The sequence below is a fragment of the Chelonoidis abingdonii genome, chromosome 1, assembly GCF_003597395.2.
Source record: "Chelonoidis abingdonii isolate Lonesome George chromosome 1, CheloAbing_2.0, whole genome shotgun sequence".
Taxonomy (NCBI): domain Eukaryota; kingdom Metazoa; phylum Chordata; order Testudines; family Testudinidae; genus Chelonoidis; species Chelonoidis abingdonii.
In genome coordinates, this window is record NC_133769.1 from 255,101,074 (window position 1) to 255,170,794 (window position 69,721).

Genomic DNA, 69,721 nt, shown 5'->3' on the forward strand with positions numbered 1-69,721 from the left:
TCTAGGCTCCTTCTGTGTGCAATTCTGGTTTCCCATGTTTCAGAACAAGGATTCTCAAACTAGGGGTTGGGACTCCTCAGGGGGTTGCAAGGTTATTACATGGGGAGCTGTCAGCTTCCACCCCAAACCCTGCTTTGCATCCGGCATTTATAATGGTGTTAAATATATAAACAAGTGTTTTGAATTTATAAGGGGAGGTCACACTCAAGAGGCTTGCTGTGTGAAAGGGGTCACCAGTACAAAAGTCTGAGAACCCCTGTTTTAGAAAGATGAATTAAAACTGAACAGGGATAAGGAAGGGCTACTAGGATGATCAGAGGAATGGAAAATAACCTTATGAGAGGAGACTCAAAGAGCTTGGCTTGTTTAACCTAACCAAAAGAAGGCTGAGGGGAGATATGATTGCTCTCTATAAATACATCAGAGGGATAAATACCAGGGAGGGAGAGAAGTTATTTAAGTTAAGCACCAGTGTTGACACAAGAACAAACGGATATAAACTGGCCATCAAAAAGTTTAGTCTTGAAACTAGATAATGGTTTCTAACCATTAGACGAGTAAAGTTATGGAACAGCTTAACTGTTTATGGAAAGTATGATCTGATGAGACTGCCTACAGTGGCATATGGCTCATCTCTGACTGCTAATAGCAAATATCTCCAGTGGTTGGTGATCAGACACTGTTTTTCTCTCCAATTGCTGTGTTTTACCCATAAAATCACACAATGTTTTGGACGTGGTCAGCATTTTTATATAAGGCCATATGGATTCTAAATTGACCAACTACCTTAAATTGTAGTTGATGTTAAAACTTTATTTTCAGAAGAATACTTTTTACCAGTTTTTAAATACAGCAATTGAGCATACATTAATTATTGTAGTGGATGATATGACTTTGGTCTTTTTGCACATTTCAGTTAATCATTTCTGTTTGGAGAGTCTTCCACCCATTGGAATCAATGGGAGATTAGCTGCTATTTTGGTGCATCCATTTGAGGATAATTATCAGAACCTTGCAAATTTAGTAGTACCAGGTTGTATTATATGGTTTATGTTATACGGTTTATGTTGTATTTTTTAAAACTTTGGAAGCGTTCTACATACACTCTACTTTAGAAAATGGTGACACATTAAAAATAATTTAAAAAATCAAAATCACAAAATATGAATTTATTAAATGATTTTATTAAGAAATATACTATGCAGTGTAGTTTCAATTGATACAACAGAATTTGTATTTCACACAACAATCAGCTAATCATGCAATAAAATATTTGTTACAGAACACTCCCACTTAAATGATTGATAATCATTTTCTCCTAGTTAAGGCATGGCACAGATCCTTTAACACTGATACACATACACATTCTCATCTTTCTACACCCTTGACAGCACACTGCAATTACACATTCTAAGAACACTAGGCTTGAATTCGTGGCCCTACTGAAGTCAAATGGAGTTTTGCCATTTACTTCAGTGGGTCAAGATTTCACCTGTAATCCTTCAAACATATCACTCTCTCAAAGACTAAGTCAGGTTTGTAAATTCAAATATTCAGTGAAGAAAAGAAAGTGTCAATAACAGGCAAAACATTTCATATCTCAAGTCTTGCACTTATCTTGGTTAACTGTGTAAATTCTTAACCATTAACAAGCCACCTAACGATTCTGAAATCATTTGTTGCCCCCCTCCCAATCCGCCTTTGGATTTAGACAATCTGGAGGGAAATAAAGGTTACGTGATGTGAATGGTACTGAGAAACACAGAGGAGTAAAGTCTTCATATGGTTGACTAAAGCTAGTACACAACATCGCATGTTTCAAAAAAATATGTATTGCAAGCACAGCTCTGCTTTCCTCCTTGTTTTAAACTTTAAATATCTTTCCCACACTCGGGGCAAAGGATGTCATCCCTTTCTGTGAGGAAGCCGCGGCCCACTAATGAAAGAGAACACTTCTTACAGTTAAAGCAGTCATTATGCCACTGCCGTTCTTCAAAGGAGATATACTTGGTTCCTCCGAGTCCTATTTAAAAACCAAAAGTAATAAAGAAAAACAATGGAGTACCAGTCATCAGGTGGCTTAGTGTAAGAATGCTATTTGGGGACTGCTATTCATATCATATATAAGGAAATGAAAGAAACTTTTTGTGAGAAAGAATTCCATTCCTGCTTTGTTTTAGTCTAATTTTGCCATCCTTACACGTGGTGAGTAGTATCCTAGGGCTTATCTACAATTAAAACACTACAGCTGTACTTCTGTAGAGCTTCCGTGTAGATACTTCCTTTGTCAATGGGAGAGGTTCTCCCATTGGCGTAGATAATCCACCTCCCAGAGAGGCAGTAGCTAGATAAGTGGAAAAATTCTTTCATTGACCTAGTGCTGTCCACATGCAGATTTAGATTGGCTTAACTATGTCACTCAAGGGTGTGGATTTTTCACATCCTTGAATGACATCACTCGTTTGATGTAATTTTCTAGCATAGACCAGCCCTTACTCCTCATGCTACTCAATGTGAGTAGGACCTGGAGCTTAAGTGATGGACTTGAGCCTTAACTGATGGATTTGACAGAGAAATGAGGTATAATGTACACCAGGGAGTCAGAACAGAGAGGAAAGATATGGATTACAGAAATAAGATAACATGGTTATTCAGTACAGGGATACATATGTCTTGAAGATCAGGGTTTTTAAATTTATTTTTTTTAAAGTGAACTTATTCAATTGTGAAGGTGATATTGCAGAACTGGGATTGAGTGACCCGAGTAGAGCGAAGGCAATGGTTTGACAGTTTTGAGGAGGGTGTGTCAATAAAGTAGAAGCATGGGAAGAAAGTGCAAAAATATTTGAGAGAAAGAGGTGAAGGGGCCATTGAGGATGGCCTCATTGGTGAAGCAGAAGTTTGGAGGAAGGTGAAAAGGGACAAGGGCCCATATTTCAGTATGAGCTATGTGTTGCATGACCTTGAAAGCAAGAATAAGCTGTTTGAACCTGATGCCGAGGGAGCAGTGCAGTCCCAGTCAGTGAAGAGACTGAAAGGATGTGTGCAAAGTGGTTGAATTGACAAGTGAGAGATGATTTTGTTGAGTATTTTGGACAGTTGGGAAGGAAGTGAAGTTAGTATCAAAAAGCTCAAAGGGGGAGACTGCAGCATAAAGATAGAAAATGTTGAATTTCCATGATGGCAAAGAAGCGCTAAGTGTGCCATCCAAAGTGGACTGCTGGTAATGGCAGGAGAGGTAAGCAGACAGGCAATGAGTGAAATAATGGCCTGGAGCAGAGCAATGGTAGTGTTGGATAAGAGACTCTCTCCAAGTTGTGGCTCAGAACCTCAGTCTTGGACTGTATAACTCACGTCTGAAGCACTGACCACCTCACATGGAGGGTTATATTTTTATGCTTAGTGATAATACAGCACTATATAATTGTTCTTTTTAATATTTTTATATCAAAGTCTTGTGATTTCTAAGCACCTAACTTGAGAATCCAGGAAAACCCCATTGCAGCTGAATATGAGATATAATTAAATGTACTTTCTATTGGGAGGGAAACTATCGTTGGTGAATGCAGTAGTGTCTCAGAAATAAAAGCAGGTTGAATACCATATAGGGTATGTATGTCCTACTGTATGCGTAGTTGTTTTAGGATATGTCTACATGCTCCCTAGAAATCAAATGAAAAAGAGAAAAAATCAAAGTAAGGACTCATTCCAGTTTTTCCAAGACTCCAAAGATTGCACAAGTAAAAGTGTTCAAATCCAGGATATGATATGACTGGGATATTTGTTGAGTCTCTTAAATTAACCTGACCACTACATTTCTAACAAATATTTTTAAAATTAATTGCTTCTACATTTCTGAAGATCATGGTAGTAAGACACCTACCACTGATGGGGTTGGTGCATCCAGCACATTTTTTGGCATAGAGGTTGCAGAAGCAGCTCAGGCAATATGCAAACTCATCCCGGGAGGTAAAGCGCTGTCCAGACAACTGCTTTTTGCATCCAGTACAAACAAAGCACTCCTTGTGCCAGGGCTGCTCCCGGTAAGTTACACCTCCTGTAGTGATAGCCTGTGGTGGTGGGTTGTTTTTTTTTTTTTTAAGAATAAAAGAGGTTTTGTGAGGTCACTTTCTTACTGAGGATGACTTCTTTTTAAAACCAGGAATAACATTTATGATTACCAGCAGGAACTGACCTTAAGAGGGAAGCCTTGGTTTGGGATAAGTGATTATCATGCCCAATTATGCAAAGTCTCATCTTTAAACATTTGCTCCCTTTTCATCTTGTAATCTTGCTCAAAATTGTGGTCTTTGTATATAAAACCCTTACAGCATCCTGCTTCATTTCCTTGTTTTCCTCTACTCCTTTCCTTGTGCTCACCTCAGCATTGGCCTTTCCATGCTTTCACATACCATCCCTGGTGGTAAAACAATTTATCTCTGCAGCTTCTGCTGTCTGAAACAGCCTCCTTTTATTTTTCCTCCTCATCAGAGGACCTTTTAATTTCAAATCTCTGCTGAAAATGTCTCTCTTCTCTTTGACCCAGTCCCGGACATCCATCAAATAACGAGTCATTCAAACCATCCCACTGCAGTCAGTGATACTAAATTATGTGAGCAAGGAATCAGCCACAAGACTTTGAGTTGCAGGATCAAGTCATTAATTTATTTCTTCCTCTGGTATTTTTTAATTCTAATTCACTAAGAATGGTGGTGTATAAATTGTAGGAAATATGTTGTGCAAATAATTGACCCTGATCCTGCAAACACCTGTGACCTATTATGGAGTAATGACTTCAAAAATGTTGATTTCAGAAAATATATGCTGTAAACATGGCAACTTTTTCTTTTTTCCTCTTGATCTTTGTGGTTGGAATTTCCAAAAGGACTCAGCATTATCCTAACTCAGCTCCTGTTGAAGTCAATGGGAAAATATTATTGAGTTCAGTGGGAGTTGGGTCGGATCACTGCTGAGTGATTTAATTTGAAAATTTCATGCTGCATACCTTTCCCACACTCAGAAGATGTCATCCCCTTGTAGGAAACATCTCATGGTAATAAGCATTGAGCTTGTTAATAAGGATTTGCAGGATTGGACCCTAAAGTTGTACTGCATTTCCTAAGGTCAGCTGATTTTATCATTGTTTTCATAACAATTTATCTCACACACAGAAAAACAAAAAACCCTCCACCAATTTGATATGACAGATATGACAAATTTGTAAATTTGAGGTACATAAATTAAGAATAATACCTTCTTACACTGGACACACTGCATGGCAAACTGCTTTTCATAGCAGGGTACGCAGAAGTTTTGATTATCTTTGGGGATGAAGCTCTTTGTTCCAATTGGTTGTTGACAACGATGGCAGATAAAGCAGGTCTCATGCCAGCTGTTACCCTTATACTCCATCTTGCGCGTACCTATCATGAGATCAAAGCACAAAATGAAGCCCTTCATGCTGACAGAGCAGTTTTAACCCCTGTAGTTTTGATTTGGTTCTACTGATTGCTAGAACCTGTGTAGTGATTAGTTAGCATAGCAAGGAGTTGGGTGCTGTTCACAGAGGAAGTTTCCAGACTGTGCGAGTTATGGTAAGGAGATTGGAGTAGCTACAGAGAGCCTCAGGCTTCCTTCAGATGGCACTGTGAGAATTCATTTATTAGGAATTCTTATGAAATCTGCAGTATTAGCCTTACCTTTGCTCTGTTCCACACCTTTTATTAAAGTCCTGCAGTTATTTCTTCATTTCATTTCTGCTTTGTGTTTGTGCCTCAGATACAAGCACAAGGACGAGTCTGATGGAAATGCCAGTTATGTTAATCCCAGACCTTTATACATAAGAACAGCCATACTGGGTCAGACCAAAGGTCCATCTAGCTCAGTATCCTGTCTACCGACAGTGGCCAGTGCCAGGTGCCCCAGAGGGAATGAACAGAACAGGTAATCCTCAAGTGATCCATCCCATCACTCATTCCCAGCTTCTGACAAACAGAGGCTAAGGACACCATCCCTGCCCATCCTGACTAATAGCCATTTATGGGCCTATCCTCCATCAATTTATCTAGTTCTATTTTGAAGTCTGTTATAGTCTTGGCCTTCATAACATCCTACGGCAAGGAGTTCCACAAGTTGACTGTGTTTTGTGTGAAGAAATACTTCCTTTTATTTGTTTTAATCTTGTTGCCTATTAATTTCATTTGGTGACCCCTAGTTCTTGTGCAATGAGAAGGAGTAAATAACATTTCCTTATTTACTTTTTCCACATCGGTCATGATTTTATAGACCTCAGTAATATCCCCCCTTAGCCATCTCTTTTCCAAGCTGAAAAGTCCCAGGCTTAATAATTGTTCCTCATACGGAAGCCGTTCTATACCCCTAATAATTTGTGTTGCCTTTTTCTGAACCTTTTCCAATTCCAATATATCTTTTTTGAACCACATCGACGACATCTGCAGGAGGTATAGGAGGGGCTCTGGGTTTGGGGGGGCTCAGGGCAGAGGTTGGGGTGCAGGAAGGGGTCAGGGCAGGGGCAGCACACGGAGCCCCCTGACTCCCCTGCCTTAGAAGCCAGACCCACTGCTGACCACTTCCAGGGCACTGCATGGTATCTGAAAAGGTAGGCACTAGCCTGCCTTAGCTGGATAGCACCACCAACAGGACTTTTAACGTCCCAGTCGGCAGTGCTGACCAGAGTGACCCAGTGCCTGACATGCCGCGACCGACTTGAACTTTGAAAAACACTGGTGTAGAGCAGCCTGATTACCAAGTGTGATGGTGGCTTGAGCTGCATACATTAGGGAGGGATGTGGTTGCAAAACGTTTGGTTAATTGATATCCTGTCTGGGTTGTAAGCTTAAAATGAATGGAGCACACCAAACACTAGAAGATGGCTAAATTAAAATAATGTCCATGAACACTCCTCCTCACAATTAAAAATGACACAATTAACTACACTTCTCAACTAATAAAACACAACTAATGTATCTATACCCCTGAAAAGGAGAAAGAGAGTGCAAATGTGGAACCCTGAGCAATTTTGACCATCTGCTTTTAAACACATTTGCATGATTTCTATTTGTACATCTTATCTTATATCCCAAGCCCCTGCAATTTTTATGTCATGGCCTGTGAGGCAGCCATGCCAATTTTTACATGGTTGACATGAAAATGCCAATTCAGAAAGGATTCAGCTGAATAACATCATATCACTGATCATTACCAGGCATGTATATGGATTCCTGAATTTTAAGAGTAAAAACTGTTTTCATTATCTATTTCTAGACCAAGCCCCAACCTCTGGCCTTTTAACCCTTCAAATTGTTATGGAATGCTATAGCATTGTAAACTACAGAGCATGTTTCAATAGTCTGTTACCATATACCCAAGTTTCAGGCTGTTGAGAGGCAGCTGTTTCTTGGATAGCCGAGCTTGAAAGGCAAATGGTTCTATCTTTTCAGATTTAGTACTCAGCAGCACTTTGGAGGTAGCCTGGCTGCTTTTTTCACATTTTGTTAAAAAGCTAAACTGGGAGTATTTAGCTACCAATTTAGCTATTTAAGTAAAAAGTTAAACTTTAAAAACACCCTGTTGCTCTTCAAATGGTAGCAGCCAGTTAAGATGGTGTACAAGGAAGAGAGACAAAACTAGGCAGAGAAGGTGTATAAAACTTTGGCTGTCCAGGCTGCATAAAACTTTCATATATAGTGTACACATTGATTATGGCATGATGTGAATGCTTATCAAAAATTGAATTAAAAATAGAATTGAACTTACTTTTCCCCCTTTCTTTGTATTAATCCATCTCCATTGTACAATGGATGTATGGAGATCTCTTATGTGAATTAGGTGATCTGGATAACTTAAAACATAGGTTGTAACATCCCCAACTGGCCCATCAGATTATGAATTAGGACATTCAGTGTTGTTAAGATGTTTGTTACAAAGGATGCTGGGGTTAGTGTTGATATTTGACCCAGCCTTTACTTTTTGGTCTTATCCAATTTCCTGCCATTGCAGCAGCCTTGGCATTTGGAGACCTTCCTCTCTCCCGCTGTTTCCCAGTGGCACATAGTTTAATTTCCTGAGGACTGAAATGCTTTAGTATAAAGTCTTTGAACTTAATATAGGGGCATCTGGATGAGAATGAACAGCCTGTGATATACAGAAAATGGTTCCTTTGGCCTTTAAACCATATAAAATGAAATGAAGTTGAGAGACTGTCAATGACTTCAGTGGGCTTTGGGGCAGGCCTTTAAAGTATAGACAAATGAAAATGGTATATCCTAACCTGGCATGATAGTCTTCTTGCACTCATTGCATTTGGAAGAGTATTCATTGGAATAGCATTCAGTACAAAGTAGATGCTCCTCTTTTGCAGCAAAAGGTTTGTCCACTAATGAGTTCTTGCATTGGAAGCAGTGGAAACAGGTTTCATGCCAGTGTCGGTCCTTGTAGGACAGATCCTGTAGAAATCCAAAACCACAGAATAAACAGAATGAATAATTTTCACAGTTGTAAATTGGGAGAATATCTAAGTGTAAGCAGAGTCAGAATGAGCTCTACCCTGACATCTAGTGGTGAGCTGTGGAAAAGGACTTCAGGGGCTGATCTTGTTTCAATGGGCACACCCACACTGCCTAGCATGATGGACTGCTTCCCCAAATGGTCACTTTGACTGCTACGGGATCCCCATTCTCTTTGTTATTGGAGCAGGAGTAATAAAGTGTTGTTATCCTGGTTATGTGAACCAAGGACAGTAGAACTGTACTTGGCATTTTATGATGGAGGAACTTGCCCTTAACTAAGTAGCACTTGCTAGGCAAGGAACATGGGTTCCAAAGCCCAGTGAATTGAGAGAGACTGAAGACAGATATCTGTACCTGGTAATATGGGCGCCCTTGACCTCTCCATGGTAGTCTTGTTAGGTGTTGCAGAGCTGAAATTGCTGATTCTAGGTCTAAGCATTAGACATACTCTGGGCTAGTGGTTCTGAACATGCTAACACTGAGGCCCCCTTACTAACACCTGAAATTACTGAGAGATGTGTTAAATAGGGGGAGGGCCTGAAGACAAGTTGGTGAGTGGCTAGCAGGATAACTAGCAGAGAGGAGTGGCCAGCAGGCTGGCTGATAGTGATGCGGCTGGCAGTGAAGAACCCAGCAGAGACCCTGCGGAGAGGTGTGGTAATCGGCCGTCGACCTGAGCAGCGGAGCGTGTAAGGTGTCCCCATACCTCCGCCTCCTTCCACTCAGTCTGGGAGGTGAACTCTGCAGATGAACTTCTGAACTCTGGGGCTGCACTGACCAAGGACAGAAACTGTGGATGGGGTGACTGTTGGGTTTCTGGACTTAAGACCCTGAGGAGAAAAGGACATGGACAAGCTTACTTGGGGGTGGGTCTTTTGCTCATGGTTTGTGTTATGAATCCTGTTTGTTGTGTTTCCCCACATAATGCCGCATTGTTTCCCTCCTTTATTAAAAGGCTTTTGCTATACTCAGACTCTGTGCTTGCAAGAGGGGAAGTATTGCCTCTTAGAGGCGCCCGGGGGGTGGTATGTAATTGTCCCAGGTCACTGGGTGGGGGCTCGAGTCAGTTTTGTATTGTGTTATTGAAAAGGGACCCCCAGATACTGAACCGGCCCTTGTTGCTGCTAACTCTGATGGGCAGAAGGGTTACACAAGGATATCCAAGTCTGAATCACATAGCCAGGTTTTGAGGCTTATTCATACAGCTCAGGAAAACAAATTGTTCTGCTTAATGACGAACTGATTTGCTATGGTTACTCAAAAGGGCAAAAGACAATTCTATCTCCTTTATAATAAGCTTTAAACAAAACCCAAAAAGCAATGTACCCGTTGCTTTTTGTAATACCGCAGAGACACAAGTAATCTCATTTATGTATTTCCCCTGACAATTAAGTCATTAACAGAAATATAATATCTTTTCGATCTCCATCTTGGCCATTGCTGTCTTCTAGGTTATCCCTTCTTAACATGGGTCTTGGCACAAATCTCTGTTCCACATTCAGCTCTGGTATTAATTCCATTTGTTAATGGATTTACACTAAGGATCGAACTGGCCATGTGTCTCTCCATTTTGTAGGACTAGCTTCAGTTCAGTTTTACTTAGATGCTAAATAGGGGTCAGAACTGTCACTACCACTTTGCTGCTACTTATGTTGCTGCTTTGCCATGGGCACCCCAAATAGATGCGATGTCACATCATTTCCGTAGGTGCCACTCTAGAACTGTCTGATACTAGGATTGGCATCACAGTTCCAAACAATATTTCTTCTATTGAAATATCAGTGCAGAAAATGATTTCAAAGGATTGTCATTTTAGGAATGATTAAAAACTCATGTCCACCGTAACTCCCAAAGTCTTTGGTGTTTCAGATAAAATCCAGATCCAAACCATTCTGATTTTACAAAATAAATCTCAACTGAAGAGGTTTTGAAAAAAAAAAAAAAAGAAAAGAAAAAAGAAGACAGCAACCCATTGCATTTTTGCGTAGGTTGAATAATCAGAATGCTTGACTTACCCAAGGGCCTCTTAAATGTATAGGTTCTCAGAGTTTGCATTGATTCCTGTATCATTAAAAGGCACTTTTTAAAATACACTGGAAAAACTAACCTTTCGCTTTCCATTTAAAAACTTACCTATAATTTGGACAAACCGCTTGCACTAAATTATATTAGTGAACAAAAGAGAGAAGAATGAACCAAGGAATGTCAACATTTTATTATCATCAGTGAGACAGATTATTAACAGTGGCACAGTGAGAAAATCTTGTTTGAATACCTGCACTGCTCCCTCAACTCCCTCAAAATCTCTTTTCAAGTGGTAATTGAGGATGTTCTTGTTTTTCCAACTCTGAGGTCACACAAAGTGTAATAGAGGTTCCTATTTCACTGTTTTCAAAGAGTTATTCATACAACTTGCTCCGTTCACGTCAGACAAAACCTTCTCAAAGAAACCAGTTTCTGACCCTTAAATATCAGATTTTCTAATATCAAAATGAAAAAAAAACCCCTATTTTGTTGAAGGGATTGATATTTACATTTCTTTCTTGAAAGGAAGTTGAACAACTTAATCATGATCTCCAAGGAATAATATTTTTCCTGGAAAAGTGCAACCTAGAGCCAACAGAGTTTTCCAAAATGTGAAATTTGCTTGCTGGAAAATGGAATGACTGCAAATCTATTTTCTTTATTGTTATCTTTTGTGAAACTGTGGAGGCATTTTTCAACTTGGAAACTGGAAAAAATAAGAATTTTTCTCTTCCCTCCCCCCCTCCTTTTTTTTTTTTTTTCTGCTGTGTTCTTCAAAGTATTTTTTGGCTCCAAAGTTGGTATCTGTTAACTGCTTATTTTTCTCCTTTTTGCTTATATAAGCCTCACCAAAAATGTAACTTGCACTTTTTCAAGTTCGAAATAATGAAGCCTATGCCTTTCCCTTTTCTTTAACAATGAACTGGTTTTTGTCCAGAAACCTCTAGAGTCATCAAAGCTAACCAAAGCTAGGTTAAATCTTGAAGTGTAATGTAGACATATTGGCTTAGAGAAATTGCTGAGCTGCGGCTGAGCTGCATGTGCAATGGTGACTTGAAGCCAAATTATGCCCTATAGCTGGACCAGTCTCCAGTGCAAGCTAGAGCAGCCTCAGACCTCCTCTAATTTGCACTGGCTGCTCACAGATCCGAGGAGCTGTTCCAGCAGCAGGGATCATGGCTATAAAGACACTCGATCCATCCTCACTACTTGTATGAGGCCAGGAGGGAGTGACATAAAGCCATTATCATGGTAATATGACATCCAAGGATCCCCCAGCATTAGAAGGCATCCTCAACTGGTTAAGCTGGCTTCATAGCGGCTTTGTGCAACCAGAGTGGAGCAAAGCAGCCCGAGTGGAGATGAGGATCTGGCCCAATGTGTCCACTGACCTTGATTTTTAAACCAGCTTCCAATATTGTGGGTGAAACTTTAAAGGCTATTTTTGAAAATGTATGATTTAGCTTGTGCCAACTGATGTACAGTTGAGAAATTCAGTTATTCTATTGTTATGGGAAGCAAGCACAGGTGCGAAATGTAGAAGGGTTACCTTGGATGGATCATGGGTCTCTGACCAAAGTAAGGAAGTTGAAACTCTGTGTGTGTGTACGTACGTGTACACATGAACATTTGTTTATGGTATGAATGTTCTATACCCTACACAAAGAAAGGGTGCTCTAGACAAATCTCAGGGATATGTGTTACTGGTTAAAGCAGAGGGGAGAAATTGCATGCTTCTGCAGAGCTTGAAAAAAGCCTGTAGCAGAATCTACAGGGGAAATATTTAGCACTTAAGTAAGTTACTTTCCTTCTGAGCTCAAAACATAATTTTCCTCCCCTAGCTGGCTTCATTTGATTATTAAAAACTCCCTAATTTAATAAACTTGTATGAATTAGAAACAGGATGGCGGTGCTTCTCAGCCTGATCTTTCCACAAAGGTCAAACCTGCATTACATAATGTTGTCCTCAAAGCAAACTTCTCCAAATCAAGCCTTCTTAAGTGAGGGTGCGATTGTATTTTTTCCATAATTCTTCCATAATTTACATGTTCAGGATATTTTTCCTCTTCTGTGATATGACTGTAGGTGAATAACATTTTTTTTTAACTGAACAAAACCATAAGATTAGAACTACCAGGTTTTATAAACATAAATCCCTTATTGCCCTGAAACAGTATTGTTTTTTAGTTAGGCTTACTACTCAAGCTATTGTGTTTTCCACTGAACTTGGTCTCCTCAGAGACCACAATAGGAAGAAGGAGATTAGCGAGGTTATGAACAGGAAAGTAACCAAGTATATTTGTGTTCATGAACTAGTGAAAACATCAGCATTTTTACTAGAAACAATATTCTCCTTAGAATCTAAGGCAGGAAGAGTAGGATACAATTTCAAGTGTTGTGTACATTTTTGGTGTGCAGGGCCTGTGACTGAGTGACGCACTGTTAAAATCAGCACCTCGCTGCTTAGACAATGTACAGGTGAAGGTCGTTGGTGTCTCTTCCTCCCTTCCTCCTCAAAACACAACACAATATCAGACAAGTCAGATTTTCAGTGCCGAAGCAAAATAAGAATCGCAGCTCAGCAAAGGATTGAGATTTAATTGAAGTGTTGTTAAGATAACCTTCCTGTTCCATATATTACTGATGTCTCCATTTTCTGTTTGCAGTGCATATTTAAGATTGACTCTTTTGATTAATTTTTGGCCCACATGCTGCCACAGTAGCTTTCCACAACAATCCTCTTTTAATTTTTTTCTCAGATTTTGCAAACAGGTTTTTTCGTTCCTTTATATGTCACCTTATGGTCTGCATTAGAAAGGTGAGTTGTTGTGGGTATATCCTGTATTGGTAATGTTCTCTGTGCCAAAGAGACTTCAAAGAAACTATTTTAAAAAATTGCAAAGAATGCTAAAATCAACTCAAAAGTCAAATGTAAGTCGTTCAGCAAATGTGAACATCTGAGTTTTTGAAAATGACAGAGGAATTTCCAGAAAGAATGTTCAGTGTTTCAAGCAAGCACAAGTGGGAAACATTAGCTGTAGCGCAAATTCACCAGTGACTTGGGCTTTGAAATGTAAGCCTATTTTTTTTAACACAAATTCATTCTTTCTTAAGAGACAATCTTAGGAAGTTGTTGGCAGGAATAATGTGCAATGGCTTTGAAAGCAACACGGGGGTATTTTTTTAATGTCTACCAGTGCCTCCTGCCATTCAATACATAACATTTTTAATCTGCCTGTCCGAGTTTTATAAACATTAGCTAGAAATGTTTACAGTTAACATGATGGCCTCAGGCCAGATGTATTATTAACATAACTAAATGACAACATGTTATTTGTGTTTCTGTGAAAACCAACATTTTAAATAAAGTACCAGTCTGTGTAATTTGTGAATTATATTCACAGTCATCCATTAAAGTACTATAAAGAGATTGCAAGATTTAAAAAAAAAAAAACACCTTTAGATTTAAGTCAAAAAAAGGTTTTTTTTCCAGCATAGGGCCATGTCTACACTACCCCACTTATGTCAGCAAAACATATGTCACTCAGAGGTATGAAAAAAAACATCCCCGAGTGACATAAATTTCACCAGCATATGTGGTAGTGTGCACAGCTCTATGTCGGCAGGAGAGTTTCTCCTTCTGACACAGTTACTACCACTCGTTAGGGATGGTTTTATTACGTTGATGGAAGAGCTCTCTCCCATCCGCATAGAGTGGCTACACAAGTGATCTTGCAGTGGCACAGCTGCATCGGTACAGCTACAAACTCGTTAGTCTGGACATAGCCTAGATGTCTTAAAGAGGTTTAGTGGATTGTGTTCTGCATTGCTGTGTTGGAGACCCAGAGCCTGCCTTTCCTGTCATCTCACTTGCACCTATTTTACACTGCTTTGACTCCATAGATGCTACTCCTGATTTACACTGGTGTAATTCAAAGGAGGATCAGGCCCCTACTGCCTTGAATGTTGTGTGCTCATTTATACTTGTGCATAGTGGATATGAAGTGTTACCAAAGCAAATACATCAACCGTATTTGTGGTAATATTTTACACCCACTTTCCACAGTTGAAAAGACCCCTCAAGGTACAAAGCAGTGGACAATGAGGCACCCAAATCCTAATCCCAGTTCTGGCCTCTTGCTATGTAGGATGACCAGATGTCCCAATAAAATCAGGACTGTCCCAGTTTTGAGGAGTTTGTCCCACGTCCTGACCAGAGCACAGTCGGGACGCCATTTGTCCTGATATTTTGTTTCCTGGTCTTCTGTGGCAATTCGCCGGAGAGTCCTTCAGTCACTGACGGTCTTCAGCAGCATTTCGACGGCGGGTGCTTCTGTCTTTGTTGGCAAGGTTTATTAGCCGCTGCCAAAATACCGCTGAAGACCATCAGCGACTGAAGGACTCTCCGCCGAATTGCCGCTGAAGACCTGGATGAATGAGTGTAAAAAAAAAAAAACATGCTCCCCCTGCAGCGGTCCCAATATTTTACCCTTACCATCTGGTCACCCTATTGCTACCTGGCTATCGAGTAGTAGGAGTTTGAGGAAGCAGTGAACTGAGTCACTTGGCCATTGGTAACAGAAAAGTGCCATGCAGAACTGAATTACCCCATCACTGGGCCCTAGGCAAGCATACACTTCTGGGCCACTACCTTCTAACATGACCCTCTGCAGCAGGTCACAACATCACTCGCTCAAATTTAACCCAGCAGCCACTCCATAATTTGAGTGAGTGGCATTGTGACCTGGTGTACAAAATCCCACTCATATTTGGCCCACTTGCCCTTTCATTAGCCAAATTGCCCCTGCTCACTCCTTCTCCAAATTTGGGCTCTAAACACTTGCCTAATTGGTCTATATGTCAGTGTTTCTCAAATTGGGGTTGCTGCTTGTGTAGGGAAAGCCCCTGGCAGGCCAGCCCGGTTTGTTTACCTGCCCCGTTTGCAGATCCGGCCGATTGTGGCTCCCACTGGCCATGGTTCGCTGCTCCAGGCCAATGGGAGCTGTTGGAAGTGGTGTGGGCTGAGGGACTTACTGACTGCCGCTTCCAGCAGCCCCCATTGGCCTGCAGCGGTGAACCGCGGCCAGTGGGAGCCGCAATCTGCCAGACCTGCAGACAGGGCAGGTAAACAAACTGGCCCGGCTCACCAGGGGCTTTCCCTACACAAGTGGCAACCCCAGTTTGAGAAACTCTGCTATATGTTAATCTGGCTCTGTGCATGAGGCAAAAATGAACGCTTTGCCAGCTGCAGAGGGACGACTCGGTTTAGAAGCGTGGCAGTGGCTATGACAAAGGGCCGACAGGGAGTATTAGAAGTCCATAAACAAATGGAGATCCTTAGGGCTCCATCAGTGACATTGAGGACTGGAAAAAAAAATAGGTCTTGCTCCAACTCTCACTTATACCAGTGTAACTTCAGTGAAGTTACTCTTCATTTAAACTAGCATAAGTGAAAGGAGAATCAGGCCCATAGGGTGGTTTCTTAAATGTATCAAATTCTAGATTGAAAATTTTCAGCTGTATAGAAGCTATACCTGAACAAGAAAATAAATACAGATCCTTCATTGGCCTTCGGTTTTTATTTTACATGCGGTAGATAAAATGATTAAAATCAGCTTCATTCTAATCTCACATTACAATGCTTGCCAATACTGTTATTTTTGCTGGGGGGGGGAGTTAGGGGGAGGGTTGTTTTAAGACTTCTGGGATAGATCCATCCTGCAGTAAAAAGAATGCTACAATAGTAGATATGATTTATCACTCTTGTTATTCTTTCCAATAACTTTTAACAAATCTTCACTGAGAAACTCTCATTTTCATTTGCAAGACTGCAGTTACATTCTCCACAAAGACAGTTTTGTGTCTTTTCTTTACACTTAGAATCCCCCACAATCATCTGAAATATTAAAATGTTACTACCTACCTTTATCAGCCATTAAAGAGTGCCTAGTTTAAAAACACAGCAGATAAGTATATTGGATAACACCCATATTCCCTACATCCATAAATCTGAGCTGAAAAGTTCAGCCTGAATAATTCCTGAATACTTGGTCTGAGATTTGTTGAACTCAGTCCAAGTTTTGGGATTCTTGAATGTCAACACATAGAAATATCTTCTCAGGGTATCAGAAAGAGACATTAGAACAAAAGTGCATTCTAGAGAAGGGCAGAAATATGATTTCAGTTTATCAGGTCAGTCAGACTCTCTCCCTTTCCTGTTCTGTGTGTTTGTGAGCTGTAGAAAAGTTGGCACTGAATTTACCATTTCACAGATTATTGCCTATTTCCTGCCATGGGTAGCAAAACCTTCTCACCTGTGTAAAGTCTCCTGAAGGAGTCCTTCCAGTGACTTTTCAGTTGGGCTGGATGTGACACAGATGCCCACTGAGGGTTCACTACTTTGTGTCGGCAACTCTTGTCAGGCCTGACATACTCACTACACCTCACCCACTGGTGTCATAATCTGGATCTAGAAGTGTCATATAATATATAATTTGAGAACTAATGACACACTGGTGATTAATATCATTGTGAAATGTGAGTGTTAACACTCTATGAGGAATTATGGATGTTCATCGAGTCTGTGACCAACGGGAGCAAGATGTTTTCTCCCAGACAGGAGGAAAGGCAGCTATCTATCTGTCTCCAATGTAAATTAAGCAAGGTGTGACCAAAGACAAAGAAAAGCACGTTTACATGCAAAGTAAACAGAGCCACTAGGTGAGTCCTAACTACTTAACAAACTCAATGGGGGTTGGAGATTGCACCCCCAGGAAGCCTTCCTGCCTCTTGAAGCAGAGCCAATGAACTTTGGGAAGATATAAGCAGGGAGAAAAGGCCATTTTGGCATCTATCACTTGAGGGATTATAGGGGTCAGAGCTCTTGAAATCACAGAATGTTGGATCCTTTACCCAAGGGGGTTGAAGTTTCTGGGAACTGAGCACAAGTGAGAAACTTGCTGAAATTAAGTTTTAGTCTTAAAAGCGTATTTTCGCTTTTGTTTGCTTGTGACCCCTTCTTGCTTTATACTTGGTATCACTTAAACGGAGGACTTCTTGTTTAATAAATTTGTGTTACCTTTATGATAAACCAATTCAATGCTGTGATTAAAATAGTGTTTGTCAAACCCCAGTTAAATGAATGACCTGCTGTTCACTGTCTCGTTAAAGGAGCAGTGAACTTAACTTCTGTGTGTGTTCCAGAAAAGGGCTGGACACAGCAGGGCAAAGAGTTTTGGGGAAATGCAGGACATGGGGGGCATTGGGGTCATCCTGCAAAAAGGAGCGGGAAGCCATGGTGTGACCTGCTTGCTTGCATGCTGTCTGTTGGTGTTAGGGCTGTTCGCCACAGCACCATGGCATTAAAAGCACGCAGAGTTGCAGGACAGGTGGTGACATAACCCTTTACTGGTCTGCATTGAACCCTAAAGCGTCACAGTGGGCAAATGAATTGGGAAGAGAAGAACTGGCATTTGTATCATTTTTGAGAGTCCAATCTCCTGACCACACCCCTTAATATCTGCCTAACCCTTAGACCTCCAGTTTACTTCAATTCCCCCCCAAATTACATTTCCATCACCCTAGCTCAACTCTCCATTGTAATTTCACCATGACAATCATAGTTGTGCAAACTGCTTATTGGCAATGGTTAGACTGTTACATGAGCAATTTGGACATGGCAAATGTATAGATGAATGTCTGAGGTAAGTGGCTTAACTATTACATTCTAACCTGGACTAGGAAGGTTTTGAGATTATTTCTGGGGTCCTATACATAGACTGCAGGATTGTACCCTATTCAGTGTGGTTTTGAAATTCAGGCCACCAATCTTGGGTTCAGCTGAGCCATGCTCAGTGCAGAATTTGAGGGGAATGGGCAAAGATGACCTTTTGCCATGTTTGTAGCTCTCTGATTCTAGGGCCAGACAGGGATAAAATTGGCCTCCAGTGTAAGTTAGAGGAGAGCAGCCTTAAAGCTGCTTTAACCCAAGTCCAGTTGCCTGTGGCCTGAAGGGGTCATTTTCTGCCACCAGAGAGCTGGAACAGAGGAACACTCTAGCCAATCCCTTGCCCCGACCACATCTGCTAACCTGGTAGGTGAGGTGTAGAGGGAGTGCAATGGGAGTGTTTACCTCACACATGTGGTGAAAGGGTTAGTGTGAGTCTGAGAGGCCAATTAACTCTTCTGGTTGCATAAAGCCTAGATGGGGAGATGCTAGGTCCTACTATAAAGGAAGGAAGTCTGGAGCTGCAGGGAGAGATATAAGAGCTTTGCTATCACTCTCTGAGAACTATAGGGTAGAGAGACTTGCAGGAAGCCCAGGGAGGGAATATGGTTGGAAGACACAGTACTGGAGTAAGGTCTTGTGGCTGACCCCGACACAAGGGCAGGAACTGGACCTGTGGGAAGGAGCTCTGGTGTTGCTCATTACAAAGAGCCTGGAAAAAGCTGGGAGAAAGGCGGGAGGAACAGCAAATAGTAGGAAGAAATCCAGGGAGGCTGTGATCAGGTGTCTGGCAAAGCAGATCTTAGCTGCTAATCCTAGGGTCCCAGGACTGGAAGCCAGCACAGTGGCTGAGCTTGGGTTCCTCTAACAGCCTTGAGAAGGTGGCATGAAGCTCCCCTGACATAAGGGAATAAGGATGATTTAAAACCCTGACTGAAGGATGTAAGGACCATCGGGACCAGGGTCAGGGGCCAGAGACCTGGCCTTGGAATTACTTATTAGACTTCTTGGTACCCCAGAAGAGGATGGGACTAAAATGAGACCTAGCCAGAGGGCTGAGTCACGAGATGAGGCAGATTGCCACAGCACCATAATGACCATTGCCAGAGGGGACTAGAAAGGAAACAGCTGCTACATCATGCTCAGCTGCAAAGATATCTGTCAGTGGTGAGTCCCCTACTACGGGGGGAATTCCTGGGTAGCCAGTTAAGTTAATTCTATGGACACTTTCTGCTGCACGAGTGTATGAGACATGTATGTTGTCTGTTTCATAGCTCTCCTACTTCCCCTTGTTACTTGGGTAGTGTTCTTATTGTTAAATGAACAGCTAAATATTAACATTTATCACTTGGAGAGAAACTCAACAACATTTTAACCTATTAAACACATGGCTAATGTTCTAAGTTTTTCCTAGATGGTAAAAAATACTCTCCAGTTTTCACCTGAAGCATTTCACTTGCATTTAAATAATCCTAACACCAGCTGTGTAAAGCAGGTAATTATTAATAGCCCCTTTTAACCCATACAGAAACTGAGGCAGACAGGTTAAGCCCCAAGTTTTCAACAGTGACCCTATAATGTGGGGTATTTCACTCTTTGGGTGCCCAGCATTAGAACTGTAGAATCTCACGTTCAGAGGTGCTGAGCATCTGCAACACTAGTCAATGGGAGCTGTGATTACGCAGCATCTTGGAAAAGTGGGCCTGGCCATAATCAAATTAGGCATCCAAAATTTCTGGATATTCTTGGAAATCTGGACTGAAGCACTTCCTGACAGGTGTTGAGCACCTTCAATTCCCCTGGATCTCCAAGGAGGAGCATAGCACGTTCTTAATTACCTAGTTAATAAGATGTTATGGAGCTGACATCTTCCACCAAGATCCCTCTGTAATGTTGTGGGGATCACTTGTGGGGAGGGTGCATGCTTTATGCAGGGAACAGACCTAGCCAATCTATTTTGACAGAAGTGATATCAATGAAACACAAGTCCAAGGTACCTTGCAATCACAGCCAATTGGTTTTTTGCATTCCTCACAAGTATTGGAGTACAGGCTCTCATAGCACTTCACACAATAGGGGCTCTCCTCTCTCAGGATGTACTTCTTGCCAAACAGGGACTCCTTGCAGTAGTGACAGTCAAAGCGTTCAGTCATTTTGGTGTCTAGAATCCTGACCTGTCATGAAGAAGAAAACAAGCAAGTTCAGACTAATGACTTATTATCTTGAACTCCAATGAAAGAAACACGATGAGATATACCCCCTTCAGACCTATTGCATCGTACCACACCTATATTTAATGTAATGCCAAGTAATTTCAACACCTTTTCATTAATTAATTAATTAAATCCTCATATGAGGGGAAATTGGGAACATAAGGATGGCTGTGCTGGGTCAGACCTGTGGTCTTTCGACTGTGGCTAGTACCAGATGCCTCACAGGAAGATGCAAACATACTCATAATGGACAGTAATGAAATAATCTGCCCACAGGAAGTTTTCCCCAGCAATAACGCTTACGAAGTTTGATTCAGCGGAATGGTCTTGCTTGGGGAACAGCCTGGTTAATCTGAGCTGTTTCATCCAGTGTGCGAGTTGAGCATTTCTTGCTGTGAAGAGTTTTCAAGCTACTGTATTTTGTGAATTATGTCAGTCAGATTTGAAGTGAGCTGCACATATAGAGATAGTTGAGTCAAGTATGATGGGGAGACAGAGGGCTTTCTGTGTGAGGTGTGGCCACTGCCACTGCTAAAGGTTCTGGGAATGCTGTGCAGACTGCAACCCGGGAATTCAGTTATGCTCCTCTAGCTGTACAGTAATTATAGCAATAATCATAAGATAAAGGAGTAAGGAATTGATAGCACAAATGTGAGATCTGTAGGCCTAGATCTGTAAGAATAGCTTAAGCAGTTAGCATAAGTATAAGGCCTTTCAATCTGCATAAGAGTAGTTGCTCAATAAGCTAGCATAAGTAAGTAAACTAACAGTGACCTTAAGTCGCAAGATGGAATAAGATTCTGTTTATTGTTTTGTAACAGTCACAAGTGTTGCAAGAAGACACTCTGAAATTGGTAGGTACAGGCTATTTTTTGAAGAAATATTGCAGATGCCTAACCACAGGTAACCATAGTAATTCAATTGATATATGTTAATAACCTTTGCTTAATTAATATATTAGCCTATAGGAAAAGGACTCTCCAATATTATGGGGGCAAGGAAATTAAGGTATGGTAAAGGAGGGAAGAGCTATGCACACATATGCATGAGGACCATCAAGGTCTATAAAACATCTGGTCTCAGGTACAGCCATTGGAGTTCTTCATCAGCGAGCCAGAATCAAATTAGGTTCTATCTCAGCTTCTAGAGGTCTCCCCAAGAATAGAGTTAGTATATGCCTGTAATGGTGCTGGCCACCTTACAATGTTCTGTTACATCAATTTGTTTGTCTGGGTTTACTTATTGGATTAATTATTTTAATAATAAATCGATTTTACAATCACAGAAGATCTTCCAGGAGTGTGAGTGGTGTTGTCACTGGCAGGCCCTGGGGGCTCTCAAAGCAATAATTCTGATAATACTGGGCCTGATCTTGGGACAAGAACTTACCAAATTTCAGAGTGTGAATTGGATTCTAAATCAGTAACCTAGTCAATAGATCTGCAATACTTGTTTTGGATGCTGAAATCTAGCGAGAATCTGCTGGGGCCATTATTAGAGAATGAATCTTACCATCCCACAGGAAGGCATTGACAGCCAGTCTTCTTTTAAAGAAGTGATTATTAGGAACTCATTAAGAAACCACCCTTTGACCCCGACAGTCACTCTAATTCTCAACTAGACTCCCATCTTCCTCATAAAAGAATGATTATTCAGAAGGTTGTAGGGAAGGGAACTCAAATGAAATCCAGAGTCCTCTGGTCATCTTGGCATCTAATGAATTTGATAGAGGCCTCGCTATTGTACAGACACTATACTGATTGTGTTGCTTTATGCAGCCTTCTGGAGATGTGGGTGAAGACCGGGTGTCTATGCTGAGTCTTTTTGCTCTGTCAGTGGGATTTTGTATCACTGAGTTGTTGACACACCTATGGCCTAGGCTTAGCAGGGTCACTCTTGAATGCTTCCATTCCTTCTTTTTGAGAGATCCCAGTGAGTAGTGCTGTGCAATTGCTAACCTGCACTGAGTCATGGGGTGGCTTCAGTGGCTATTTCTATTCAGCTTGCTTATGGGCCATTAGATGGGTTAGAAAGGAGGTATGAGTGCGTCTGTAGATAACACCCATTCCTATATCTATTCCTCTGATCCTATCCAATGCAGTTGCTTGATTTATCCAGTGTCTATGAGAGACTTGGACATAAACAAGAGTTAGCTATCTGAGATTCAGTTCAGATAAGACTGAATTAATGTTTGTAGACTGGAAAAGCAACTGGAAGAAATAGCGGAGATTAGGTCCACTTCCCTGCATAAGGAATATTTACTGTTTTATTCAGGATCACAAACTGGGAATCTTATTGAACCACACCACTCATTCTGGATATGCAGGTAGCAGTCGTTTTTATTATTTGCCTTTGGTTAAAAGGCTGAGAGTTCCTTTTAGGTGGACTTTGTTACAATTACCAACGTCTTTGCAAATTAATTGCTGCATTGTGAGCTGTATGCAACTACACCTTAAAACCATTCAACAATTACTTCAGAGTGTGTAAATGTCTGCCTATGAAATGGTTTCCCATGTGGACTGTTTACCTGTGCACCATATTCAAACTGTTTGCTAGCTGGTTTCCAGATGAAGATTTAAACTGCTTTTGGTCTATAAAGCCTTAAATGGTTTGGGTCCTAATAACTGAAGTGACCTCCTTCTTATCTGTGACTCCAGGGCAGCTGTATTCAGCTGAGGTTCTCAAGCTCACACCCTCTGGTTTAAAGAGAAGGAGGCTAATTGCAAAATCTCCCAAAGTTTGGGCCTATAGATTCAGAACTTAAGTTTTGGTTCAGAAAGGATTCACTCATGAAGTTGGGATCAAGATCAAAACTTCCTAAAAGTTCAGGGATGTTTAGATTTGAGGATTTGGTTGAATCCCATCTCTATTCTATAAGGCACCCCTCTTCTGCAGGGGGCAGGAAATTAAAAGTAAGCTCATAAGAACTGCCATACTGGGTTAGACCAATAGTCTGTCCAGTTCAGTATCCTGTCTCCGACAACGGCCGGTACCAGAGCTTTGGGGGAGTGTAGAGAACAGGGCAGTTGGAGTGACCCATCCCTGTCTTCCATTCCCCACTTCTGGCATTCAGAGATTTAAGGCTGTCCCAAGTTTGAGGTTGCATCCCTGACCATGCTGGTTAATAGCAATTGATGAACCTATCCTCCATGAACATATTTAGTCCATTTTTTGAACCTACTTATACTTCTGGCCATCACAACATACCATGGTAAGGAGTTCCACAAGTTAACTGTGCATCGTGTAAAAAAGTGCATCCTCTTCTTTGTATTAAACCTGCTGTCTATTAATTTAATCAGATGACCCCTGGTTTTTGTATTGTGGGAATAAAAATTCTCTAACTTTTTCCACACCATTAATGCTTTGCTAGACCTCTGCCATATCATATCACATATCCAGATAATAGAGCCTATCTAATGAGAAGTGAGAATGGTGAAATAAATCATTTTATTTGTTTTAGACTTATAAAAGATGCTCACAGCTCAACAGGCACCTGTCCTGTGCACCAGCATTAAGCTGGGTGAGGGGCCTAGACAGTGGGTGAATAATACTGCTATTTAGGGCTTGTCTGTGCTTAAAACACTGCAGAAGTGCAGCTGTACCACTTCAGTGAAGATACTACTATGCCAACAGGAGGGGTTCTCCCATTGGTGTAGGTACTCCACCTCCCTGTAGCTAGGTCTCATTGATCTAGCACTGTCCACACCAGGGGTTAGGTCAGTTTAACTGAATCACTCAGGAGTATGGATTTTTTTCACACTCCTGAGTGATATAGTTATTCCAACCTAATTTCCTTGTGTAGACCAGGCCTTAATAAACCAATCAGACTGCTTAATTCTTTACCTAGAACTCCCTCTTCTTGTCTAGTATCATGGATAGAGCATAAGCTCTTTGGGTCAAGAACTGTCTTTTTATTGTGTTTCTTCAGTGCTTAACACAACAAAGCCTTCAGGTGCTACCATAAACAGGCACCGGCTTCCTCTGGACCACAGGGATGCTCAATCCCCAGCCCCACCCCTTCCTGCCCAGTTCCACCCCCTCCCCTGAGCATTTCCCATCTCCACTCCTCCTCCTCCCCGCCAGCACCTCCTGCTTGCTGCAGAATAGCTTACTGCGGCGGGCAGGAGGGACTGAGAGAGGGAGGAGTTGATCAGCGGGGGCCTTGGGGGATGGAAGGCGCTGCGAGGGAGGGCTGCCGGTGAGTGCTAAGCATCCACTAATTTTTTACTGTGGGTGCCCCAGTCCTGGAGCACCCATGGAGTCGGCACCTATGCTACGATAATACAACGGTTATTTACAACAGTTAATATTAGCCTCATCAAAATCCTAGTAATAAACAAGCCTATCCCATCATAAAATCTCACTTCTATAATGATCCACATCATAAATAAAGCCCCCAAGGAACACAGAAATTCTCAGGCAACCTTTTCTTCATAGACCTGGAAAAAAAGATGGAATCTTCAGCATGTCCAGAATGTTAATATGTCCAGGTCCTGCTGTGCCAAGTAGGGCAGTGATTATAAGACAATAATCAAAGAATAATTTAATAATTTAACTTTACAATGTGCTTCCTTTCCTTTTTCCCGTGAATAAGCTCATTATAAGAGAAGTGGTTATTAAAATTTATACTGCCACACTGAGAAACACTAAAAAGAAAAACAATGGTAAAAGCAAGGGGGAAATATCCTCACTATAAAATATAGGAGACAAATTATATTAAGAGACTCAAAGCTTTTAACTTACGCTGTAATGGCATACTGAGATATGGAATGAAATCCAGGCACTGTTGAAATCAATGGCAGCTTTGTCATTGACTTCAGTGAGGCCAGGATTTCACCGATAGTCTGTGCTCCTGTGAGCATGAGATTCTGCTAGCCTTCTGTTTAGAAATTAAGTGCTTCTAGGAGGTGTTCACACATTTCCCACACATGTGATTCTTAACACAAAACAAACAAACAAAAAAATGCTGTGTGCATTTAGAATTTTTCAAACCTTTTATTTTCATTCCTTCAAGAAAGGAAGATTTCTCTTTGGCAACTCCACTGACATAGTCCATGCAGACATGGAACATTTGGAAACTATTTATGTTAATGCTCCAAAGGCTAAAGTGTAAAGATTTATGATATCCTTTGTAGTTATGATTTACCATTCTGAACTATACAACGGATTTACTGGCAAGAGATGATCTTTCCCGTAACTTAGCAGTTATGGGCACAATTGTTATCAATCATCTTGTTGCATCATCTGCAGGTGAATTTTCCAAGATCTAATATTTTTTCTGATCAAGACCATAATTCCATGCAGGCAACACAGGCTAATGTTATTTCTTTTTTCATTTTGTTTATTTGAAGAAGAGACTAAAAGAACATTTGCCAGAAGCATTAGTTGGAAAAGAAGGTGTAAAGGGTAGATGTACGGAGCCTAATATGGAATAGATATTGTACAATAAACTAGGGTGATTCTGTGGACTGGCTGACTGATGGGGAGAAGGAGGTAAGATCGCCCACCTTTGAGGGCCTATTTGAGTTCTAAGTAGCCGTGGGGCAATGAGTGTTCACTTATGGTGAGTGATATGCCTGATTCTTAGGAAGAGGCATTGACTGACCTGCTGTAACATGTTCTGGGCCAGATGGAGCTGGGCTGATTTGCCCCAGCTGAGGAGCTGGACTTCCGTGTTTGCTGGGCTTTGTCATGGCACACCATTGCTTTTTTAAAGTCTATTTTAGGGCTTTCGGTAGCACTCATGTGACTCTCAGGACTGGGGCTTCAGTCTGAGGAACCACAAATGGCTAAAATATGTCTAAGTTGAACACATGCTGGGCTACGCATCATTAGTGAAAGATCTCAGTTCTCTGCACATGCTCCTGTGTGTTGTCTCAGAAGTGGCTGATTTTATGGCATTTTTGGCAATTAACTGTCCATGTTTCTAGTACGTGGTAGTGTCACTTTCATGTGATTCTTCTTTCCTGGCATACAGTCCTCTAAAGTTTTCCAGATTTAATCTGCTCTACAGGCCTAATAAAGACATCAGGAGAGTTAAAATACTTGGGGCTAGATTGTACCTAGTCCAGTGTGGAAAGAGGGCAGAATGGGCTTTTCCTGCTCTCTGCTCCAGGGCAAGGGCTCGGTATAGTCCTGGACCTTGCACCCCTGACATGTGAGGACCAAGGAAGTCTAGGCCCAGCAATGACACTAGACTTCCAAATGGATCAATACAGGGGCAACGGTCTGTGCTGCACCCTGGGAAAAGGGGCAGTAGTAGGCACTACTGTGTGTGTATTCCACAAGCACAGTGTCTCAAAGTGGTGGTGTTGTACTTCTCCTCTATGAAGGTGTACATTTCCCTTCCTTGGGTAATGGGGAGGGAAAAAGCAGAAAAACTTTTCAAGGATACATTGACGTTAACCTGTCATCTGAATACCAACATCCCCATGCCAAGCATAGAGACACCCCATCTTTCTGAAGGTCCCTGAAATGAAAACTCCTAGAGGGGAGTGGGCAGAAGCTCCCTCTTCTGCACTTCCTTTCATCATGGGGAAGCATGACTTCAGCAACCTCTTCCATTTGGTGACCTATGTATCCTTTATAATGGCAGCTTCACTAACTCTGTTAACAGGTGCTTAACTACTCTCTTTGTGTAAACTTTGCTGCTAACTTTCTTTCTCAATTGGCTGGTTGTCCAGCTCTTCTTTCTTTTATCATTTCTTTGAAGGGAAAGGGAGGGAAGCCTCCTAATACCATAGTACAGTGATCTTACAGTAAGCAAGACCCAAGGGCTTAGTGGGGGAATTCAGTACTGTGCCTTTAAGAAACCAAAGCTTCTTAAGATAGGCTGTTGCTCTCTTTCAGAACATGCCCAGCCTCATACCCCATGACTGTAGTCAGACTGGGGTATTAACCAGTAAGTGCTGATAGAAAAAAGCAATTCTTTTAACTGTAGATTTGTTCCTTGCTTCATGTGTGGGTGGGGGTGTGTTTCTAAGAATAAAACAAAGAGTTTGGAGCTTGCAAAAAGCATTCCTAAGACCTCCCAGAAGTCATTCAGCAAAACTAGGGAAAGCCAGACTTGACATTTCTGCTCTTTCTACGCGTAACAAATAGCAGTAAAGAAACTTCATTAACAAATCCCTTTCAGGCCTTGTTGGCACACGATATGGAATAAAAGGTTACACGCCCAATTGATTTAAAAAACCCACCTCTTTGAAAGGTGATCTGTAGTTATACTTCTGAGCCATGAATTAGTTCTTTCCAGCCATTCAGCCCCCTCTCACAAACCCCACCACATTTTTGCCTATTGTGTGGCATTCTGATATCTGATCTCAGGTTCTTCAGAGCAATTGTCTAAGACAACAACCTGTATTAGCATGTATACTCCTGAGCAAAGTATACCTGCTACTTAGGTTCATCCCTGGATTGCACAGTCCCTGTCATGAACTGGAAAGTTTATTTAATATTACTTTTTTAAAAGACACTTAAATTGTTTCTTGTGTGGGGAAGTTTCTGTTGGGCTTGACTAGAAGAGCACTAGTAATGGTAGGGGTAAGTGGACGCTCCAGCAATTGTGGCTTGTTCTGCAGCCAGCCAGCATCTTCCTCAATTTAGCATTTTAAAGTAATTCCAACAGTTGTAAAGTAAGTGCCAGTGGCCGTGTAAGTACAGAAGGCAGGGTAGATATGAGCACCAACAGTTCAACAGCATACCCAGCACACCTTACATTGTCACTGAAGTGACTGGAGTACATATGTATTTACATACACCTGTGTACATTTCAACTACAAAAGAAACCTATTTAAATAACCTTCCATGTGATTCTTAAATCCACAACAAGGAAATTCACAACTAAAGCGAAAAGCCTCCGGCTTATTCACTAATTCAATACCTTTTGAGTTTGATGTGTGCCTTCCTTCCCTTTCAGAATAAATGGTGAGGCATAAGGCTGTGATCTGTTTAAGGCAGAGTTATCAAATGCTCACCATTACAAACAGAGAAACTCAGCTTCCTAATGGTAGCATTTTTAAAACAGTTAATGGGAGAAAAATGGTGCAAAGTTAATAAAGCTACCATCTGTGGCAGATGTAATACAGTACATAAGCCCAGGACTGAACGGTCACAGAGACTAAGGCTACATCTACACTACAGGATAAATTCGAATTAGCTTAAACCGATTTTATAAAACAGATATTATAAAGTCGATTGTGCGCGTCCACACTAGGCACATTAATTCGGTGGTGTGGGTCCATGGTCCGAGGCTAGCGTCGATTTCTGGAGCGGTGCACTGTGGGTAGCTACTGTAAAATAATGAGGCAAATAACGTCGATTTGCGTCCACACTAACCCTAATCCGATATAGTAATATCGATTTTAGCGTTACTCCTCTCGTTTTGTAAGAGTACAGAAATCGATTTAAAGAGCCCTTTAAATCTATATAAAGAGCAGTGTAGTATGGACGGGTGCAGCATTAAATCGATTTAACGCTGTTAAAATCAGTTTAACAGCGTAGTGTAGACCAGGCCTAAGCTACTTTCTCACCAACAGATGTACATCCATCCAGAAAAGAGCTAATTTCTTTTATTGATTTGCATACAGCCAGTACAATGCCCAGAACAGCCAGCCCCAAAGATATAACCAGGCAAAGGTAGAACATCATGTGATGCTATACAGTGAAAATTCCCGCCTCTCCCATTGTACAGAAATCCTGCATAAAACAATCCCTGCAGCAGCACCATGACAATAGCCCAAATAGTCCATACTGCATCTCTTCCAGAAAAGCATGGAAGGGAGCATCACTCTACCTCTCCTACAGATGAATAGAAGGGTTTTTCAGTTTGGTACTTTACACAAACATTAAATAACAATGAGCTATCTATATATCAAAGTATTTATATAGCCCCCAATATCATAATATCTGAGCACCTCACAACTGTTAATGTAGTTACTCTCTCTGTGCCTCTCTTCCCCACCTGTATAATGGGGATAATAGTACTTCTCTGCTTCATAGAGGAGTGTTTCTCAGACTAGGATCGCTGCTTGTTCAGGGAAAGCCCTTGGCACGCTGGGCCGGTTTGTTTACCTGCCCCATCCGCAGGTCCGGCCGATCGCAGCTCCCACTGGCCACGGTTCGCTGCTCCAGGCCAATGGGAGCTGCTGGAAGCAATCATTTATAATTTTATTAGTATCCAGCTAATTGTTTTTCAAACTTGGTCAAGGCTATACAGAACCCTAAAATAAGCTGTGCTTACAAGCCAGCTTTCAAAGCCCACCCTTTTCCAGTTATCCACCTGGGACAGGGAAACGGGTGATAATTTTTATACAGTGAGAAAAGTGGCAGGGGAGTGGGTGCCAGTGGGGGTTTCAAATCCAAATGGCTGAATCAATTTTTCTTAAACTTTCAGGAACCAAAAAGTCATCATTTGGCTAAGGAAAAATAAATCAAAGATGTTAGTCCTAAAGGAGAGAGCTTCTGAAAAGTAGAAACAAATGAAAATAAGGGATCATAATGGAAATTTAACTCCAAACTGAATTACAAATTTCCCTACCAATTGGATGCAATAAGCTATTCGATGGTCCTTATTCTTCTTTTGATATGCCTAAGACAACTCCACTTGAAGTTAATAGGAACTGCATATGCATATCCAAAGGAAGATTTTGTCACAAGTTATCATTACTTAATCCAAATGTACTAGTTAACGACACTTATTTGTAATCAACCCTCTTAACCAACATACCTCTAGATAGCAGTTGATGAACAACAAAATGACATTTCTTGTGTATATTTCTGTTATTGGTTTTCCTCTCTGTAATTGTGCTGGGTTCCGGCATGAATGTACATGGAAATAGGATGCTGTCTTGTGAACAATGTATCAAAACCCAAATATTACCTCTTGGTTTGAGGGTGGAGGTGGGGTTAAGGATTCAAAAAATAATGAAAGCAGAACAATGAAGGTTAGCATTATTTATTGAAATGATTTTTCCTCTATTATGCATACAGAGAAGTCCATGATAATCCACCTCCGTGATTGTGGTTTCACACACTTATATATATATATAATGGCAAAAGGAAAAAATTCAGAGCTATTTATTGCTTTTCATTCCAATTAAATCCCTCCATATAAAAAATACTCTTTTCCTTGTACATTTTGTCCCTGGTGTGGAATAGCAAATAGGAAGCTATCTTTGTTGTATGTGTATCAGCTATTGCTACAGTGCAAAAATAATCAGCTCTTTTGTTGGGCTAGGAAATATTAATGGAGGTGTTTTTAAACAAAAAACCCCCAAACCTAGCTCCTACTTTTACGACTTGTCCTGTGAATCAGATAAACATACAATAGCCTATAGAGTAGTAAAAACAGTAACAGAATGAAATGGATCAATGCCTCATCACCTTGATTAAGATATCACTTACAGAAGGACATACAGAAAGATCTGCTTTTATGAAAAACCCTTCTTCCTATCCTCTTCACAGCCCTAGCTCTGTTTTTTGGGGGGGGATTAAATATCTCCCCCTCCTCTTATCCTTATCCATTACAGAACACTTTTGAAGAGTAAACATCTCTCACTCTGCATGCTTTGTTATTTAAATCAATAACTCCTAAGGTATAGTCAGTGGTACTGGGGGGGGGAAGGGCGGGGAAGGGATATCTACTTACAGAGCAGTAGCGGACAGTCAGTGTTTCCCCCTGGACGAGGCAGGACAGGGAGTCACATCCATTAACAAATATGGAAGGAGAGCACCTGGCTCTACTTGTAGAGTAGCGCTGCACAGCTAACCAGGGATTTCTACAGCCTGTGAAGGGAAGTTCTGATTTCTGCTCTGTAGCCAGTATTGTGTGGAAACAAGCTGCAGCCTTCACAGCCTAGTGAAACCCCTCTGTATCATTTTACCATATAAGGAGACAAAAGCATCAGAAACACTGATTCTTTTAGGCTCTGTGCAGCTTGCATTCAACACTTTTTCTTCCAAGGATGTAGATTTTTTTCCCCTCCCCCTTCCTAACCACACTGTCTTTGTTGGACCTCTTCCGAAAATGGCTCCCCCTCTCGTCTCCCCCACACTTTTGCTTTTTTAACCCCATGATGTTTGTTAGTAATGGAGCTCTGTTAAAGCCCAGTGAGCTCAGCTTGCAGAAAGAAAGGCTGAGAGCAATTCAAACACAAACCCTTCACTGATTTTCTCCTCACCTGTCTGGGAGAATGAAGAACTTGGTTAGAATTAGTATGAGAATCTGTTTGCACTGGCTCTTCTGGCAGCTGTTTCACTCTTCTCTAAACAATGGATTGATTTACATTGTCTCTTTCTAGGTACTAGATGGATAAGGTGCCTTGTGTTCTGAGGAGCATGTGTGTATAATGGATGTCTCTGTCCATGTAGTCATAGTCCTTCCTGCTTTTTTTACCCCCCTTAGTTGGGGGTGGAGGGAGGAAAGGTGAAGCAACTAAAATTCAAAATCCCCCTTGTGTAGTTGGAAGCCAGAGAAGCAGATTGTCTCAATGCACACTTAGGGAACCATACAGAGAACCCTTCCAATGGCTGCATGTTAAATAAAGGGGGAACTGTTAATTCCAACATAACCAGGAAATAATTTCTCTTGGGTCAAGTCTAGTTTCATATTTCAACTGAAACATATTAACTTAAAAACAGTGGGTGGGGGAGGGAGTCTTAAAAGAAATCTCCCAGGGAGAGAAGAATTTGGATCCAAAGCACATTAGAAATGTTTGTTCTCTACCCTTGTGTGCAGTTCAAGTTGCTAATATTTCAGTAACAATGGACACACTCCAAGAAAGGTAAGTTGTTCAACTTAAAGAAAAATTGTCAGGATGAATATAAACCCCATAAACTTCCCGCAGGGAGCTACTGTTAGTGGCGTTGCAGCCTTTCCCTGTGGATGGCACGTAGGTTTGTGGAAAAACAACTGAAGTGCTTTGTTTTGAATAGCATCAGTGTGTAGGTGTGTTAACAAGACTTCTCCCATGTACAATAAGAGATTCACAGTCTTGTTGCTGCAGGTGCATCCACCCCATGAACTTGTACAGTACTCTGCTCCATGCCTGGGATGAAACATATCAGTAACATCTCTCTCTCACTTTTTTTTTTAAACAAAATCTACATTGATCTTGATCCTGCAGTCCTCATGCAGGCAAAATACCCACTGCATAAAATGAGTGAGCCTTACGCTGCTCTTAGGAATAAAACCTACTTCTTAAATGTTATTTGATTCATAGAAATGCTAAAAGGGTTGCCTAGCCATATGCTCTTGTGACCTTTAACATACCTTAAAAACACAGGCAATGTGGCCTAGTGCATAGAGCACTGGATTGGGACACAGAAGATTCCCAGCTCTGCCACTGACCAGTTGGATGACCTTGGGCAAGTCACTTTGCCTCTCTGTACCTTAATTTCCCAATTTGTAAAATGAGGATAATGATATTGGCTTCCTTTGCAAATTACCTTGAGATCTATGGATGAAAAGAGCTGAAGAAGAGAGAAGAATGACTTCTTATTATCCTAAGTGCAGCAGTTTAAGATAACCCACTACAAATACTCTTTGAACAATCCCTGATCCCTAGAGTTACAATTTCCAAGCCAGTTCCCATTTTCAAATGGGAGAGATTGAAGAGGCTAGGACTCTTCAGCTTGGAAAAGAGGAGACTAAGGGGGGATATGATAGAGGTCTATAAAATCATGAGTGATGTGGAGAAAGTGGATAAGGAAAAGTTATTTACTTATTCTCATAATACAAGAACTAGGGGTCACCAAATGAAATTAATAGTCAGCAGGTTTAAAACAAATAGAAGGAAGTTCTTCTTCATGCAGCACATAGTCAACTTGTGGGACTCCTTGTCTGAGGAGGCTGTGAAGTCTTGGACTATAACAGCGTTTAAAAGAGAACTGGATAAATTCATGGTGGCTAAATCCATTAATGGCTATGTAAGCAAAGTCAGGATGAGCTCTACCCTGACATCTGATGGTGAATTATGGGAAGTGTGGAAAGAATTTCAGGAAGTGTGAAATCTCAGATATTTGCATGGGCATGCCCAGCATAGCCCAAGGCAGCCTGGGATGGTTATTTTGACAGCTCTGGGATCCCCAATTTCTTTGTTATTGGGGCAGGATAAATAAAGTGTTGCCACCTGATTATGTGAATGAGGAACTATGAGACTGCTTTATAACAGAAATGTCTCACTATAAATTAAGTGACACTTGCTAGGCAAGGGACATGGGTTCCAAAACCCAGAGAATGGAGAGAAGTTGGTGATTGGTCTGTGTACCTGATGGTATGGGCCCCTTTTGAGAGCCTGGAACACCAATTGCACATCCTCTTATCTGTACTGTAAAAGAGTAGAGCTAATTTTGATTCCATTAGGAGTCTATCTAGAGACTGCTGAACTAAATTCATGTTGGGCCAATGGTGCATTGGCACCAGGGCTTCCCTACTAAGAGCTGAAATCACTGAGTGCTGTGTTAACTAGTGGGGGAGCCTGAAGACCTATTGTTAAGCAGCTGGCAGAGTGAAGCAGTTTGCAGCATGTTGGAGCAGCCCATGGAACAGTGAGTGGAATGAAGCGGTTTGCAGGGATGGCTGGAGGAGCGGCACAGCTGGTGTAGTGGAGCTGGTCGTGGTAAAGGCTGCAGCAGAACTCCACAGAGAGGCAGAACAGTTGGCCCTGGCCCACATAAGGTTCCCCCCCCCCCCATTTCCACCCAGGCTGGGGGGGTAAAACTCTGCAGATAAACTTTTGAACTCTGGGGTGACACTGACCAGAGACTTTTGGGTTGTTGGACTTTGGGGTGATTGGACTTAAGACCCTAAGGGGGAAAGGACATTGCCAAACGTACTTGGAGGTGGGTTTTTGCTTATAGTTTGTGTTATAATCCTGTTTGTGGAGTTTCTCCAACGGGATGCTGCATTGTTTCCTTCCTTTATTAAAAGGATTTTGCTACACTCAGACTCTGTGCTTGCGAGAGGGGAAGTATTGCCTCCTAGAGGCGCCCAGGGGGGTGTGGTATGTAAGTGTCCCAGGTCACTGGGTGGGGGCTTGAGCCGGTTGTGCATTGTGTTATTGAAACGGGACCCCTGGGTACTGAACCCGGCCCTTGTTGCTGTCAACTCAGAGTGGCAGAAGGGTTACAGCTATTAGCCAGGATGGGTAAGAAATGGTGTCCCTAGCCTCTGTTTGTCAGAGGATGGGGATGAATAGCAGCAGAGAGATCACTTGATCATTGCCTGTTAGCTTCACTCCCTCTGGGGCACCTGGCATTGGCTACTGTCGGTAGACAGGACACTGGGCTAGATGGACCTTTGGTCTGACCCAGTACGGCCGTTCTTATGTTCTTATGTAAATATGTAAATGTGTAAATATGTATGTAATATGTAATGTGTAAATGTGTAAATATGTATGTAAATATGTATGTATGTACATATTTACATATGTATGTATGTAAATATGTATGTAAATATGTAAATAGAGCCATGTAAATGAACTGAAGGTAGTTGGGGGCTTCCTGTTTTACATAAAGATTCTTTTGTGTGGTAACAATTTATTTCTGCCTAGTGACATGGTTCGTCTATTCCACATATAGCATGAGAGGCTCAGAGACTGAGTCTCAGACACATGTTATGTTTAAAAATATTAACTCAAGGCATGCACTTTGAAGTAACAGCCTTACCATTGATCCTTCTAGCCCCATGTTCTTTTTGAACTCTATAAATGGCCAGTCCCTTTGAAATAATAGGATTAAATACATTCATTTGTTGCTGATGTTGATTCTGATCTCTGGGCCATTGATACATAACATTAACCCACAACAAGTCCACTTAATTATAAATGAAAAAAATGCATCATAAAATTGCTATACACACATAATGCATTTCTTCCTGTAATGTTTTCCATAAACAGGTTGCCTATGTGTGTTCTGAACTTCATGGGAATGGCTTTGTTTTAAAATAAAAATGAAGTTTGATGAAGCAGACAGCTTTACAGTAAATAACATGATCTGCCTTGAAAGCTGAGGTGACTTTGATGCTAAAGAATGTCACTTTTGAAATTATTACTGAAATGGTAGAAAACGTACTTGTGTGAAGTATTCAGGCCTGGGGTGGGACGAAAGGGAGTCAGGCATTCAACTGCTATTAAAAGTTAAGGAGAGTTGGATGTACAACTTCTCTAGATGTTCTTAAAAAGCCCACCTATAATATTATGACTAGCCTGTCCTATTTTGTTTTTCATTCATTTTCTGTTCTTTACAATAGTCTAAGCTGTTACATTTTAGAATGATGGTGTGCTAGGTTCAGGTTCCATTCTATTTTTAGAATGTGGCTTTCTTGTAATTAATTCAGAGATATTTTTCAGTATAGCAGTGCTCTCTTTTCTTCAAACAGCTAATCCATCACCAATCATATCCCACCACTTGTTTTCAAAATATTAAAGGCATTTGAAGCTGATGGTTAATAACTGAAAAGATTTATGCTCAAATTTATTTTTCATATTCAGAACCAATATTCAGGATCTTATTCAGGTTGGAAGGACTTCTTGGTATAGCAAATAATAAGTGTAAGGTGTATATGTGTGTTTGTCTGTTTGTATTTGCTTGTACTGTTAGTCCACTGAGGACAAAACATCTCATTTGACTGTAACAAAGGGGGAAAGGAGACAAGAGAGGGTGAAAATATTTATAAGCCCAAAGCCTTATGGAAAAATGAGTGCAACAAAATTAGGTCAAGAAAGTACGTGTTTCTAAGGAGATGTCAGTAAAAAACAAAAAGGAAAGAACACAGCCAATAAAACTTTTGACTGTGATAAAATGTTTGTCACAGGAGTATTGCCATTTGTCCAAGAAGAAAAGTCACAACTTCATACCTCAACAATTTTTGTTATAAGCACACACTTATTTTTATTGTGGAAGCGCCTGAAGAACCTCTTTCAAGAGTGGGAGCACACTGTGCTAGGTGCTGCAAAAACACACAGAAAGAAGATCCTTGCCCAGAAAGCTTACAATTTAAATAGATAAGAAACAATAACAGACAAATGACATTAATGCAAAAGGTTGAAGGTGTATTTGTTGGGAGTGACTTCTTTTATATATTTAGTTAAACTGTCTCGGTCCTTCCCCTATGTCCCCCATACCACATTGTCCAAATGTCCCAGCTAGGCTGCTACACCACTAATGCCCCAACATGTCATCTTTCCGTCCTGCCCACCCAGTGGAAGTCTAATCCATGCCTGCTTGGTGTGGTACTCTGTCCCCCTCTAGTGGCAATTCGACCAGCTAGAAACTGATGAGTCTGATATAGACTTGGCTAAAAGACACGTGTGTTTTAGCTCATGCAACAGCAGCTCATGCTCTAAGCTCCAGAGATCCAGGGTTTGATCTCAGCCACCGCTGACCAGGATCTGTCAGTGTTACAGACGCAGCTATAAAGGAGAACTAGTGGGTGGGTGAGAAATAAACATAGCCAATACAATGGTCATTATGTTAGTGAAGGTGTCTAAAGGCCATGGTCTTCCTTGCTCCTACAGCCAACATTACTTCTGCTGCTTCTCCCCACCACTGAGGGACATGTGTATTGGATGGCAGCTCCTACCTCATGACTTGCTGCGGGTCAGGGGAGAAAGATGGAATGGCCTCTCTTGCCTTTGCAAAACATAGATCTTGAAAGCATGTGGTGACAGAATTCAATGTACAGGATATTAAAATAGACTAACAGTCTTGACATGTACAGTACATAGTAATTTTCTTCTATAGGGTTGCAAAGAGCTTTACAAAAGTGCCGAAGCATTGGTTAAACACTTTACAAATGAGGTATCTGATGCACGGAGAGTTTGAGTGCCTTATCCAAGATGGCCTAGTGAGTCAGTGACCATGAGGAATACAGCAAAGGTCTCCTGAATCCCAGTCCTGTGCTCACTGAATCTAGCCAGCAGTGCTCAAATCAGCAGACAGAGCCAGCTGGCCATGGTGCTGGCTATGCCTCATTTCCAGCTGCTTTTACAGGCATCCAGACTTTTCATTGCAAAGAAGAGCCTTGGCACCGCTGGAAGCTGATGGACAGAAGGGGCAGGGTAGCTGCCTCTCTTAGGTGGAGCTTGAGCTGAGGAACAGCAGAAACAGCAGTTCCATAGATTGGGATGAGAGGAGCACCTCTCAGGAAGGAGAGGGGCGACCGGCAGGGCAGCTGGCGGAGAGGTATGGCAGGAGACCAGCAGGGCGGCTGGCGGAGAGGCAAGCAGCCAGCAGAGAAGCTGGTGGAGAGGGCTAGAGCAGAGGCCCGCAGAGGCGTGGCAATCAGCCGTTGGGGCGACGAGTGAGTGCTCGAGCAGTGTAACATGTAAGGTGCCTCCTTATCCCCCCTGCCTTCCACACAGGGTGGGAGATGAACTCTGCAGATGAATCTCTGAACTCTGGGGCTACCCTGGCCAAGGACAGCAACTGTGAGAGAGGTGCGGAGAAGGGACGGGCACACTATTTGTGTTTATAGACCCTAGTTGTGATGTTTTCCTAAATTAATGCTGAGTTAATTCCCTCCTTTTATTAAAAGTTTTTGCTACACAGACTCTGTACTTGCGAGCAGGGAAGTACTGCCTCTTAGAGACACCCAGAGGTGGTGTGTAATTGTCCCAGGTTACTGGGTGGGGGGGCTCGAGCAAGTTTTGTGTTGTGTTATTGAAAAGGGACCCCTAGATACTGAATCCAGCCCTTGTTGCTGCTGGCTTCACCTGGCAGAAGGGTTACATGTGTATATTGCCGTTGGCAGAAGGAGCTGAAAGGTGGGGGATGGAGAATGTGCCTCTCCATTTTGGAGCAGCAGCAGTAAAGAGCACTGTTGAATGCACTGCCTCCACACCTGAAGGCTTGTCTATACGGTGCTTTCATCCATACCAGAGAGGTGTGAATTCTAGTGCATGCTAGTGTATCATTCACTAACTGGCCTATGTGGACCATGCTGGCGCACACTAAAAGTTTTCTGGTGAACAGGGCAAGGGGATAGGAGGTGGGGCTATGGGGGAAGGAGGGGAGGTCAGGGGAAGAGGCAGTGGAGAAGGAAAAGGGATGGGATGGGGCAGGGGGAAGGGCAGGGGGAAGGGGCAGGTAGAGGCATATGTGGGATGGGGGAGAAGCACAGGGCATGGGGCAGTGGGGAGGGGAAGGGGATGGGGAAGTGGGGAAGGGATGGGAGAGAGAAGAGGATAGAGGAATCGGGGGGAAGCAGGAGCCCTGCATGCAGCATCCCCTGAGCAGCAGCAGCTGGTACTCCCCTGTTAAGCTGGCCCATCCCCTCCCAGCACCAGCAGCCCACCTCCAGCGGTACCCCTGCCACAGGTAGCCCCTCCAGTGCTCTCCAAATACCAGCACCCCCAGATATCTCTCCCAGTACAGACACCCCTCCAACCCCCCAGGTATCCCTCCCAGTACACACATCCCTCCAGTGTTCTCCAAATACCCCCTCAAGTGCCCCCACACGAAATATGGTAACCCTAGGGGTTGCTCTCTTCTCATAGCCTAGGTTTTGGCTGCTGGCAGGAGCAAGTCTGCCCTGCCAGCAGTTGCCTGCCCCCAGCCCTGGGTTCAGCCCCAGAGTCGCATGGCTGAGCTTAAAGCTCTGGCTGTGAGACCACATTCCTGGCAGCCATGGGGCTGGGGCAGGGGAGCAAGGGCCAGTTCTGCTCTGTGAGCAGGGAGGGTGGGGAGAGTGACCCAGCTGCAATGGCAGGTGCCTGGGCAGTGAGCAGGGTGTGACCGGGCTGCTGAGAGGCAGGTGCCCCAGAGGAATGAGTCCTCCAGGGAATGGGGAGCATCTCATGGCAGCCAGGCTGCATGGGCAAGCGCTGGCTCCAGAGGGTGTTGCTAGCCAGTGCTGAGCTTCTTCAGGGAAAAGGCAAAGTGTGTCAGGTGCAGCTTGGCGCTGTGCCGTCTGCCCTGCTTAGGGAGTGCCCGTCTGTGCAGAGGCAGAGGTGGCCTGGCTTGGGAAGCAGGGCAGGGAAGGCTGCTGGGAAGCCAGCCAGTGTCCCGGCTCCCACAGCGTGGAAAGCCAGGGGTCTGTGTGAGCTGGGGGCTGCTACCAGCTTCCGATCTGCTGACTCCTGGCAGGAGGCAACCGTTTTCAAACTGTGGGGCGTATCCCCCTAGGAAGGTGTGCCCCATAGTTTGAAAATGTCTGTACTAAATAGGAGGAAGAAAACTGGGTGGCCATGTGACCCCACATGCCCCCACTACGCATCACCTCTAAGGAGTGCAAATATGGCTGCTCACCCTGGGCATTAAAATGCTTAATTAAGGCTCTGCCCCCTAGTTGCCAACCATGATACTTCACAGGTCCAATGGGTGTGACACCTGAAAGAGCTTCCCTTAGGAACCTGTGCACAGGAGCAGTATGCAGTGACACAGAAGCAGCTTCTCTGAAACAAAGTATGATTTATTCACACTCCGAAGTGTATTTAAAACCAGAAACTTCTCCCTGCTTGGCATTCGCCTCAAGCCCCTTGGTAGACATGACTTAGTCTTGGTACCACCCTATTTTCTTGGGGACCAAGTTACAGCCTGCTTGCAGTAGACCCAGGCTCTCAGGGTCTGACTACACAGCAAAAAAAGACCCCGTAGCTGGTCTGTGCCAGCCAACTTGGTTTGTGGGGCTCGGGCTGAGGGGCTGTTTCATTGCTGTGCAGACTTCCGGGCTCAGGCTGGAGCCTGAGCTCTGGGACCCTCCCACCTCACAGGGACCTAGAGCAGGAGCGGCGAAAACTTCCTAAAAGTGGGGAGGCCACTGGCATCCAAATTGTGCCCCCGCCCCTTCCCCTTGAGGCCCCACCCCCACTTACTCCTCTGCCCCCTCTTCCCCACCTGTCACTTGCCCTTACAGATGGTAAAAAGTGGTGGGACCATGGCCCCCTGGTCCTTCCTGTTACAGAACCCCTGCCCTAGACTCTGGGCTCCAGCCTGAGCCAGGCATCTACACAGCAATGAAACAGCCCTGCAAGCTGAGCCCTGCAAGCCCAAGTCAGCTGGCACGGGCCAGACAGGGGTGTCTAGTTGCTGTGTAGACATACATTCGGATTGACAGCGGGTCTCTTGTATCCCTATCAGTACTCACCAGTGCTCCCTGAGCAGCTTCTCTCAACTCATTCAACCCATCTAGGCTGGGGTCCTGTAATGGTTTAATATACTAAACTGTTCTAACCTAAATGGGGTCAGGTAGGAGGTATTCCACAATTTTTGTTTTACTTTCCTTGCTTGGTTCCTCTAACAATCCCTTTGATCCATCTGCATAGCAAGTAACCCATCATAAACAAACACACTGATAGATATTCACCATATTCATTAAAATAGTACAGCTATTTCCCAGTTTATCACATATATAATAACAGGATTTTGGCCATACTGTAGGGTGAACTGCAGTAATAAATCTAGTTCCTCTTTATAATGTGAAGCTGTGTGTTACTGTATTGACACAGCTATTGCTAGTTCTGGTAGATTTGTGTTTGCAATATTCATAGATAGTGATGTGATTTCCTTGTTATATAACTTTATACTAGAAAAACATGATGGTTTTATTTACAATTGTGGCATCTTAATAAACCTGATTTTTTTTTATCACAAAGCTCAGTAATGCTATTGGGACAAATCTTGAAGTCCTTTCTCTAGCAAAAGTCTTACCAAAATCAGTGGGAGTTTTGCCTGAATGAGGACTGATTAAAAATGGAGGCCCTCGGGATGTGTCCAAGTTAGGAACCCCAAGGTCTCTGATGTTAGAATATCATTTTGGTTGGGGGCTTTTTTCCTTTGAGTGCCTTGTTAACAGACTTAGTTAACAAAGTTCTGTCTGCAGAGACAAAGTCTGCTCTCATTAGACATTTATAACCCTGTAGAAGATTGAGGGCAGAATCTGATGAAACATGGTTGCACAAATAATTGAAGAGAGACTCTATTCCTGGTGGTGATCCCTGAGCTAGAAAAAAAGCAGTTTGACATTCAGGTCCCAGGATGACCTTGCAAGGCTGACAGTAAATCCATCATTATCTGTGTAAACTGGGCATGGTTAGTATAGAAATCACTGAGAAGTGATAAATGTGGAACTCTGCCAGGCCATTTTTACAGTCTGTTTTTGGAAGAGAACTGGATTTTCAGCCTGGGTGCAGCAGGGAACAGTTAAGACTGAGCACGGGAATGTGAAGGTACAGAGGGGTCTTATGAGGACAAAGCTAATAGCAAAATGTTTTAAAAGATCAGAAACCACATCCTACCTTTAGCAGGAAAATGGCTTCTTTTTACTGTTAATTTTAAAAAAAATCATTACTAGTTTAACAAACAAAGGAAGTTTAAAAAAAAGTGTAAAATGACAGAATCCTATGTTCTAGGTGGTCAGCAGACATTGTCACTGGAGCCTCTTTGATATGTTTGAAAAGCAGTTCAGTACAAACGTGTTGTAGTTCCAGTTCATGGCATCAAGCCATCATAGCACCACTCATCAGGCAAAATCCCATTCAAATTGTCTGTTTAGAAAACCTATCAGCACTTCCATCACAAATTCATTTTTGCAAAAATATATAACTTGGCATAAACGTGTAGAGGCCTGAAACTTATTCTAGAAGTCTTGCCCAAAAGTGCATTGCTCTTACAAGTTTAAAATAAATGTGTCTGTTCTAATGAGGAGATTGTCTATATCTATTATATTTTAAAATTAGCCAAATGGAAAATAACATTTTATATATATATTTACACTGGCTAGTTTAAAATGTTATTTTCCATTTGGCTAGTTATAAAATTATTTCTGTTTAAATAATGAATCTGGCTGGTGATTAGTGCACAAATATTTGTTTTATGACTTCTTTTGGTTTTTGGAAAAGGAAAATTTGAAGAACACTATGAGGTAAATTTCTACTGAATCACATAGCGTATAAAACAAAGAAAATGTAGTGCTAGATTGCGAACTCCAAAGACTGCTACCACCATTTCCCCCAAAGAACAGGTGCCGGTCCCTCCCTGAACCGGAGGGGTCAACTGTAGCAGGATAAAATAGTCCAGGCTCTCTGCTCATGTAGTCCTTTGCCTCTGTTGGGATGGCCAACAAGGTTGCCAGTGTTTGATGGTGGTTGTCATGAGATGGACACCAGCCCAGTTGGAAATGAACTGAGTTGACCAACTCATTTCACGTGTAGTTGGTCACAGAGTAAACATCAGATACAGCTTTCAGTCACTACTTATCTGGGCTGGGTACAAACCTGAGGTGATTTAGAAGTTAGGAGCTTTGTATTCCGTTGCCAAGCTCTTGAGTCACCCAGACCTTCAAACACAGACAATTACTAACAGGGAAGGCTGCCGCAGGCACCCTCTCTCTTAAATCTAGTCTCTGTGTTTCACTTCCTTTTCACTTGTAAGTGGTAATTGTTTCTGCAGAGTATTGCTTCAACAATCTTCCTCCAGCTGAGAAGGAAGAATTCATAACTAAGTGTTTCTCCCGCCAACACCACCTTCTTTTGACACAACCTGCTCATTTCTGCACTCCCAGACCCTGACCTGCAGATTTGAACCTACCTTGAAGAGTTGAAAACAGCATTAGGAAGTGGAGCTACAGCAATAAGGAAGGCTCAGTTCACCTCACAAAAAACCAGAATAATCACAAGACAAAGAAGACAAAAGGAAACAATGAGAGGGAAGTGGGTCACATCTGTGTTGTTACGACTCCATATTGCATCAGTTTTGCAATATGTTCCTTGAGATGACACTTGCTGTCCTCGTCCTCAGGCTTCAGGAAAGCCTCCTGGTTCACAAAAGGAGGATGGAGGAGTGACTAGGGTACTAGCCTGGGACACAGAAGAGCTGGGTTTAATTCCCTGCTCTGCTACAGTTGTCCTGTGTGACCTTGGGAAAATCACATAGTCTCTCTCCGTTCCCTATTTGTGAAATGGTGATAACAATACTTCTCTATCTCACAAGCAGAGATGACTGATACTTGCTGATGGGGGGGTGCAATTTAAAGGTTCACCCCACACACAGAGTTTGAGTCATGCCCCTCCCTCTTACCCCCAGTGACTGCAGCTTGCAGCTGTTTGCTGCTGCCTTTCTCTCTAAAACTTTGTTCTGCACCATTAGTGCCAGACGACAGAACTTCACTAGGGCTTTCCTGTTGTCCCTTATTGGGCCGTATGCAGCCTCCAAACCCTTCTCAGCTCCTGGAGTTAACAGTTGTTTCAGAAAGTGAGCCTCATGCCCCTTCATTTTCTCATCTTGCCACAGCACCGGTGGAAACAGATAGACAGGACTTCATTGGCTTCATTCATTCTGGAATTTAAGTGCTCAGGGTTAGATAAATGTGATAAATGGCAGAATAGTGGGTTACTGGATGGTGATATTCATAAGTATGGCTATGATTTTGTCACCCACGTCATGGAGATTGCGGATTGAATAATATCTGTGAAACCAAGTGGATTTGCAATCTGGCATACGGGCTTGCAGTGCCACACAGGTTTGGCCCATCTGCCCCTCCATCTACAGGGAGCAGATAGGCCAAACCTAACTGGTGTTGTGACCATATGTGCTAGGTTGCAATGCCCGAAGCAGAGAGCCAGGCTCAGTACACACCCACCCACCCCCTTTCAGCACCTTCTGGCCACTGGAGTGAAACTGTGGTGAAAAAATGTCAACAAGTGCAAGCAAGGTGGGAAATATTTGGTGACCTTTCTGTGACTTATCTATTTTTTCCTGCACCTTTGATATGAAATTTACTAAAAATTTCCATGCCAGAATTGTAGCCTTATCCATTAGTAATGTAGGAACTCAAGTGAGATACCTCTGATTTTTACTACAGTCCTGGGGAGGAGTTTGACTTTGCTTTGTTAGCTGCAAACTGCCAATCAGATGCATGCCATCTATGTTATACTGAAATCCTAGCTTCCTACAAGGAAAGGTGTGCAAATTTAAATTAAAAAAAAAAGTTAAAATTCACTAGTTAGAATTCAGTATCAGTCTTAAAGGGAAAGTTCTAATCTGAACTCCAGATGTGTGTGTGTGTGTGTGTGTGTGTATTTTAAATGTTAGAAGTAGTTTCAGACTTTATCTCTGCCCCCCCTTGTATGCATATGACAATGTGGTTTGGAAAATCATATTTTCCTATTTTTAAAAAATCCTTTACTCTCCCCTGTTGCCATCTGAAAGAGCAACACAGGGAACAGGGAAAACTGACCATAAGAAGAAATATGTAAAATTGATTACACTTAAAATGCTGTCAAAGGCACAAAGTAAACAAACTGAAAAATAGAGGAAAAATACTTTTTCGTTTAATCACTTTAATTTTTAGTAATTGTAGGTAATAATTGTAACTGTAATCAGCCAATCAATTTCCAACAGAAGTGTGGTTTGTATTTTTTTTTAATTCACAGTATCCCTTTAAAATATATATTGTTTAACTTTTGTTCCTTCAATGTTTATGTAGAGAAATAGTCTATAGAAAATCTGTAAAGTTGGTCACACAACTTTTTTTTTTTAAAAGTAGGACTACGTATAATATGCAGCCAAACTTCCTAAAACTAATCAGTCTTGCATGATGAACTGACATTGTTGAAATCACCCTAGATTTATCATCAAACTGAACTCACCAGGATACAAAGCTAAAGATAAAATATTACAGCTAGTAATAATTCATCTAATGTAAAAACAACTGTCTGAGGCAGTTCAGATATCACTATCTTCTGATTAGACTTCTTTCATTTAGCTACAAAGAAGAAAGAACGGTAGAGAAAAATATGAACATTTTGTACTGTTTCACACCTATGCAAGCTCAGTGCCGTTTAAAATACACGTCTACCCCGATAGAACGCGACCTGATATAACACAAATTCCGATATAATGCGGTAAAGCAGCGGGGAGCCCCGGGCCTTTAAAGCGCCACCTGAGCCCTGCTGCTTTACTGCATTATATCCGAATTCTTGGGGAGCCCCAGGCCCTTTAAATCTCCGCCTGAGCCCCACTGCCAGAGTTCCTGCGGTGATTTAAAGGGACCGGAGCTCTCCACAGCAGCTGGAGCACTGGGTCCTTTAAATCCCTGCTGGGGCTCTGGCAGCCGGGCTCAGGCGGTAATTTAAAGAGCCAGAGGCCCCAGACGCTGTGGGAAGCCCTGGGCCCTTTAAATCCCCACCCAAGCCCTGCTGCTGGAGCTCTAGTGGTGATTTAAAGAGCCTGGGGATCCCTGCAGCGGCTGGAGCACCGGGCCTTTTAAATCACCGTTGGGGAAGCCGGTCCAGTCCGGCACAGCATACCGGCTCTTGCCAGTATGCCATACCGGACCAAACCCGATATAATGCGGTCTCACCTATAAGGCGGTGAGATTTTTTGGCTCCTGAGGACCACGTTATATCAGGAAAAGGGTGAAATCCTGGTCTCATTGAAATCAATGGGAGATTTAGGCAAAATTCCCAATGGTTTCAGTGGGACCAGGATTTCACCCAAACAATGTCTCTGTTTAATTTTTTTCCTTATAAAGCAGCCCTTTTGAGTTTCTATATTGAACAACTCTTTTAATGGATTTACTCTCACCATACCTCTTGCCAGCTGCTGTCAAAGGTTTGCCTTGTTCTGATTAGTTGGATATTTAGAAGGGAAAAACAAAGTTATTCATCCATTAGTCATATTTTTCAAATGCTAGTTATTAACAAAGAATTATTGCTAAAGCTGCCTTTAAAATGGATTAAGGTTTGGTTTCTCTCCTTCTTTCTTTCTCTCTGTATATACAAATTTCACTTTTAAAATCAAATGCAATGAAAAGCTCTAAATTCCCTTCTAAAATATCTCTGCATCACACTGGCATTTTTTTCCCAAAGGAACATAAAATCTAAATTCCTCTTTGGGCCAGACACTTATAGAAAGCATCTGTAAAATTAAACTTCCAATTCTTCATTGTGGATCCTTGCACTTCTTGCTTGTTAAGGGCAAATAAAAATCTCAAGAAAGTGTCAATATGCAAAGCTGATGACATATTAACAATAATTGCCTAGCAAGAACGATTGTTTTATTTCTCTCTGTTTTTGCCTAGAGGTGAGAGCCAGGAACTGGGAATTTGAAGATCAGGGCAAGACGCTAGGGTGAAGGAAGGAAGTGGAGCTGTTCTTTAGTATGAATAGTGTATTGTAACTTGGTTACTGGGATATTTAATGTGGGATTATGTTGATTTAGTTTTTGTTGGAAAAAACACGCAGGAAGTCAGCTGAAATATTCCTATGGACTTCAGTGGGCTTTGGATCAGGCCCTAAGTGGCCTGATCTCCAGAAATGCTGAGAATTTACAATGCTGATGAAATACCTGGGAGCTGTGGATGCTTGGAATGTTGAAAATCAGCCTACGTTAATTTGAGCCCCTCAATAATAGTATGGTAAATAACCTTGGGGCACAAAACAAGTAAGTGTTGGCTTTTATCCCTAGATGTACAGTCTGGATAATAATTCTTACTCGTCGATGTAAAGCACTTTGAGATCCTTGGTTGAAAGGTCCTCTCAATAAAAGTATTATTCTATATAAAACTGTGAGTATGTAAATGAAAATACACACAATCTTATTTTTCCAAAGAGGTTTCCGTGTATAGACTTCACTTGAAAATTAGCACTCTCATGAGATCAGGATAAAGCTAATTGAATGTAACATTAAATTGATAACTGGTGTTTGGCAGGTATTGCTAATGCTATTTCACTCATTAGTTATGAAGAATTCCTGCTTGACACTGAGTAACACAGGAGTGTTTTTCAATTTCTTCTTTTGCACAGTTGCCATAATCCATAAGTAATTGTTTAAACATGTAATCAGCATCATCTGTCATTTGCCCCAGGCCATTAGGAAATGGTGTCAGGGAGAAAAAGCTGAACAGCGATATGGTCCTTCTTTGGATTTTGTATCCAGTTTCCAAATATTCATCAGTAAAGGAGAAGATGCTGACAGAGAAAAATGTATCAAGAGCTTTCTGCCTAAAGTCATTCCATTTCCTATTCCAGTGCAGAAAAGTGGCTATACTTACAGATGGGTGTATTCTTTCACAACATGAAAACATGACGCTATATTATTAGTGCTGAAATGTAAAAAGCAGCTGTTATTTAGCACCTGGCTCCCACCAGCAGGCTGACAACTCAGAGAAATGAAAATGGTACATGTACATTGTTAGACAGCAAGAAACAAACAGGCTACTCAATATCCACTCCCTGTAAGAGGGAAGCATCTAGCTCACAATCTATACATAGAATGCTGACAATCTACTTCCCCTCTGGGGGCGAGGAGGAATGACAGTAAACAAACTGTTATTTGCTCTTACCTTGCTGCAACCTGGTGATGCTTCTGCTGTCTAGTCTGAGAATGAGAGTACAGGAACTAGTGCAGCGGCTTACTGGTGCATTGGATTACTCAAACTATGTATTTAGTAATTAGACAGTCAGGCGTTTGTTAGCTAAATGAGCTATAAATACACTATCTACAGGAGATAAGAACCACAACACCTCCTGCAGCTAGCCTTTTAAGGCAGCGTAATTACAGTAGCACAAGAGCTGTAATGGAAAGGAACTGCCTTGGTCTTAGCAGCCCCCAACCCTTTGTTCTGTTTAATTTGGGGACAGCTGAGCTTTATATATACTTACCCATCTGTGTAAAGTGCTTTGAGATCCTCAGGATATAGCACTACTTAACTATTAGTATTTTATTATAAGTAACTGAACAAGAAAAAAGCCTCATTTTCAAGTAAGTTTTATTTATCACATGAAATCTTAGACACTTAGGAAGTTTCTATTAATCTATGAATATAACAGAATCTCAGTTCCCTTAAGTAATCTAGCTAGGGTAGAGATTACTTACACTGCCATAGAATCTGAGCACCTCACAGTCTATAATAGATTTACCTTCATAATGCCTCTGTAGCTAGGAAACTGTTACAAGTCCCACTTTACAAATGGGAAACTGAGATCAAGCATGCAGGCAGCTGGGGTTTAAATCTACAGCCCACTAGCCTGCTGTGAACTAACTGGCTGTGTGGCCCCCACTCTTATGCACTAAAGTCCATAGTGCACAGCAGCTCTAAGCACACAGTGATCAGGAATTAGGATCGACATGGACAGTTAGTATGCAGCAGGCTAGTACACCGTGCACTGTAGATTTATATCTTAGCTTGCCAGGTACTAACAACTCTCTGTATAAACAAGCCGTAAGTGACTTGCTCAAGGTCACACAGTAAGTCTGTGCCAGAACTGAACCAAATCCCAGCTAGCTCCCTAACCACTGGATTATCCTTCCTTTCTAATGAAGTTGTTACATCAGTTTAAAGAAATATCATGCATTTAGGGAACTAAAGACCTATTGTATAATCACAGAGATTAGAGATGGTAACCATTAGCTAGGCCTTAGTCATGTGCTGAGAACTATATGGGCCTGAGCCTGTTCAGAGCTTCGTTGACTTCAGTAGGGCTCTGTACAGGTGCCGGGATCTGCCCATTCAGTTCTCAGGGCAGCCGGGCACTACAGCCCATCCCGTTGCCAAAGCAACATACCTACATCACTGTGATGATAGGACAGTTGCCCCAGAGTTCATAGATTCCAAGGCCAGAAGGGATCATTGTGATCATCTAATCTAGTCTAATGCAGAGCTTTTAGGAAAAATACATCCGATCTTGATTTAAAAATTATCAGTGATGGAAAATCTACCACAACTCTTAGTAAATTGTTCCGAAGATTAATTACTCTCGCCATTAAAAATGTATGCCTCAGTTCAAGTCTGAATTTGTCTAGCTTCAACTTCCAGCCATTGGATCACGTTATACCTTTCTCTGCTAAATTAAAAAGTGCATTATTCAATATCTGTTCCCCATGTAGGTACTTACAGACTGTAATCAAGTAACCTTCTCTTTGTTAAGCTAAAAAGATGGAGCTTCTTGAGTCTATCACATGTTTTCTAATCCTTTAATCATTCTTGTGACTTGTCCTTTAACCCCTTCCAATTAATCAACATCCTTCTTGAGTTGTGGGCACCAGAAGTGGGCACAATATTCAAGCAGCAGTTTCCAAATACAGAAGTAAAATAACCTCTCTACTCCTATACAAGATTGTCCTGTTTATGCATCCTAGGATCACATTAGCTCTTTTGGCCACAGAGTCACACTGGCAGCTCCTGTTCAGCTGATTATCCACCTCCGCAAATCTTTTTCAGAGTCACTGCTTCCCAGGATAGAGTCCCTCATCCCATAAGTATGGCCTACATTATTGGTTCTTAGTTATATATGTTTACATTTAGCAGTATTAAAACACATATTGTTTGCTTGCACCCAGTTTACCAAGCGATCCAAATTATTCTGAATCAGTGATCTGTTCTCGTTGTGATTTACCACTCTCCCAATTTTTGTGTCATCTGCAAATTTTATCAGTGATGATTTTATGTTTTCTTCAGACCATTGATAATAATGTTAAATAGCATAGGGCCAAGAACCTCTGGAACCCCACTGGAAACACACCCGCTTGATGACGATTCCCCATTTACAACTACATTTTGAGACCAAAGTTAAAGTTAGCCAGGGCCAGCTCCAGGCACCAGCAAAGGAAGCAGGGACGGACAAAGGAAAGAGGCAGCATGTCCGAGTCTTCAGTGGCAGTTTGGCAGCGGGTCCCTTAGTACTTCTCGGAGAGAATGAAGTGGCTGCGATGAAGCGGCTGTGGTAGAGCTGCCACCGAAGGACTGCTGATCGTGGCTTTCTCTTTTTTTTTTTTTTTTGGCTTCGTTGCTTGGGGCAGCAAAAAAACTGGAGTTGGCCCTGAAGTTAGCTTCCCATATTAAGACTGATTTTGAAATCTCACCATAACTTCCAGTCACAGGATGACATTGGCCCTTTAAGAGGGAAGAGGCCAGTGTCCCGGACTAGTAAACTGACCCGAATTGGTCTTAAAGGAGGGCACATGAGCCGTTGAGAGGCGAGATCAGCATGTGAGAGCTGCCAGAGACCAGAAGACTGTAGGCAGTCCTGAAGGAAGCTGTAAGTGTGGGGGAAGACAGGAGAACAATAAGAGGGATTGCCTGCTGACCTCCACAAGCCAGAGATCCAGGGCCTGACAGCTGATGAGGGCAGAAGACAGCAGAGCGAGTTGCCTGCTGACTTCAAAGCCAAAGCAGAGGGCTGAAGGCAGAGGGAGCAGTAAAGGGCTTGTCTGCTGAAGTCTCCATGCCGGACCTGGGTGGAGCCAGGGAGCAGTGGAAAGGACTGTCTGTTGGTCCATCTGAGAAAAAGGTTAATGGAACAGGAGGGGAGTGATGGATGGTCTCCTGGGAAGGAGGCACTCTCAGCAGAGAAGGGTGGAGGTTCCAGCTGGGAAGAGCAGGGTTTCACTTGGGGTTGGGGTGGCTGTCCTGGCAGAAGGACAGAAGAGGACCAAAGAGGAGCCCAGATGTGGCACGAGACACCAGTATGTGGCACGTGGGCATCAAGGAACTAGCTGTCATGGGACTTCCAGAACTACAGGCACTGGGTGTGATAAATAGAGTCTGATCTGGGGCTTTTGTTAGTGAAATAAATTGGCCCAAAAGGAGGGGAATTCCTGAGGCACGAGAGCTTGCATGCAGTTACTGGGGCCTGTGAAGGAGGGAAACTGAAGTAGATGCACCTGTTCTGCCATTGACTGCCACAAGAGGCTGCTCTAGGAGGAGTCACCCTGTAACACATCCCCCCAAAAGAAACCAGTTTGGGGATTTGATAATATCACAAACCACATGCCAGGTTTTCTGAAAAGTTGAACCTAAACTGAGTTTTGAGCAAATGGGAGCAAGTTAAGGTTTGGATGGAACTATGCTAGGCAGTATGGTTTTGACCCCAAGCCACTCAGAGCTTGGTATTTTGGGGTTCATTCTAACACAAGAGCTCAAAACAAAATATTCTCTAGCATGCCAAGCAATGCAAATTGTCACATGAATAAAGTTTGCCGGAACTTTCACACAGCTCTGTTTCCTAGGAGTTGTCCATATACATCCCCTACTTTCAGGCATCATGACAAGGAGCATGATCTGAAAACTTAGATTAGGGATGGGAGAACTATCCCATGGTTTCCTAATGAAAACATTCTTCGTCACAGAGTTAGCAGCCTTGTGCCACATGTTACTGTAGCTACTGTGTAAACAGTCCTTTCTCATTTCCCAGAACAATAAAACAGTTATGAAAAGCTGTATAAGCATCAAGAATGCAGCAGTTAGGACATGTTTTTGGACAGCTCTGGAAAGCCTCAACCTTTCACATTAGCCAATTTTTTGTTTTAGTTATTCAAAGGTCCCAGCTACACTATAAAAATAAGCTGGATGAAACATGTATGCAGTGTTGTTATAGCCATGTTGGGCCCAGGATATTAGACCTGAAGAAGAGCTCTGTGTAAGCTCAAAAGCTTCTCTCTCTCTCTCCAACAGAAGCTTGTTCATAAAAGATATTACCTCATCCATTCTGTCTCTGGTTTTCCCCAACACAGTTTCATCTTTCAGTGTGTTTTCATGATGCCCCTGAATCATGTTAAATTCCCAGGCTTTAGCATGATTTACAGGGCACACTTAGGTCCCAGGTACACTACAGGGATGGAACCATGCTGGCAACAAGCATGCTGTAATTTGGTCTCCTGACCCAGTTCATCTGATATCACAAACAGGACCTAAGGTGCGATGGTAAAATTACAATACAAACATACCAGTCTCTGTAAAAAATGTAACTCACCCATCTTTTGTCATGACTATTAGTAATAACTGGGGGAAAATATATTTTACTAACCTGTCGAAGTATTTTTCCAACTGGAATTTTGTGGTTGGCACGCCACACCCCTGGTTTAAACTGTTTCTGCTTCATTTTGGGGTACAGTAACTCCTCACTTAAAGTCGTCCCAGTTAACGTTGTTACATTGCTGATCAATTAGGGAACATGCTCATTTAAGGTTGTGCAATGCTCCCTTCTAATGTCGTTTGGCAGCCGCCTGCTTTGTCCACTGCTTGCAGGAAGAGCAGCCCATTGCAGCTAGCTGGTGGGGGCTTGGAACCAGGGTGGGCCAGAGGCCCCCCTATTAGCTCCCCGCTCCCTAAGTTCCCTGTGCAGCAGCTGCCCAGCAGGCTATCAATTGCCAGCAGTTTAGCTGTCCCTCCCTCCACTGCCATGGGCTGCTCCTGCCCTCTGCCTTGGAGCTGCTCCCCAAGACTCCTGCTTGCTGTGTGGGGGGGAGGGAAGGAAGAAGGGTGCTAAGGTCAGGGTGTCCCTCTCCCCCCCTGCTCCTGCACCCCACTTACCCCATCTCGATAGAGCAGGGGGGAAACAGGACAGGCCTCAGGATGGAGGGAGCTTGTTGGCAGCAGCTGCGGTCTCAGCAAGCTGATCTAATTAACAAGAAAGTATACTTAAAGGAGAAATGTGCATCTCTCTCACACACACGGTGTATGTCTCTGTTTCTGTGTGCGATGCTGTCTCCCCTCTCTCCATTCCTGCTGCCTTGTAGCGTGTGAGAGTTAACCCTTGAGGGCTCCACCAATTGCTAGTTCATCATTTAGCAGTAAGGCATTTCCTGGGAAATATCCCACTCTTTGACTCCTCCACCTCAACCAAGCTTCACAATCATCATCACTGTGTACCAGTATTAGATTGTTTGTTTAAAACTTATACTCTCTCTCTCTCTCTCTGTGTGTGTATATATATATATAGAGAGAGAGAGTATAGTCTTTTGTTTGGTGAAAAAAAATTCTCTGGACCCTAACCCCCTCATTTACATTAAGTCTTATGAGGAAATTGGCTTCGCTTAACATTGTTTCACTTAAAGTCACATTTTTCAGAAACATAACTACAACATTAAGAGAGGAGCTACTGTATTACATTATGAATCATTAGAGAATACTGGAGGAAAAAAGGAGGAGTTTGACAGAGTGTTAAAATATCTATATAACCTCAAGGCTCTGGGCCTGATTCTCCTCTCATTGATGCTGATAAAAATGGAGTGACTTCACTGAATAGGAATGGGAGGAGGCTCAGAGCATATCTTCATAGCAATGTTAAAGCTCTGCTGCAGCAGCACTTTAACGTGGCTATGTAGTCGCTGCACCAGCGCTCTCCCAGCGCTGTAAAAAAAACCCACCTCCACGAGGTGAGTAGCTACCAGCGCTGGTGCACTTTCTACACTGACACTTCACAGCACTGAAACTTGCAGCACTCATGGGGGTGTTTTTTCATATCCCTGAGTGAGAAAGTTGCAGCGTTGTAAAGTGGCAGTGTAGACAAAGCCTCGGACTCATGATCTACTTTGCCTGAGTTTTAGCGCAAACTGATCACAGTTAATGATATAGCAGATGTATCTGAATGTATATTTTTAGGAGACAAGCACTACAGGAAAACAAACTCAAATATGCATGTTAACTATCTATCATGTGTCAAGGAAACAGCAGTTGTTAGTATTAGAATTTCTCTGCTGTTTAAATAAAGAAACAAATTGCAACTTAAAGCATAGTAACGCTGCTGCAAACAGTGGACCTGTGCAGTCTAACCTCATCTTAAATCTCAACGCCCTACTGCGCATCTATTAAAGAGAACTGGAAGTTTTGTCACTGTCTTCAGTAGAAGCAGGCCCTCATTTTGTGGAAGTCGTGGAAACCTATAGAGCTGAGGCATATAGGAAGAATGTAAATCTGAAATAAGGTCAGCTCTGTAAGCTTGTCTCGCTCTGTTAGTCCAATGAAAGATATTAATGCACCCACCTTGTCTGTCTAATATCCTGGGATCGACATGGCTACAACACAGCATAAATCTGAAATAAGCAGCTTTAACAAACAAAGTCACATTAAACTGCATTGATACTGCATTTCCCAAAGGAAGAGCTTTTCTGAAAGACATTCATGGGAATTTGACCTCACTGCCCTGACATTTGCCTTCAGAGTAGGTAGCACAGAGGATTAAAAACTGCATCGTGATGTTGCTGAGCCCTTAATCTAATTTTGCGGATTTAAAGATAGGCAGTGTACATGCGATATGGACTGTTCGGGACTTGATGGCAGAGCTAATCATGAGGAGGGAAGCTATGGAGATTTCACTAGCAATCAATATATTCTGAACATTTTTCATCCAGTTACATGTACACCAGAAAGATGGGATTAGAATTTTCTGAGGCAAACTAGGGATTCAGATGTGTTAGAAAGCCCTCAGCGTTTTCCCTTGTTGGTTTGTTCTTATCTTTTGTAATCATTTCACTGTGCTTTGCTATCAGTATTTCAATTTCAGATAAAAAAATCTGCATTAGAAACATCACAAACAGCTCCCTGCAGCTGGAGTCAGAATGTTAACAAAGACTGACTGCCACACCCCTTGATTTTCTTGTGGCCTTTTCCTATGTTACAAATATCAGCTTAAGTAAAACTGCATCTATGGCCTGGTCTACACTACGCGTTTAAATCGATTTAACACTGTACCTGTCCACATTACAACGCCCTTTATATCGATATAAAGGGCTCTTTAAATCGATTTCTGTACTCTACCCCGACGAGAGGAGTAGCGCTAAATTCGATATTAACATATCGGATTACGGTTAGTGTGGACGGAAATCAACGTTATTGGCCTCCGGGCGGTATCCCACAGTAACATATCGGATTACGGTTAGTGTGGACGGAAATCGGACGTTAAATTGGCCGTCCGGGCGGATCCACACAGTGCACGCACTGACCCGCTCTGGACAGCAATCTGAAACTCGGATGCAGCGCGCAGGTAAACAGAAAAAGCCCCGCGAAAAATTTTGAATTACATTCCTGTTGCCCAGCGTGGCAGCATTCTTGATCAGCACGGGTGGCGATGGCAGTCTCAAATCCAAAAGAGCTCCAGCATGGACAGTACGGGAGGATACTAGATCTGATCGCTGTATGGGGAGACAAATCTGTTGTATCAGAGCTCCGTTACAAGAACACGAAATGCCAAAGCTTTGAAAAAAAAATCTCCAGATACACAGCGCTGCATGACAAGCCATAACGGGAAGCCAGAGACTCAAATGGACGCTCATGGATGGAGGGCTGGTACTGAAGGACTCCAGCTATCCCACAGTCCACAGCCAGTCTCTGAAAAGTATTCTGCATTCTTGGCTGAGCTCCCAATGTCTGTAGGTTCAACACACAGTGTCTGGCGTGGTTCAGGGAAACAGCTCCTCAGTTCTTCCCCCCCCCACCCCCACACGTGAAAGAAAAGGGAAAAAATCATTTCTTGACTACTTTCAATGTCACCTACTAGTATGTACTGAATGCTGCTGGTAGACGCGATGCTGCAGCAGTGAAGAGCAGTATCTAGCTCCTCTCCCTCTCCCCGCTCCCCGGTGGTACACGGTGCAATAGGACTAGTAACCCGTCCTCATGAATATCTAACATGTTGACATCGAGGCGCAACCATTGCTTGGTTACTCCCAGTAGATAAGGACAGAACGGCTAAATAACCAGCTCTTCATCATAGAACTGGGGGCTTCAGCCCCCTCCCTTTCCTGTTGTAAAGAAAAGATTCTGTACTGCCTGACTGTCAAGCAGCAGCATGCTGGCTCCTCTCCCCACACACCGCTTACATGTCCTGCCTGGACTATCATCGCGCCGGGAGAGCTGCCTCCCCCCTCATTTTATGTCACTAACCACTCAAGTGTTTCTTATTCCTGCATTCTTTATTACTTCATGAGAACAAATGGGCAGGACACTGCCACAGGTATCCCAGAAGGTTGGGGGAGGGGAGCAACGGGTGGGTTGTTGCAGGGGCACCCCCTGTGAATACTGACACGGAGCAGCTGTGCTCTGATACACTGGGTCGCTCTAATACACTTGCCCATTTCTAGCAGGACTGACTCTATTTTAAGAAACCATAAGGGAGGGATTGACTCAGTCCCAAGTGAGTCAATCCCAATTTTGCTTTGTGCGTTGCGCCCCCGCCGATTTCAGCAGGGCACTCATGATAGCAGCGGACAGTCAGAGGAGGAGAGATAACCGTCATCTCGATTGCCAGTTTTTCTCCGGCAGTAGACGTACAGAACGACCGGTAACCATCTCTGCTATCATTGCAAAAGGCAAGTGAATGCTGCTGTGTAAGCGCTGGAGTATCGCCTCTCTGTCCGCGGCATCCAGTACACACATACGGTGCCGGAAAAAAAAAAAGCTGAACGGGCTCCATGGTTGCCGTGCTATGGCGTTCTGCCAGGGGCAATCCAGGGAAAAACGGCAGCGAAAGGATTGTCAGCTGATGTTTTCCAGAGGAAGGAATGACTGACACTCTTACCACAGAACCCCCCGCGAGATTATGATTCAACCCTGAAATTCCAAGGAGGCGGGGGGAGAGACTGCCGGGAACTATGGCGTAGCTACGGAAGTGCTACCCACAATGCAAATGCTTCAGAAATCGACTGTTATTAGCCTCGGACCATGGACGCACAATGCCGAATTACTGTGCCTAGTGTGGCCGCATGAAATCGCATTTATAATATCAGTTTTATAAAACCGATTTTAGCTAATTCGATATTATCCCGTAGTGTAGACGTGGCCTATGTGAGACCAGCTCACTCCCATCTATGGGCAGGGTGACCAGGTGTCCGCTTTTCGACCCGGACACCCGATTGAAAAGAGATCCTGGCGGCTCTGCTCAGCACCGCCTACCAGGCTGTTAAAAGTCCCTACCTGTCCTGGCTCTGAGCTGTGTCCTGGAAGCAGGCAGCAGGTCCGGCTCCTAGATGGGGTGTGTGTGTGTGTGTGAGGCACAGGGCTCCATGTGCTGCCCCCGCCCTGAGCACTGGCTCCACATTCCCATTGGCTGTTTCCCAGACAATGGGAGCAGGGGGAACAGTGCCTGTGAGCAAGAGCGGCACGTGGAGCCTCCTGGCCTCCCCATCTAGGACTTGGACCTGTTGGCAGTTTCCAGAGTGCACGCAGCGTGGTGCCAGGACAGGCAGGAAGCCTGCCTTAGCCTCCTCCTCTGTGCCACTGACCAGGAGCCACCCAAGGTAAGCTCCACCCCAGAACCCGCACCCCCAGTTAGAGCCCTCACCCCATCCTGCACCCCAATCCCCAGCCCCAGCCCACTGAAAGTGAGTGACGGTGGGGAAGAGTGAGCCACCGAGGGAAGGGGACGGGCAGGGGCCTCAGGAAAGGGCGGGGCCAGGGTGTTCGGTTATGCTCAACTAGAAAGTTGGCAACCCTACCTATGAGAAAACCTGTGGCAGGCAGGATTCAGCCTCCAAAGCCTATGGCTCTCAGGGCCTTCTATATGAGGGCCTGGGCCTGTACATTGGCTCTAAGGGTCTAGTTCATGCTCCCTTTCTGCTCCTCCGGGTGCTGCTTTCCCTACAGCCCATCACCACTTCAAGTGGGTTCTATCTAACAGAGGGGCTGTATGGAAAGTGTGAGGCACCATTCTATGAAACAATAAATGTCTGTGATTTCAGAGCCACTCCTTTAGGCCCCCTTCCTGCTCCAGAGTTTGTGTAAACAAGAATCCAGGGGCCAAATATTTTCTGAACATAAACAAGATGGAAAGAGAGGCATAATTTCTTCTTCACTGCTAGATTTATCTGCCCAGCAAATGCCATAACTGCTCAGCAACTGTCCCCAGGCCCTGACCTTTGCTGTGGTGACTGAAATTCTTGCTTGTTCTGGTGTAGTTGCTGTTTTTGGATCATGTAATACTTCTTCAATCCAAATCTAAATCCATCCTCATAATCCACCAGACTAAATCCTGATTAATCTAAACAGGTTTCATTTAACAACATCCTTAGATATAATTATCTGCTGGTTGCAACAGCAAAAGTATCCAGGTAACTGACTGAATCCAAAACACAGAGGGAAAGTTAATTCAAATGGTCCATTTACAATCCTATGCTGCAAGACACCAGCCTGCTTACATTAATTTGCATATATTTCAGTAGCTAATTCTGCTGGTGAGCGTGAGTGTGCACACACCAGAAACTTTCTGCTTTTAGGACTCCTTAGCAGAATATTCAATTTATCAGCTAGTAAATTTAATTGAGGGATGCATAGCTCAGTATGATGAGCATAGGACTAAGGGTCAGGAATTTCTAAACCAAATTGTCTTACTTTACACATGTAAAGCACAATACACACTTAAGGCAACATATAGAGAATTTTAGCCTAAATGGTTAAACTTTGGCTGTTATAAAACAGAGTCTTATAATGGAAAGTGTTAGGCAACCTTAACCACAGCATAATATTTGTGCGACTTTATCAGATTTGAATTAGTAGTTCTGTCTGCCCTAGACAACAATCATCCTATTTACAAATATTGCACTGTAGTGAATTTGTTATCCTGCCTAGGGACATATCCGATAAGAATTAATCTTCAGTTGTAAAGTTAATATGACATTTATTACCTTCAAAGAGATTTCACAAAATGATGCTTTACCAGAAACTACAAAGCACAGAAGGGAGTCATGATGACTTCACTTACCATAAATATTCACCTAAACTTTTCAACAGAATATGTAAGCACAGTATCATCTCCGCACAGAATGAAACAGAACAATAAAATCTCTAAGCTTAGTATCCCCTTCGTGCTGCCATAGCCCGAATGTAAATGCAGTGGTTCCGTTTTGCTTGCTGCAAACACGTGTGTGATTTGAAAGCATGGGAATATTAAAAAGTTATGTTTGAAAACAGCAACTGTTGCCTTTATGTCCAATTTTGTTTTATATGCTCCCCATGGAGACACAATCAACCACATAACTGGTAACCCAATCCCTGGCAGTGGTTTGCTCCAGTGTTATTAGAAGTGTGGTCCAGCCTGTGCTCATAGTGCTATGCCCCTTTCAGTCCAGTTAGCACAATGTGTGGAATTTCACTTGAGAGCCTAAATTAGATATGTAAGTATGATAAATAAAGTGGGGGGGGGGGAAGCTCCCTTTTAGGGACACCCAGCCAGCCAATTAGCTATAAAGTCCCTCTTGGTGGCTGCTTGCTTTACCTGTAAAGGGTTAAAAAGTCCCCAGGTAGAGAAAAAGGAGTGGGCACCTGGCCAAAAGAGCCAATGAGAAGGCCAGAACTTTTTAAAATGGGAAAAAAGCTTTCCCTTTGTCGCTCCATTGTTCTCTCTGGGCTGACAGCTTTAAGCCAGGTATGATCATAAATCATCAGATCATGTCTAGAACCACTTATCTGAACTCCAAATGTGTAAGTAGATCAGAATGTTTAGCTAGATGCGATCAGGTTTATTTCTGTTTATTTTGTAAGGCTTGTGGATCTCCTCTGTGCTAACCCCAGATGCTTTTGTTTGCTTGTAACTTTAAGCAGAACACCCAAGAAAACTATTTTGGGTGCTTAATTTTTGGAATTGCTCTTTTAAAATCTAGCAAAATCCTAAATTCCAAATGTATTTTCTTTCTTTTTTATTTTTAATAAAATTTACCTTTTTTAAGAACAGGATTGGATTTTTGGTGTCCTAAGAGGTTTGTGCATATGCTATTTGATTAGCTGGTGGCAACAGCTAATTTTCTTTGTTTTCTTTCTCTGCTCTTCCCTGGAGAGGGTGGGGTGGATGAAAGGGCTTGAGGGTACCCCACAGGGAGGAATTCCCAAGTGTTTCTTCCTGGGTCCAAAGGGTTTTTTGTGCATTTGGGTGGTGGCAGCAGCATTTACCAAGCCAAGGTCAGAGAAGAGCTGTAACCTTGGGAGTTTAATACAAGCCTGGAGTGATAAGTATTAATTTTTAGAATCCTTGCAGGCCCCCCACCTTCTGTACTCAGTGACAGAGTTGGGATTCAGCCTTGACAGTAAATAAGAGACATAACGCGTGACGAACTTCACACACAGGACATATCCCTTCTCAGCTCCCACAAGTTACTATGATGAGGCTCAAACTTTTTGTAAAATTCCCAGCTTTTTTTCTTTTCTCACACGCAAAATAGAAGAGTCTTTCATTTTTATGGCATTTTTGCTGTTTCGAGGTTTTTCTTTGAATAGGGCTCAACATTTTTTATCTTTGGCGTTCAGAGGTATGTACATCATCAAAAATGTCATGCTGCCTATAAGACCTCATTCATTTCCAGTATTATGGAAATAAAACTATTCTTTGCACTTCTTATACCACAGTTAATCCACAAATGTATTTTCATGCTTATAACTCCTTGGAAAGGTTTTTGTTTTTTTTTTAAATAAAAACTTTTAATAGTTTCTAAATAGGTCTGTGATCTAGCTTTCATTTAAGAACCATGATGATTTATTCAGCTTATTCAGTGTTGAAAAACATTAACATATAGCACAATGGCTATAACACAACATATAACACAATGGCTCCTAGGAGCTCCAGTTCTGCAATAATAGAAAGCAATTAACAGTAACAAAAGTAGCATCTAGAACAAATACCTTTGACACCCCTCTACTACTTCTGTCCTGTTATCTGAAAGCAAAGCACACAGATAAGATTATTCAAATAGCTTTCTGGTTTTCACATTGCTGGGAAGATACCATGTTGCTTGTTTTTCCACTCTTCTAAGTATATATTATGGGGCTTGTCAACACAAACATTTAGCTCGTGGCAAACTGGGGTGCGAATCTACCCTGTCCTGGCCTGCCATGGTCTAAGTGTCTAAGTGTTGCACCCTAACTGTTTATTGGTGGACGTTAGTCTACTCCCGCTTCAAAGCAGAGTAGATCAAAGTGTAATGACAAACTGTCAGTGCACCTCAGCAGGGTCCACATGGATACAGCGCATGACAGGCTAGTGCAGGATAGATTCATTCCCTAGCCTGCTGAGATCTAAATGTTCATGTAGACAAGCCCATAATGTAAAAAGACAGTAACTGGAGCTCCATGTTTGAGGAGGGTGGTGCATTAGGTTTTTTCCCACTCAAGACTTGTATTCAGATTCCAAATAAGTCATACATTCATGTGAATGTGGTGGCCATATCCTAATTCCCATTTAAGTACATCACAAAACCATCCATTAGTCATCAACATCCAACTTAAACTAATCTATAGGCTGCTTTAGCCTACAATAATAATTCTTTCCTTGAGGATTTTCAGGGTCCATCACCACTGTGCTCCTCTCATCACATCCTGTCCCCTGGACTCTCAACCACCCACAGCAATAAGCCCTGCAGTCACCTTTCCTCTAACTTCCTTTCCATCCTGGACACTCTAGATGTCTCACAGTCAATCAACTCGCCAATCCACTCCAGGGTAACACACTCAATCTACCCCTCTCACTCTCCTCCTAGCCTTGCCATCATTGTCTCTAATGTAGCTATTAACCAACACTCCCTTGTCACATCTGCACCTCTTCTCTTAGCCTAATGCCCCCCCCGTCTCATTTTTACTATAGCTCCCTAGAACACCTTAGACCTCTCACTTTTCAATCTAGTTGGCATGGGCCCGCAAACCCAAACCAGAATTTGTCATCTCTTGCACCTGTTTAACAGCTCTCAGTGGTGCTGGAACATTTCTGTGTCATGGAAGCAGAAGTCCTGTGGAACATCCATTCAAATCAATAAATCTCCAGGGTACACCAGGTATGGCGAACACCCATAGCTAAGGGCAATTGCCTAACCTCGCTAGAACAACTGTCCACAAAAACGCAGAAAATTTGCAAGAACATTTAATTTTTGATCCTAACCATCTAATACTTCAGTTATGCTATAGAGTAGAAGTTCTCTCTCTGAGCTGTTATTTCACAGTCTGGCTCCATTCTCAACAAGAGGGCAATGCCTCGGTTTAAATTTTAACGGTCAAATTCACCAACAGAAGAGGATCATTTTTTCAGAAAGAAAACTTAAATTCCGTAGATTTCTGGAAAAAGAAATCACCTCAGTACCGTGGGCTCCATAGCCCCAATTCTGTGCTGTGGCTGAGCTGAGCGTGACCCAGCTCCACGGAAGAGGGAAATGTGGCTCTGTGCAGACCATCCACAGCAGATGAAACAGTAGAGAAGCCTCTGAAGTGGAGATATGAGGTTCTCCCTGCTTTTCTAGCTGCCAACAGACACTGCTTGATAGCTCTAGCCATTGCCTCCAGCGCCCTTTGAGAAGACAGGAATGTAAAGCAGAGGCTAGAGCTGATGCTGTCTCCCCTCTGGACAAGCAGCAGCTTCTGCACTCCTTCCCTGGCATAGCACAATGGCAGATCTATGCTGAGCCAATGACAGCTGGCAGGTGGGCAACAAGGCTGCAGAGATCCCTTTGCCTTACAGAAAAGGAATTCCTTATATGGAATTCCTTATATGGAATTCAGAAGGATAAAATCCTTGGGGTCTTAGAGTAATTTCATGTGGTTCTACAGCAGTTACTCAAAACACCACTAAAACTGAATAGAGTGATGTTGGGATATAGGTTTGTAAAAACATCTTACAGAGTTCTAGAGAAGGGATGTAGCTCTGCGTTCACTTCCACCAGATGGTTCCAAAAGTCCACAGAAAGTTATCATTTTCTATCATATCTGATAGGACCTTGCCATAATGGCTCCCTTTGACCAAAATAAGAGTCTTGGTAAGTGGTCCTCTGAAGAAGTCAGTTAGCTCAGTCGCTCTTTCCATTTTCAGTGTTTTACCAGGGTTTCCACAAGTTGCTATGATGGATTTTCTTGGTAACAGGAAAACAGGCAGGCCTGATGCTTCCCCACTCAGTTTCTCCATCTGCTTCCTCTCAGCTTTGGCCTCCGCCAATAATCAAGGTCTTTTTAGAAAAAAGACACTCATGTTTAAGAATTAAGCAGCGAATCCAACAAAATTGTCTCCCTTCAAGCATTTACCCTGTAGCTCATATCAAAGGAAATGATAACAAACTGCACTATCTCACCAGTATTACTCTGGCTTACACAGGGTTTCCAGAGTTTCCTCCCTAACTTCCAAAAATCTTGAAAAGCTAGCAGATCTGATTGCTGAGGCTTTCATTCATAGTTTTATGGATTTTACAGCCAGAAGAAAATGTGATTATCTAGACTAACTTCCTGCATAACATAGGCTGTAGAACACCATCTAGTAATTCCTGCATCCAACCCCCATAACTTGTGGTTCCAAATCACAGATTGATTTGTGGACTCACTTGAGACAAGACAAACTAGCTCACTGGAGTGAAAGCAGGCACCAAACAACCAAGGACATCCCAAATGACACTATAATAAACATGCCAACTGTTAAGATAATGCCGCTGGGATCAGTGCTGGGTCCCAGGCTATATCTTTACATTCCTTATACAAAAAATTGGCTAGTGACACTGAAAGTTACACGTTCATGCCTGCTGTTGGTACCAAATTTAGAAAAACTGCAGTGATTTAACTGAAAGGGCTGCTAAATGGCAACTGTAGCATGAACACAATTACTGACCCCAGAGCAATGAACTAGAAAGAATAAAACTTTGTTAAGAGAATTTCCAGTCAGAGAAGTTATTTTGGAGTTATTACTTTGCTGAAGACTTTCACTGTTGCTTGGAATAAAAGCAAATGGGACTGTAGACTGGATTGTAGTAAAAGCCTATTGTGACAGACCCAGGCCAGTGCGGTACAGGAGTCTGGTTCTATTGGCATCCCAGGAGTGGGCGGGTGAAGCCTGCCCACTTCTAAAGGACCTCCCCCCAGCCTAAGGGGAGGATCCACAGGTCTAGAACACCAAGTAATTCCGGGGGACAACTAATGAAAAAAAGCAGGAGCGGGAGTGAGGTCACAGGGCTAAATGAAGGGAACCCGATGGGGACACGGGGCCCACTACGGGTGCAATTATGATGGGGAGGCCCGTGCTACCTTGGCCGGGCGATAGGGCACGTCCGGAGGGATTGCCCTTGGCCCCGCACAGAGGGCGATCGGACCCCTCGCCCCGGCATGGCGCCGGCCCTGTCATCACCGGCACCCTGCTGCCCAGCACCTAAGCTGCCCTCCTCCTCCTTCGCGATCCAATCTGTGGAGGAGGGGTGCAGCGAGATACCGCCGGGTGTGGAGAGGACTCGTCCAGGGGGAACTCTCGCCCGCTTTTGCCTGTCCCACACTGCCTCCCCACGTTCTGAGCCATTGCCCTTGCCCCCCGCATTCCGACCCCTGTTAGCCACCCCGCCGGATGATGCCAATGGAGGGCTGGTCTCTATGCACGGGGGAAGCGGGCAAGTGGAAAAGCCAAGCCTCGTTACATCCTTACGGATTCGAGGCCCCCCAGAGAGTAGGAAGGGGGGCACTGATGACGAGCCTTCCGCTTGCCCCCTGATGACTCCCGTCTGTGGTGCCAGCTGGGGAGTCGTGACAGCACCGGGGGTAACGCCGCCCCTTCTCCGGGGCCCTCGCATGGAAGCCCCCAAGGGGAGCCTCTCTCGCCCCTTCCGCTTGATAGCCTCTGGAGCGCTGATGTGGGTATCGCCTCGGTGCTAGCGGGAGGGCCCTGGGGTGGTGGCTGTGATCTCTTCCATCTAACGAGGAGTGAGGCCCCTGGTCCTGACCCTGGTCACGGCAGGGGGAGGACGCCCCCTGCGTCAGCGGGCCTCGATCTGGGCGACCACCTCGGTCGCCCCTGTCCCTGAGTTCCCTCCCCTGCCCGCTGCTTCTGCTCCCGCCTTGAGGGTCCCCTGGAGTTCTTCCACCACACCGGCTGCGGGTGGGCAACCCTCTTGACGGCCGCCGAGCCCCTTGGGCGACGGCCAGTGCGCCCGCTGCCGAGGTCCAGTTCCCGGGGTGTCTCTCTTTGGGTGTGGAGGACCCGCCCTCTTCCTAGGCGGGGACCCATTGGAGAACATCTATCTCTGGATGCGAGGCTGCCACACGTCCACAGTGGCTGCGCCCGCATCCATTACGGGTCCCCCTTCCCACTTCCCAGATCCCTGAGCCTGGCCAAGGAGGAGGCCAGCTGTCCAGTGGCTCACCTATAGGGCTCGAGATCCTGCCTCTGCACCCTTCACAGATTCTCTCCCTGATCCCGTCCTACTGCTGTTAGCCCTGTCTTTGTCCCCGCAACCTCCTGTGATGCAGTGCCGCCCTGGGAATGCCCCCCAGGGTTGCGGCTTCACTAGTTTTTTCTTGTCGACCCACCGGGGCTGCTGTTCTCCTTCCGCCACCCCTTGTTCGAACCGGGAGTGGGGCGGGTCGCGTGGCGTCGGCCCATTGGACGCCACGTCGGGGGTCTGCCCGCCTGCCCGCCTCGGTGGGCCAGGGGCTGTGACGGGGCCCCTGGGGGACAGTCCATCGATCAGTGACCCCACCCCCCCTGCGGCTGAGGGAGGAGCTGCAGGATTCCTCCGCCGGACGTCTGTGGCTCCCGAACAAAGTTCGCAGCTTGCGCTTCAGCGGTGGGGGGATTTCAGGCAGATCCTCCGGGCCTCAAGGGCCTCATGGGGAGGGTAAGAGGACCGGGAAGCAGGCCGCCGGGCTACCAGCGGTCCACCTGTTCTGTGACGCTTTACTTCACCTATGGGGTAAGGTCACGGATTGCTGCGCGGCCTGCAGAGGCTGTGGGCGTGTCTTGCTGGCGAGGATCCCCCCCAGCCCTCCCTCATGGCACCCTCATCTTTGCACATTAAACACCCAGGGCTGTAGGATGGGGTCTCTGCAGGAACCAGGTGCCTCCTACCTCCGGGAGGGGGTACTCTGTGATTTTCCGCAGAAGACCCATACGGATCCAGCGCGAAGCTAGCTGGCGGCTGGAGTTGGGGGAACGAGGCCCTACTTTAAACCACTTCTCAGTTTGCGTGCTGGAGTGGCGACCTGTTCTCCCCCGACCTACGGCCGAGGTGCTGGAGTCGCTGAGGCTGTGCCGGGCCGCCTGGCACCTCCGGGTCCGCTTGAGGGGCTTGTAGTTAATCTTGTCCAATATTTCCGCCCTGAATCGGGCCCGGAGAGGTGCGTTTTTATCAGCAGGCGTCCGCCTTCCTCGGCTCCCTGGTGCCTCGTGAGTGCCTGTTCCTGGAGAGGACTTCAACACCACCCTCGAGAAATGGCCCGCTCGGGGACCGAGCAGTGCCCGGCCGCCGCGGACGTCCTCCGGGAGATGGTCGACGCCACTCCCGGGGGGGGGTTACGTCTGGCGCGACCCACCACCCAGCGATCGTCCGACGTTCACCTTCGTCCGGGTGGGGCCCATTGGTTGCACCACTCCGGCTGGCCGCAATTTATCTGTCACGTTTCCACCTTTTACGGACCCACTCCTCCAGCGTTTGGCCGCCTCCTTTCAGGATCACCATCTTGCCACTGTGACGCCTCTCCTGTGCGGAGAGGCTGGGCGGCCTATTGCACTTTAATAATATTTGGGCTGAGGATGTGGGCTTCGGGCGTCCTTCCGGGAGTTCTGGCCTGGCCCTGGGAGGCAGAGGCACGCCTTTTCTCCTGCGCGGCGGTGGTGGGATCTGGGGAAGGTGCGCGCCCAGCTCTTCTGCCGTGACTACACCCGGGGCGCGCCAGCCAGCGCGAGGGATGCGGCCATAGAGCAGCTGGAGCGGAGGTCTTGGAGCTGGAGAGGCGTCTGGCCGCCAGCCACGAGATCCATCCTCTGCGAGCATGCCAGGAGAAGCGGGAGGAGCTCGAGCCCTCGAAGACCATCGGGCCTGGGGTGCTTTGTATCGATCCCGCATCCACCTCCTTCGGGAGGATGGACCACGGCTCCCGCTTCTTCTACGCCCTGGAGAAAGAGTGGGGGCCAAGAAGCACGTTCACCTGCTCCTGGCGGAGGACGGCACCCCCCTCACGGACCGGCGGAGATGTGGTGTGGAGGGCCAGGGCTCTATCGCGGCCCTTTTCTCCCCGGATCCGACCGATCCTAACGCTTGCAGGGTTGCTCTGGGACGGACTCCGCCGGTCTGCACGGGCGCGGGAACCGGCTAGAACTGCCTCTCACTCTGGCCGAGTTCTCGAAGCCTCTCCGTCGCATGCCCACCAATAAATTCTCAGGCATGGACGGGCTGACCGTGGAGTTCTACAGCTTGTGCTGGGACATTCTCGGCCCAGACCTGGTCACGCGTTCTGGGCTGAGTCTTTGCAGAGCGGGGTCCTCCCCTCTCTCGTGCAGGCGAGCCGTTGCTCGCCTTATTGCCCAAAGAGGGGGACCTCCGCGACTTACGGAATTGGCGTCCCAGCTCGCTCCTCAGCACGGACTACAAAATCATTGCAAAGGCCATCTTGCTACGGCTAAGGTCCGTGCTGGCGGACGTGATCAATCCAGACCAGACTTACACCCGTCCCGGGCCGCACTATCTTTGATAAATCGTATCTGGTCCGGGACCTCTGGAATTAGGGTGTAGGATGGTCTGTCATTTGCCTCTTGTCCCTGGATCAGGAGAAGGCATTCAACAGGATGGATCACGGGTATCTCTGGGTACTCTGCGAGCGTTCGGCTTCGGACCCCGATTTGTGGTTTTCTCCAGGTGCTGTACGCTTCTGCAGAGTGGGTCGGTCAGGCTCAACTGGACCCTGACCGAGCCGGTCAGCTTCGGCGGGGGTGGTGGCGGGGTGCCCCTCTCGGGCCAGCTGTACGCCTGGCGATCGAGCCCTTCCTCTGTCTCTCACTCGAGTTGACGGGGTTGGTGCTTTGGAGCGGAGCTGCGGCGGTCCGTGCGTATGCTGACGGATTGCTCCTCGTGGTCCAGCACCGCGGCGACTTGGCGCGGGTGGAGGGCTTGCAGGCTGTGTACTCGGCGGCCTCCCTCTGCCTGGGTTAACTGGGTCAAAGAGCTCTGGCCTGGTGTGGGGACAGGTGGCAGGCGAGCTCCCTCGCACCCGCGCTTCAGGCCATCCGGTGGAGCGCGGGTCACTGCTCTATCTCGGCGTTTACCTCTCTGCCACGCATCCGTCTCCGCCGGAGAACTGGCACGGTTTGGGAGGCAGGGTGACGAGCGGCTCCGGAAAATGGACAGGACTACTCCGGTGCCTCTCCCTTCGGGGGAGGACCGGTGGCTTAATCAACTGGTCCTGTCCATGCTCTGGTACCAGCTCAACACCCTGGTCCCGGCCCTGGATTTCCTGTCCAACCTCGGACGGCGATTCTGGGGTTCTTTTGGCCAGGGACGCCTGGGTCTCTGCAGAGGTCCTCACCTGCCCCTGAGGACAGGGGGGCAGGGCCTGAAATGCCTTCGCACCAGGTCCGTGTCTTCCGCCTCCAGACCTGCAGAGGCTCCTGTATGTGCAGGTAGTCCGGCGTGGAGCGTACTGGCGCAGCCTTCCTCCACCGCTTCGAGCTCCGATACGACCGCAGCTCTTTTACCTCCATCGCGAGAGGTCTCCGCGAGACCTCTCTGGGCTGCCGGTCTTCTACAAGACCTCCTCCGACCTGAGCTCTTTCCACAACCAGGTCCGTGGCGGCCACCGTGGGGGCCGACCTCCTCTGCGGAGCCCCTGCTACACAATCCCCAGCTTCGTGTCAGGTGGCGGAGTCCCCTGCGGTCGCAGAGGCTGGTCTTGACAGGAGTCACCAGAGTCGGAGACCTCCTGGCTACGACGCGGGAGATTGACTGGCAATCCCCTGACGCTCACCGGCGCATGGGCTCTCCAGACCTCATTACTCCCTGTGCGGTCCGTACTTCAGGGTGGAGGCCGCTTTGCTGCCTGCTGCTCGGGCTTACCCTCGACGGGTCCTACGAGAGGGCACGCCCCGCCCCCCTCCACCCCGGGCCCCGGGACATTTTTATAGGCCCCTGCCCCGTGGACCAATCAGCCCCCTCACCTTTCCACTGCAAAGCCGGCTGCACGACATGTGCAGCCGGTTCTGTTCCAGACTGCGCCACGGAAACATATGCACACACTCGGTCCACACCCTTCACTACCTCGCCCTCGCGCGTCCCGCCCCCAATACCAAATGGCGGGACCTCCTGCCACCTCTCGAGGGTGAGAAGCCCCGGTAGGCCAGCTTGTACTCTGCCCTGGTCCGCGCCCGCTGGGGATGTCAGTTGGTGGCTGCTTCATGGGGCCGTGAGCATGGCATGTACTTGGCGTGTTCACCCTGTCCCCACACCTCCTTTCTGTGGCGAGAAGAGACCTTGGCGCACATTTACTTGGAGTGCGCCAGGTTTGCAGCCCTGTTCCGGCTCCTCCTGATATCTTCTGCGTTTCTGGTTGCACTTTTCCCCTCACCTTTTATCTACGCACTCCCCATCCGTGCCCCACAAAGTCGCGGGATCTCCTTCTCAACCTCTCTTGGCCCTGGCCAAACTAGCCATCTACAGCACCAGGGAGAGAAGGTTGCTGATGGGATTTCTTGCGCCTGTGGGCTATTCTGCTCCTCTGTCCGTTCACGCATTCCGAGCGGAGTTCCTCTGGGAGCGTCCATGGCTCCTTGACGCCTTCGAGGAGCAGTGGGCGTTGTCTGGGGTTTCTGTCG

General features: G+C 44.3%; 1 protein-coding gene across 4 annotated transcripts; it reads right to left on the reverse strand.

The window, feature by feature from the left end:
- Nucleotides 1-1,164: 1,164 nt before the first annotated feature.
- Nucleotides 1,165-59,011, reverse strand: FHL2 (four and a half LIM domains 2). Of its 4 annotated transcripts, XM_032762515.2 has the most exons (7): nt 31,138-31,348; nt 30,217-30,371; nt 20,277-20,453; nt 8,291-8,465; nt 5,254-5,423; nt 3,884-4,070; nt 1,165-2,023 (listed from the first exon to the last, which is right to left on the reverse strand). In XM_032762515.2, the coding sequence occupies exons 3-7, from the start codon at nt 20,430-20,432 to the stop codon at nt 1,872-1,874; spliced, it is 840 nt and encodes a 279-aa protein (XP_032618406.1). In that variant the 5' UTR covers nt 20,433-20,453; nt 30,217-30,371; nt 31,138-31,348; the 3' UTR covers nt 1,165-1,871. The 4 variants fall into 4 exon arrangements, with proteins under 4 accessions (XP_032618406.1, XP_032618402.1, XP_032618405.1 ...); XM_032762511.2 differs by lacking the exons at nt 30,217-30,371; nt 31,138-31,348 and adding an exon at nt 58,904-59,011; XM_032762514.2 differs by lacking the exons at nt 30,217-30,371; nt 31,138-31,348 and adding an exon at nt 47,773-47,932.
- Nucleotides 59,012-69,721: the final 10,710 nt, after the last annotated feature.

Coding starts and splice junctions, on each gene's coding strand:
- FHL2 (XM_032762511.2), bottom strand. Junction 5,424..8,290: donor CAAGAAGACTATCATGCCAG/GTTAGGATATAC, acceptor ATCTCATGATAG/GTACGCGCAAGATGGAGTAT. Junction 2,024..3,883: donor ATGCACCAACCCCATCAGTG/GTAGGTGTCTTA, acceptor GTTTTTAAATAG/GACTCGGAGGAACCAAGTAT.